General features: G+C 44.0%; 2 protein-coding genes across 4 annotated transcripts; one reads left to right on the top strand and one right to left on the bottom strand.

Annotated features, from left to right (window-relative positions):
- Nucleotides 1-19,100: 19,100 nt before the first annotated feature.
- LOC146349624 (phospholipase A2-like) lies at nucleotides 19,101-29,551 on the top strand. The gene is made up of 4 exons (XM_084843115.1): nucleotides 19,101-19,366; nucleotides 23,020-23,185; nucleotides 24,009-24,115; nucleotides 26,634-29,551. Exons 1-4 carry the CDS (start codon nucleotides 19,327-19,329, stop codon nucleotides 26,792-26,794), a joined length of 474 nt encoding a protein of 157 aa, XP_084699241.1. The 5' UTR covers nucleotides 19,101-19,326; the 3' UTR covers nucleotides 26,795-29,551.
- Nucleotides 29,552-29,795: 244 nt separating this feature from the next.
- On the bottom strand, nucleotides 29,796-63,252 carry LOC146349623 (uncharacterized). Of its 3 annotated transcripts, none has more exons than XM_084843112.1 (4): nucleotides 63,015-63,252; nucleotides 47,345-47,812; nucleotides 37,452-37,592; nucleotides 29,796-29,941 (listed from the first exon to the last, which is right to left on the bottom strand). In XM_084843112.1, exons 1-4 carry the CDS (start codon nucleotides 63,187-63,189, stop codon nucleotides 29,937-29,939), a joined length of 789 nt encoding a protein of 262 aa, XP_084699238.1. In that variant the 5' UTR covers nucleotides 63,190-63,252; the 3' UTR covers nucleotides 29,796-29,936. The 3 variants fall into 3 exon arrangements, with proteins under 3 accessions (XP_084699238.1, XP_084699240.1, XP_084699239.1); XM_084843114.1 differs by lacking the exon at nucleotides 63,015-63,252 and adding an exon at nucleotides 51,340-51,536; XM_084843113.1 differs by lacking the exon at nucleotides 63,015-63,252 and adding an exon at nucleotides 51,256-51,325.
- Nucleotides 63,253-71,743: the final 8,491 nt, after the last annotated feature.

Genomic DNA, 71,743 nt, shown 5'->3' with positions numbered 1-71,743 from the left:
CCTGCATTTAAAACAGAAGCAGAAAGCCCCGTTTTAATGCAGGATTTTAGGTTGGTGTAGAAGTGCCCTGAGAGTGATAAAGAACTCTCAGTTGCTCCCAAACTCTGATCTTTTACACTCTTTCTTGCCATCTTCCACAAGGTGAAAGTAGTAGCTTCCTCTAGGCGGGCAATGAGTTAGAATATTCCAATGTGTTTCCGACGTAACATTAGAGCTGCTGAGTATGAGCTACTCCTGTTATTCTGAAGGTATATGAGGATCGTCCAAGGAAATCACAATGTCTTGTTAAACTCTAGCTTGTGTGAAATGAGAGCTTTGAATAGCACCTAAATGTTGTGGCCAGAGTATTTAATAATTAGACAACTCGTGGTTTCTTTGTAAATGCACACAGAGATTTATGGGTTATTTGCCAATTAACATGCTGCTCTTTCTCCACCCTGTCTCTCCCGCACACAACTGAGGAGAATGAAGACTTTTCTTCCTCCATTGCTTTCATAGGAAGGCTGTGGCAGCAAAGAGACAGTAAAGCTTTGACAAGCGTGGAAATCAGCTACACTGGAGAGCTCATGGAAGAAACAGGATGAAATACAGAGCCAGGAATAAGGAGACTGTGGTGAGGTGGGCAGTGTAAGTTATTGTGCAATGGAAAGTACTGTTTTGGTTTATTAATATCTAGACAAGACTGTTACCCATCCCCTTTTCTTTGGAGTTTCCTCTGTTTCCAGGGACTGGCAGCTGAAAGAAACCACAATTATTTGGCTTACCCACTAGGCTGTTCTAAGATCTCACTTCCTTTGTGGATCGGGATTAGAAGTTGAATATTCTATTTTGGTGGTTGGTTTTTGTTTTTAAATGCATATTTATGACTACCTGAGGTATAAGTGTGACTAAAATACTGGAACAGGAAGGAAACGTAGAATTAATTGAGTCTAGATCCCTGGTAGCGTTATATGGGCAGCATTCACAGGATATCTTACCCTTGACCTCCCTGGCTGCACTTCCCTACTTAAAAGACCATTGTCTCTCTTTCCTTTATTTTTGGAATGGGGAGGGGGGGATCACATTGGTGACACATGGCAAAACAAATCCACCAGTACCTGGCCTGGGGATTTGACTGTTGGCCAACTGCAAAAAAAATAGCTGCAGAAGCAGCAGTGGTTTCCTGGCATTCTTTATGCTTTTTTTTTGACAGTCAAATCCCATCACTCAGAGCAGGAAGCAGCAAACAGTAGGAATTTGAAGTAGTGTCACTTTTTCCAGATGATGCAAAATCTGAAAATTAATGTCTAAAGTCATCAGAATAGGAAAACTAAATTTCCAGCCCAGAGGCATGAAGTAGAAGTGCTCACAGTAGTCAAAGCATAATGGTAATGTAGCCATCTATGTTGCACACAGATGGTAAAGAAGCCCTTATTCATACCTATCAAAAGCCTTCATGTTTACTACAAGTTTTTGAGGCAGGAGCCTTTCTGTGTATGTGTGCGTGCTTATGTTACATCAGTGGTTGTCTCCAAATAAATAGATAATATAACCAGGAACATGTCTCCACCTCAACAGAAGAAGTGAATGGAGGAGTACCGGATGTTTTAAAAGGAATCAGCTTTGCTGCATTTTGGTCCATGCAGGGCTCCACGAACAAGTGCCCCACACCAGTAAAGATCACTTCACAGAACATACTTCCTGGTGGGAGTGGGGGTTGGAGTCAATGTCATCTGACTGGCAGGAGCTGCTCAACCAATAAGAGAGGCTCCCCCCACACCTTTTTCCTTTCCCCTGAAACTCCAGATGCACCTGCATTTCAGGAGCAAGCTTCATTGAGCACAATGGAAGTTACTTCTGAGTAGACACACACTTGTGCTGGGAAAGAAGGGGGGACACAGGGATGGGAAACCAGACCCCTTTCTAACTACAGGATCTCTGTAATGAAGGTGTGAAGTAGTTACTTCCTAAGGCAATAAACCAAACCACAGGGAATGGCAGGTTCGGTAAAGCACTTACAGGGGTCAGAGAATCTGTGCTTTAAAGTCTGTATTCAATTCAGGGGGATCTCTGTAAATTCTGATATGGGCATTTAGAGGGCAAGCCTCATTCAGCACAATGGGAGTTACTTCTGAGGAGACACTAATGTGTTTGTTGTGGGAAAGAGAGCAGTAAACATAAAGACAGGAAACCAGGCCCCATTGTAACCTGATGCTGCGCAGGATCTCTATAAGGAAGGGTCGAAGTAGTTACTTCCTAAGGCAATAAACCAAACAACTGAGAATCAGAGCATCGAGATTGTACTTTACAGCACTTAGGAAATTAGGCTTTAAACTGTGCCATTTCAATTGAGGGGGATCTCTGTAAGTTCTGATTTGGGCATTCAGGGGAAAAGCCACATTGACCACAATGGGAGCTACTTCTGAGCTGACACTAATTGGGTTGTGCAGGGACAGGAGACACCCCTTGACGGGGGTCAAAGTGAAAGGCACACCCCTGGGCACGGCTAGCATACCCGAGGTAAATGCAGGGGTTTGGGTACACAGCAACTATACCAGGGAGAACCTGACTTAAGGAAAAGAATCGAACTTTAAGCAGTCTCAGGAAATCTGGTTTTTCCCTCATAAACTCTGGGGTGGCTGCTAGATGGCCAACACATCATCTATCCCTAACAACCTCCAGACACAGCCAGTTTGGAATAAATTGCTCATGGAGACAACCCCCAGATGGTTAAGAAGTCCTCTCTTAATTAAAATAGTGATAAAAGTTATGTTCCTTTAGTGCACATGTCCATGCACAGACACATGTGTTCACCCATATTTAAAGTGAAAATATTGCTCACAGTTGCAAATAGATCATGGTACTTACCAAAACATTTTGGAAGTTGCAATTGAAATATGCTTTTCAAAAATCTCACACATCCAACCGGGTAATGTCACACTTTCAACAGGTTAAGAACGTAAGCACATAAGAAGAGCCATGCTGGATCAGACCAAGGGTCCATCTAGTCCAGCATTCTGTTCACACAGTGGCCAAACAGCTGTCAACTGGGAACCCAAAAGCAGGACACGAGTGCAACAGCATCCTCCTGCCCATGTTCCCCAGCAACTGCTGTACTTAGACATACTGCCTCTGATACTGGAGACAGCATATAGCCAGCAGGACTAGCAGCCATTGCTAGCCTTCTCCTCCAGGAATTTGTCTAACCCCCTTTTAAAGCCATCCAGATTGGTGGCTGTGACATCTGCCCCTCCTTTACCCAGGATTTCTCCTGTTATCCCTTCACATCTAGGATAATAGGCTTCAGGAGTGGGTCATCCTTGCCAAATCAGCTGTACAGCTGACTTAGCTAACCTATCACCGAACCACAATTAATGCCAAGTGTGTCAGATTTATCACTGTTACTTTTATTTTCAATGTGGGAAGTGGGTGCTGGCTGATACGTGCTCATGTATGAGGTAGCGTAAACAAAGACCAAGTTGGTGCATGGATTTAACTCAGTAAAATAGAATAAAAGTTTATTATTTAAAATATGTAATGAATTAGCCTAAGCCTGCCTGACTACCCCTCTGAATCCTCCCTCCTCATCCAAGATGGTGCTCTGTCCAACTCCCCACCCTATCTCTCCCCAAAACTAACTCACTAACTGAAAACCAAACCCTCCAGAGACCTCACTCACTCCCCGCTCCCCCCAGGTAGAATCAAAATAGCCAATCACACACAAGCCCCATCCTACCCACAGTTAACCCTTTCCTATTTGTAGATTCATTTCCTGCAAAACAAAACATCTTAATGTGAATACAATAAAACAGATTAACATAACAAGCAGGTGATTTTGTCACAGTGGCCATCACTAAGGCTGCTTTTACACTAAAGAAAAACCCACAGTCCTCCCATTGTGGAGCCTTTCCGCGTTTACAGCAAGCTCCCAGATGGTGACCCATGAATGCTGAGGGGAAGCTTTTAATTTTCAAGGTCCCATAGAGATTAATGAAACAGCACCATCTAGTGGCTGTTTTAATAGCATAACAATCTGACTTAAATAGATAGTTCATTATTTATGGATCTTTTTGAGATGGAATAACCAAGAAATATCTCTGGATGTGCCCTGGAGGTTGACAGCGTCATGAAAAGGATCCTCAAACTGTAGTGAGTGAGCAATCTCAACTACAGGACAAAAGCTTTGTGTGAAGAAGTCCTAAGTCTTGTGGTAGCAAATTCCATAGTTTCTATGCACTGTGTGAAGAAGTTGTTGTTGTTGTTGTTGTTCAGTCGTTAAGTCGTGTCCGACTCTTCATGACCCCATGGACCATAGCATGCCAGGCCTTCCTGTCCTCCGCTCTCACCTGGAGTCTATCCTGAATCTCCCACCAATCAGCTTCATGGAATGATCCCTTCTAGTATTGTGAGAGAGGGAGAAAAATGTCTCCCTATCCAGTTTCTCCACACCATGCATGATTTTGTAACCTCTATCATGTTATTTCTGTACACTCCAAAGAAGGAGTGCAGAACCTTTTCCAGCCTGAGGGCCAAGTTCTATCTTGGAGAAGCTTTTGGGGCCTGCATTCTGGTGGTGGGCTTGTCCTAAAGCAAAGGTGTGGCCAAAATGCCAAAAATACCAGCATATTTTAGCTTAAAGCTCTTTTTGCCAGCAACTAAGCTTTAGGAGAGGCATTTCAACCTTTAAGAATGGGGAATAGACTGCACAATATCTGAGAAACCCCCAAACAATCGGTGGTTGGGGGAAAGGGAGGTAGTGCCAGGAGACATTAGTGTGTGGACTTCTGGGGAACCCCAGAGGGCTGGATTTGGTCCTCAGGCCTGGAGTTCTGCACCCCTGGCTTAGAGTTTGGGGTACATGAGCATAGAGATAAATTTCTTGTGTGTTTCAGGAGCACCCTTCTGGTCTTGCGATTTTCCTCCCCATGTATAGGCAGCTTTGCTAAATACAGCTGCCAGATTGTGGGGATCTAATTCATTATTCTAAATGACTGCCCACAAGTTCCTGTTGGCCAGGATCCAAAGAACTGTCAAATTAGTTTGTAAGACCCAAGGCTTTAGATTTGTTTTCAAACTTCAGGATCCACCGTTCCAATGCCACATGGCAAACTACTTTTTTTTAACTGAGGGGTGTTTCAAAAGCAGTTTGTGATACAGCCAAAGAACCAGCTACTCGAGGAGAAAAATCAACACTTCCACTAGGTTAGCCAAGCCTTTTGAAAGAGCCTAAGTAGCTCTTTGAATCCATGGCATGGTTTATAGATTAGATAGCCCCCTGTTTGCAAAATGTTTTTCAGTACTTACTCTCAACTATCTCTTGAAGTTCCACTGTTCTCCATGTTATTCTCAGTTATGGGGAGCTGAAAGTTGAGAACTTTTCAAAAGTAATACTTAAACCCAAATGTCCCAAGTCCAACTCACTGGACTACACTGGGTCTTACTAGTAGTCTTCAAATTCTGCTAGAAAGCTAAATATTGTGTAGTTTGATATAATAGAAATATAATGACACGTCTTGGCTCATATCTAGACGCATATGTTATTTTCAAAAAATAATTATCAGAAGGAACATAAAATGTATGCAAACATTTTGTTAAAATATCTTAAATATCACTATGAAAGTGTGTACTTTTTTTAAAAAAAACCAATGTTTATTTTTGAAGTCTGCCTCCTTAAATATGCATGCCAAGCAATTAAAGGATTTCTCATCAATTACGTTAGTACCATTTACTTTTTTAAACACTTTATGTGAATTGGGCATCAGTCCATTAATTGACTTATTAAAAAACAATATGGTACATTTTCTGTGAAGACTTTGCTGTAACCCACTAATTACCATACCTTACTATAACTATGCATAAGTATATATAACTGAAGTAATTGCATGTTCTTCCCTTGTTTATTCCTGACTTCATTCCCCTTCTTCTTCCGCCTCTCCTTGGGCAGGGACCCGTCCTCTTTGTATTTTATAAAGTGCTTTGTGCTGTCATCATCACCATCTACAAATTAAGCTGGTTACATTTTAATGGAATCCTCAACATTTGTAATTGATTCTATAGGCAAGTAAGCAAGTGGCATTCCTAATGGTTCTTTCCTAGCAAAAATGTTGTCATCAATCATGTTGGTTTTGAGTGCATCACCAAATGAACTGACTGTTCACCTTAGAGAGAGACCTCATAAGCTCCTGCCCTAACTCTGACATAACCAGGTGTGTGCCATCACAGAGGACAAATAAGCTGTAGTGGCTTATTTCCCTCCCCACCTGCTCCTGTGTGTGCTGGTCCCATGCCAGGGGAGATTAGCATAATTTCCCTCAGCAACATGGCTTGCATCATGCAACCCCAGCCAAGGTGGTATGTTGCCAAGGATAACAAACCACCCACAGCAATGAGCCACCTTGGGCGGGTTTGCACAACATGACAAGCCAAGCTGCCATGGGTAATTACGCTAACCCCCCGGCATGCAACCCGGACACGTGGGGGATGGGGAATAAGCCACTGTAGCTGTCTACATTTGGGAAAGATACGTAACATTTATCTCCCTAATTAACTTAAACACTTGCAGTAGGAATTGCCTCTAAATATTTTTTTATTGTGGTGTAGATAGCACTTCATAAAAATCCATAACACGTATAGGCACAATCTGTACAACATCCACACGACACATGCACTCTCACACTTATCCCACTGCAACCATGGGATAGGTTTGACATAGAGCTCTCTTCTTTCCTCCTCCTCTGAGGAATGCATAGATACAGGCAAGAGTAACCTGCAGGCCAGGAGACCCTGGTGTGAGAGAGGAGGCAAGTGGTGACCTCTTCTTCTAAGTCATGGTATTGCGCTGTGTTCGCACACTGAGGAAGTTGTGGGAGGGAAGAGGGCTTTATGCTGATACCTTTCTGTGGCCACAGCTGTGCCCATGATAGAATGGGCACTGGCCTTCAAAATATATATTTTGAATTATTTCAGAAGTCTTTGTGCCCAGCAAAGAAATACTAACTATAAAGTCTATCTAATAGTATATCAGACAGGCAAATGGTTTTTCCCAACTATATGAAAAGGGTACTACTGACATAAGAGGCATAATGGATAAATACACTGAGTTTAGGGCTGAATTTAGAGTGCAATCCTATGCATATTTAGACAGAAAAAAGTCCTACAAGTGCTGGCATTCCCCAGCATGGCTGCCTGGGGAATGTCAGGAGTTGTAGGACTTTTTTCTGTCTAAACATGACAGAATTGTTTATTGGATTGCACCTTTAGTGAATTAAATGAATTGAGTTTCATTTTAACTTTTCTGTCACCGCTGTAAGTGATTGTTAATGTATCATATAGTTTTTTCTTTCTTTTTGATCAGAAAATAGGGGGGAAACTGGTGGTACTTGTAACATATACATGTTATGTTAATATATGTGTTTTCATTCTTAAATGAGAACCAGATAAGATAGGGTTAACTGTTTGGTAGTGAGTAAGTGAAAGGTGAGAGGGACTTTTGTGTGTGTGTGTGTGTGTGTGAGAGAGAGAGAGAGAGAGAGAGAGAGAGAGAGAGAGAGTTTATAAAAGGCAGGAACTGACAGAAGTCAGAGAGGGATTTAGGGTTTGTGGAAGCAACATCTAGTTAGTAAGGAGGGTTGTGTGTACGATTTTAGAAGGGTAGAGTAGGTAGGTTAGGACCAAGCATAGATTAATGAATAATAAGAAGAAGAACATATAACTTTTCTTGTGTTAAATAAATTTTTGTTTGTTTTAAAATACAGACTCCCATGTGTTTATTGAATTGTTATGCTACCATTATTAAATCTATTTCCTTGTTACTTCTCCTATAGTGGGTTGAGAGAAACAATTGAGCATCTTGAGTTTCTCTGGAACCCAGAGAGCGTAAAAGGGCTGAAGCCTGGGTGTCAGTGGGAACAACTGATCCAGGTGAAAGCAGGCATTTCCTGAGGGGTTTGTTCCGGTGGAGGCTGGGGAAAAGATGGAACAGGCAGGAATACCACACACTCTGGCAGCCAAAGATGTGGTATATGTGAGTTCTGGTATCTTCATTTCTCTGCATCCCTCCCCATTGTTGGATGGACTAGGGCCATGTGTCACTTAACCTGAACTTGAAGGGTTAATATGTACCTGGGTGAGCTGGGAGGGGATCTCTGGGAGGTCATTCTGCCTTTTCCTTGTCTCCTCCCTCTGCTTTTCTATCTTTTTCCTCTTGCAAGTGATGCTGACTATGAGGCTGACCTCAGCCAACTTACCTTGAGATGTAAGTTTGTTATATGTCTAGTAAAAGTCTGTTTTTAGCCCACCACTCGAGTGTGTTTTGTCTACATCCATGGCTACCCACTGAGGGCGGATTTGGACTTCACCCATCAACTATGCAGCCATGAGTTAGATTATAGGAATTCTGGGCACTGAGCAAGACATGAGACAGAAACAAATAAGGTTGCGATGACAGGTTATTTCAGGTTATTCTAAAACAGGCTTGTCTGCAGTTGTTTATTTTGTGGCCTCTGAAAAACAAAGTTTCATTAAGGCTCATTCAACCAATATACCGTTCATTAAGTGGGTGTGAGAAGTTGGGAACACGACAAGGGATACAGGAGGAGGGAAGCAGAAAGGACTGCAGAATATCAAGACGGAAAACCTGGAAGCAATATGGGAAAATGTTAGCAACTGTCTAGGGATCACCATGTGCATTTATTTTCTTATCTACCTCTCGTTGGAATGGAAAGAGTGGAAATAGCAAGTTGCTACATGGGAGTTGATGAAGATTCTGGAGAATGCTATTTATAAGATTTTTATCCCATTTTCTATCCTTATAAGAAAGCAAAAGAGAACACAAGGCAACTAGAAGCAGCCTTTAAACTATTAAAAAGTACACCGTAACTAGTTTTTGCAGTTTGTTATAGGGTTCCTACTTAACTGATGTTTTCAGAACGTAGGTAAAAATTCAAATCTGTTACTTGAAATTTGTAAGACTTTATCTATTTATGTATGTATGTATGTATGTATTTATTTATTTCTATACCGTTTAATAGCCAAAGCTCTCTGGGCAGTTCACAAAGATGTAAGTTTTCCTCTTATGTAATCTCCATGCATAGTGTGAATGTGTGGAAGGGGATCATACTCCCTGTCCCTGTCCCTTGACCTCTATAAATTGGACTGAATGTAAGAACAGGGTCTACCTGTGCCCCAGTATAGGCCCCACACATGTACAGTTTTTGTTATCACATTCGGCGCAACATGTGAAGTTTGAGGGAGGCAGGGCCAATGGACATATGGATGTAACCCTACTTCCCTCCCAGCAACCCTGTGAGATGGTGGGAACCATGGACCCCTGTTCCCTGAAAGAAAGCAGTGAGCAACTTATTAAAATAAATAAAAACCAAGAACTAGGATTTATTTAGTGGGGGGAGGAAGCAAAAGCAACATTCAAAGGAATAAAGACTTTAAGATCAGTTTCTAAACAATAAAATGAATGGGAATGGAGTCCAATAATTATAACGTCCAAAAATGGCTGTGCATTCCAGGCCTCAGTTGCTGACAAGCAGCGGTCATGGAGCTGCTGCTAAATTGTAACTGAGGGAAGATGGCCTCGGATGGCCTTCTCTCTGTCCCATCAGCCAGGACAGCTAGGCTGGTGAAGACAAGGGAGAGGGCCTTCTCTGTGGTGGCCCCCACTCTGTGGAACTCCCTCCCTAGGGAACTCCGCCATGCCTCCTCTTTAATGAGCTTCCGCCATGCACTGAAAACTTTAATTTATTTAATTAATTGATTGGATGTATAGTCTACTTCATCCCGAAGGCTCAGGGCTGGTAAGGATATGCTAATCAGTCTACTTTATCTTTCCCTGTTGCTGGTCACCAAAAGACAGTTTGAATAAAACATGTCTTCAGCTGCTCCAGAAGATGCACAGACTTTGGTGTTTATAATATATGTGGTACTTTACAGAGAATCATAAGCAAAAAACTCAGGTCTCTGCCCCTAGAAGCTTACAATCTAAATTTAAAATTAATTTGCAATCTAAAGTTACATAGCTGTTTGAAACTTAATTTTTGATTATACAAGCTATTATCATCATCATCATCATTATGTTCTCCTTTTTCCTCACACCATTTAGATATAATGTGCCTTTAGGAAGTAAGGGTGTGGAGAAGTGAATGGCCTAGACTCTTGTCCTCCTCTTGAACATATGCTCCCATTGTTTTGTACCTCTTTTTTAAAAAAACACATAAAGCTGATTTACATATCCTTAACTGAGGTTTGTTTATGGTGGGGGGCCTCATTACTGCATCACCCTTAAAACTCCTGATGTTTAAACTTGTTCTTAGCAGTTCTACAAACTACACCTCAGTACCAGCAGCCAGATCCAGCTAAAGCACCATCCTATCCCACTCCCACAGTCCCAGGGCAGGAAAGGAGAACAGGGCCACACTAGCTCCCTCAGTAAGTGTGTTTAGGACTGGTGCCTTTTTGTGCTTTACAATGGGGTGGGGGTGGGGAGCTGGAGAAATGTAATGGAAAAGTTTCACATCTTGATGAACATGAAAAAGAGGGAGGCAGATGGGTGGTGCAAATGAGAAGCAAGATGATGTCTTGTTCAGCTACTGAATTATTAATATTCATTGTAAGGGTTGGTTTGTGCCAGTTTTTAGGATTTATCACACAGTCCTATGCGTGTTTACTCAGAAGTCAGTCCCACTATGTTCAATTGCCAGCTGGGCTTTCTCCCAGGTATGTGTGCATAGGACTGCAGCCTTAGCTGCCTTCCCAAGATCTCTGTAAATTTAATTCGTAATAAACACACATTGGATTGCACTGTTAATTCTTGAACATTAATTCTACACTAAGCAGAATTGCCAAATGCAACCTGCTCTGTCAGCTACCATTTTTGGTACAAGGTTGGCATGTACCTGGGCAAACAAACCCCGGTGGAGGGAAGGGAAACAGAAAAAAATCAGTTCCCGGGAGGGGAGAAAGAAGGTATGTGTGTGTGTGTGTGTGCGCGCGTATGCGCGCGCGCATATGTACGTGTGATTCAATCCAGCTGAGTGTGCGGACGTTTCTGTTGTGAGATGGGAGAGATATAATGACGGAACTTAGGAAAGGCTAATGGGTAATGTTGGGGTGCTAAGGGAGTGTGCAAGGGGGCTGTTTAAATGAGAAGGGATCTGTCCATGAGGGCTGAGTTGAGAAGGTAAAGCTTCCATAGAGTATCATATTTTGAAAACCTAAATGTTTGTGTTGGAGTGAGTGAGTGGGTGAAAAAGATTAACATCCCTGCATTTTTTCTCAGACATCCAACTGAAATTGTTGTTGTTGTTCAGTCGTTCAGTCGTGTCCGACTCTTCGTGACCCCATGGACCATAGCACGCCAGGCCTTCCTGTCCTGCGCTGTCTCCCGGAGCGTGCTCAAGTTCATATTCATTGCATCGGTGATGCTATCTAGCCATCTCATCCTCTGCCATCCCCTTCTCCTTTTGCCTTCAGTCTTTCCCAGCATCAGGGTCTTTTCCAGAGAGTTTTCTCTTCACATTAGGTGGCCAAAATATTTGAGCTTCAGCTTCAGTATCTGTCCTTCCAATGAGCACTCAGGGTTGATTTCCTTTAGGATTGACTGATTTGACCTCCTTGCAGTCCAGGGAACTCGTAAGAGTCTTCTCCAGCAGTTCGAAAGCATCCAACTGAAATACCCCTGCCTTACTCTGAGCTGGACTGTTTTTGGATCCCAGTTGAAGGCTGTATATCCTACAAGTTGTGCTATCTTAGAAGGGGGCGTGGCTGTGAGGGGGTGGGGCTGTGACTGTCACGAAGGGACCCTGCACTTCCGAATTTGCCACTACACTACTGGTGGCAATTCCAGTTACTGTTAACCTATTTGATCTAATTCAGATGTCATGGCAAACTATGGTTGGAACAAACTCAGAAAGGGAGGAGGGGGAAATAGCCCATGACATATTCTATAGTTTTGAAGATCAGAATGAGTTGTCATAGCAATTTAACTTAAATCCAGCATTCTGGATCCCGTTCAATATGACTGCAACATTTTAATGCAATAAATGCTTTTATAATGCCATGGTTTCTATCATTTTACAGCTCAGTTCCTCCTCTTATGCTGGCAAGACAGTCTCTGAATTTACAGTCAGTCTGTTCACACAATCTGTTTTGGAGGACAGTGCGCAAGAGAATGCATATAAGGGTTGCTAGGTAACCAGCGCCTTTCTCTGAGTGGCTTCAAAGCAGTTCTCAAAGGGAGAGGGGAAATAATCCCCATGGTAAGCAGCCTTAGGCCCATGTAGCCCTTCTTGCCTCGTTCCCCTCTGTCGTGTGTCTTCCTGTCTGCTTCTTGCTCTGTCTGTTCTCCTCACAACACTCTCTTAGCTTTTTCTCATTCTACCCCTTTTAACTTCTGCAGCTCTTCTGTCCCCTTCATTTCCCTTACTGTCACCTCTTTACCCAGAATGCTTTCTCACTGTATCCAGTTCTGTTTTGGTTTTCTGCTCTTGTTGCCCTATCTTGCCCTCTTTTAGCCCAATTGGCCCCAATTATTAACTTTTCTTTCCCTCTTGCCACTGGTTGATACACAGATAGTAGATAAACCAATAGAATTATTGTCTAAAATTTGAGGTAGTGAGCTACATCTGTAGGCATCTTGCAAAACCTGTGTTTTGTTGTCAGCTTCTAGCTGAAGCAATCTTGCAGTCTTACGAAGTTTATCTGATGCCCTGTGATCTGTATTATATAGCATTATCTTACTACCGAGCTCCTTTACAAAGATAAGTTTCTCTTGAATCTCCATGGCAATGTCAGGGCAAATTCATTTTCTTTATTTCCAAACCCAAAGGCTATACCCAGTTTACTACTGATACAGTAAATCAGGGGTGAGCAACTTGTGGCCCTCCAGATGTTTTGGCCTACAACTCCCACCAGTCCTAGCTGGCATAGCCAAGGGTGAGGGGTGGTGGGAACTGTAGGCCAAAACATCTGGGGGGGCCATAATTTGCCCACCTCTCCATAAACCCTAGAAATTTTTCACATTTCCACTAACATTTATTTCCCCCAGCTTTGCAAGGTAGGGGTGGGGGAGAGAAAAGACCCCCTTTTTTCCCCCTGTGCTTTCAGGGTTTCTGAAATTTTGACTTTTTTCTGTTATGAAAAGCAGCTAATTTGAAGGAGGAGCAACATGGGTGCAGGTGGGAACTCATTTGCATGCAAAAGACACCATTCCTAGCATTATGGGGATAAAGAGGGCATTTTTGTATTCCAAACCTGGAGGTGAATTGATAGGCTATGGGACTTCTGTTCCCCCTCGGGTGCATTTATGTGGCTTTCCCACACAAGTGCAAGAAACAAATTCTTCGCGTCACCCCTCCGAACACTGCTGGAACAAGTATTAATTTTTCTTTTCTTCCCTGTAGACTTGGCTTTGATGCAGTTCAAACTTCCAACATGCCATATGGCTTAAAGTCACATTCTAAACTTCATGGGACCAGGTATGAGGGAGTAAATCTAGGTAGTTCTGAACTGACTGTTTTTATTTAGGACCAAAGAATGATCTTTATTTATTTGCGACCAAAGCATTAGCCTATAAAGCCTTACACTACTTGGGACCTCAGTACTGACAAAGCACCTCTCCTGGGATGAACCCACCCATACATACACTGCGATCAATATCTGAGGCCTTCCTCCGAGTGTCTCCTCTGAGGGAGGTTCAGAGGATGGCAACAAGGGACAGGGCCTTTTTGGTGGGAAACCCCCCCCCCATTTGTGGAATGTCTGCCCCTGTTTGTGGAATGTTCTTCCCAGTGAAGTCTACGTGGCACCAAGAGTGTAATTTCTTGGCACCAGGTTAAGACTTTCCTCTACTCCCAGGCATTTGCTGTCATGTAATGGGCTTTCAGTTGTTGTATCAGTTTTATCAGTTCTTGGTATTTTATTATTAATTGTTTTAGCTGTTTTAAATTGTTTTAATTTTTTTGGTATATTTTAATTTTTGTTGTAAGATGCCTTGAGCCTTTTTCTGCGAAAGGTGGCTAATAAATTTAATAAATAATAATGAACAATAATAATGATTGGATCTTCCCTTTTTATTACTTTAAAACAGGTATGGGGTAGGTTCTGAATTTGATTGGAGTAGCAGCTTGGGGAGGGGGAGTGGAAGAGCGGTTGTTAAACCCTTTTCCCCTGATCTCTAAGCTGCATCTGCCTGTATATTCCTCACGTCCCTGTCTGCCAGTGAGGCTTAGAGCAGCTTCAGAGGCATGATTTCCCCGATATTTGTTCAATTTCCCCGATATTTGTTGGGAGACAAATTCTGCAAAACATGGCCCCTCCAGGAAATTCCTGACTTGTGTGGCGGATAACTTCCTCCTACAGAAAGTAGAGGAAGGAACTAGAGGATCGGCTATCCTTGACTTGATCCTAACCAACAGAGATGACTTAGTGGATAAAGTAGCAGTTACAGGAACTCTGGGGGAAAGCGACCATGTTGTACTTGAGTTCTTGGTTCTAAGGGAAGCAAAAGCCGAGTGTACTCAAACGCGTACCCTGGATTTTAGGAAAGCTGATTTTAATAAACTCAGAACAATGATCAGTAAGGTCCCATGGCAAGCAATGCTAGCGAGAAAAGGAGTCCAAGATGGGTGGGAACTTTTAAAAAAGGAAATTCTCAAGGCACAATCACAAACAATTCCAACAAGAAGAAAAGGTGGAAGACAACAGAAGAAGCCAATGTGGCTTCACAAAAAGCTTAGGGATGACCTGAAAACAAAAAAGGACACATATAGGAAGTGGAAAGAAGGCCAAGTAACAAAGGAAGAGTACAGGCAGGTAGCACAGAATTGCAGGGATGGCGTCAGGAAGGCTAAAGCGGAGAACGAGGTGAGGTTAGCGAGGGATGCTAAAAACAACAAAAAGGCTTTCTTCAGCTACGTGCATAGTAAAAGGCAGAGGAAAGAAATGGTTGTTCAGCTATTAAATAAGGATGGCAAAATGATAACAGATGACAAAGAAAAGGCAGAGGTGCTCAATTCCTACTTTGGCTCAGTCTTCTCCCAAAAGAGGGTCTATGACCCCCCTGGCAAAGGCGAAGTACAGGCTGAAGGGGCAGGATTGCAGCTTGAGATCGACAGGCATATGGTCAAGGAACACCTCATTACTTTGAATGAGTTCAAATCTCCAGGGCCAGATGAACTGCATCCTAGAGTCATAAAGGAACTGGCAGAAGAGCTCTCAGAACCGCTGTCTATTCTCTTTGAGAAATCATGGAGGACCGGGGAAGTGCCAGATGACTGGAGGAGGGCTAACGTTGTCCCTATCTTCAAAAAGGGTAAAAAGGAGGAACCTGGGAACTACAGACCAGTCAGTCTGACATCAATCCCTGGGAAAATTCTGGAGCAGATCATAAAGCAATCCATCTGGAAGCACCTTGACAACAATGCAGTGATTACTCGAAGCCAACATGGATTTGTCAAAAACAAGTCCTGCCAGACAAATCTGATCTCATTTTTTGATCAAGTCACCTCCCTTGTAGACCGTGGGAATGCTGTAGACATCATATACCTCGACTTCAGCAAAGCTTTCGACAAAGTGCCCCATGATATCCTGATGAGCAAACTAGCTCGAAGTGGGCTAGATGAAACAACGATCATGTGGATCCACAGTTGGCTACAGAATCGGACTCAAAGAGTGCTTATCAATGGGACCTTCTCAAGCTGGGGAGAGGTAACGAGTGGGGTACCGCAGGGCTCAGTCCTGGGCCCAGTGCTCTTCAATATTTTTATTAATGGCTTGGAGGAGGAGGTGCAGGGAATGCTGATCAAATTTGCAGATGACACAAAATTGGGAGGGATAGCTAATACTTTGGAAGACAGAAACAAAATTCAAAGTGATCTGGATAGACTGGAGTGCTGGGCAGAAAACAACAGAATGGCATTTAATAGGGACAAATGCCAAGTTCTGCACCTAGGAAAAAGAAACCAAATGCACAGTTACAAGATGGGGGATACGTGGCTCAACCACACTACGAGCGAGAAGGATCTTGGAATTGTCGTCGATCACAAGCTGAATATGAGCCAACAATGTGATGTGGCTGCAAAAAAGGCAAATGCTATTTTGGGCTGCATTCATAGAAGCATCGCTTCCAAATCCCGGGAAGTACTAGTTCCCCTCTACTCAGCACTGGTTAGGCCTCATCTGGAGTACTGTGTCCAGTTCTGGGCACCACACTTTAAGAAGGATGCAGACAAGCTGGAGAGGGTTCAAAGGAGGGCAACAAAGATGATCAGGGGACTGGAAACAAAGCTCTATGAAGAGAGACTGAAAGAACTGGGCATGTTTAGCCTTGAGAAGAGAAGACTGAGGGGAGATATGATAGCGCTCTTCAAGTACTTGAAAGGTTGTCACAGAGAAGAAGGCCAGGATCTCTTCTTGATTATCCCAGAGTGCAGGACACGGAATAATGGGCTCAAGTTACAGGAAGCCAGATTCCGACTGAACATCAGGAAAAACTTCCTGAGTGTCAGAGCAATACGGCAATGGAACCAATTACCTGGGGAGGTGGTGGGCTCTCCCACACTGGAGGCCTTCAAGACGAGGCTGGACAGCCATTTGTCAGGGATGCTCTGACTTGGATTCCTGCATTGAGCAGGGGGTTGGACTCGATGGCCTTGTAGGCCCCTTCCAACCCTACTATTCTATGATTCTATGATTTAGAGCGAAGAAATCCAGCAGGGGGAACGAGTTAAATTCTCTCTGCCCACCCCCCATGCCACGATTCTGGTGGAATTCAGAGTCCCCTGCACATGATTTAAAGTAAAGTGAATGTGTGCGTGTGTGTGTGTGGGGGGGGGGGAATGGACACAGCTGGGGACACAGTTGCGAGATCCAATCAGGGATCTCTCGTATCACATTTGGTTTGGCCCTCAGATAGTGAATAAGAAGGATATGCAGTACAGTTATTCAAAATTTATCTACATTATGCAAAGGGTCTGCACTGACCAAGGCTGTATCGTTTCTTCTGGCATTATACCACATCAACTAATGTTGTAGGCAGTTTGAGCAGTTTGCTTAGCAGCTAATAGGAGCTCTTTGTGTGAATGTATTGATAGAGATTCATAGCAGTCAGGAGCCAGGATGTGTGTGGGGGTCTTCAGGAACTCTCAAATGTAGCGTGTGCTTCCCCACTCTCAGTCACAAGTACGCACTGAGAGATGGAAAAATCCATGCTTGTACCTTACAAGTAGGGGTGCTGGAGAAATGCGAAACAGACTAAAATGAACTTGGATTTCCAAGAATCAGACCTGCAGAATCTGCCGCAGGCTGGCCCCTCAGGCTGGGCAGAGTCCATGGACTTTCGTATCTTTTTTTTTTTTACTTTCCCAAAATTTACAAATTTATTCGTAGGAAAATACACACGTTTCAGCTGGGACTGGTAAATATACATGGGGAAAAGTTTAATGGAATGGGGGAACAATATGCTAAATTTTATGTACTAATGTAAATTACGTAAATTGTTTCAAATCCTCTTATGTAATTATTTACGTATTTTTCCACATAACGAAAGAAATGCAGATCCATCTGTGAATGGACGCTGTAACAAATGACACTGCACAATCCACAAAACACACGTGGGACAGATTTCACAAAATCCAGACATCTCTACTTGCCCTGAATAGCACAAACATGTAATTAACCTGTCTTACGGGTAAGTACAACCAAAGTAGATTCTTGCCTCTGAAGGCTCATATATTACTTTTTTAAGGTGGCAAGTTACTTTTTGATTGTTTTGCGTGTGATACAAAACGGCTGCTTTTGGACCTCTTTCACACTATTTGTGTCGTGTAAATGTTGCTAAAGCAGGACAGAAAGCAAAAGATTGCCAATTTTAAAGCTTCCCACCTGCATTGCAAATCCCCCATAGTTTTAAAGAGGAACAAAACTGATGTGTAAAGAAGTGTTAGGGTCACAGTTCATAGACCGTTGACACTTGACAAGTGGCCCAAAATGGTAAATGGAGATGTATATTTGCATCTTCATTGCAAGTCATATGGGACTAGAATGCACAAGCTCATCTACGTGGTACACTAAGAACTGCTTTGAGAATTAGAACAAAGCCCGTCTCGTCCAGCAATCTCCTTCCAACTGAGCAGCCAGATGCCTGTAGAATCTTACAAGCAAGGTGTGAATAATGGTCACTCTTCACTATTTGTCCTCAGCATCTGGTACTCAAGAGGCCCATTGCCTCTGAATTTGAATCCTCCAGTTAGCCACCATAACTAATCATAGCCATTTCTAGACCTATCCTATTGATAGATTTATTTTGGGTGGATAGAGATTCCATTTGGTGATTTACATCCGAATTCACTTTGCAATCTGTATATGCATCCATCTCCTCTGATTTGGGTGCATGTCTTGTAGTCCAGCATGGAAATCTGCATGTAGATCTTCCTTTGCTGGATTCGGGCATGTCTTTTACATCCAGATGATATGAAATCAATATGATGGTTGATATTGATTCAATGATTTAAATCAATGATTTAAAGTCATGATGTGCCCTTAAGGTGGTGAAGATCCAAATAGGTTACAGCACCCTTCCCCAGCTTGGTGCCTTCCAGATGTTTTGGACTTCAACTCCCATCAGCCCCACCCAGCATGGCCAATGGTCAAGAATCGTGGGAGTGGTTCTCCAGAGCATCCGGAGAGCACCAGGTTGGGGAAGGCTGGGCTACAGTGAAACTTTACAAGCTTATTTGAACAAGTTCCATAATTTTAATTAGTTTGCTAAAATCTCAAGCATTTAGCGGAAGGAGCTTATTATTTGAGTTTTGTTTTAGAAGTTGTGCAGTTTAAAGAAAAACTCTTTGCCAGTTCCAATAAACTCAAAAGCTACCCAGTCATAGAAGTTGCACTGCAACAGACAGAGCAGTGAAACAGCTTGGAGGGGTCACTTGGGGACTGTAAGCAAACAGCTTAGGAAAGGAGCTCCAGCTTAGTGGCTGCAAGATCTAAAACTGTCGAAGAGATTCTTTCAGTTGAATTCCCTTCTTGCAACCACTCCCAAAAGGAACAACGTGCAAATAGAGGCACTGAGTCCTGCTGGCAGGAGGTGGCGTTAGAGAACTGGGCCTTCCCTCAGTCCCTGAAGAGTGGGCACTTGCAGCTCAGAAGGAAGTTTCTCACCTTTAACTATATATACACATATATTTAGCTCTGAGAGTAGACTGTAGAGGAGCAGCGATTGTTTATACACACCCACTCCTTGGCTCAGTTTGACAGCAGAACTACAGGGAGACTCTAGACAGTCAGGCTATGAGTGTGCAAGAGAGGAGGGGGTGGTCATATTGAGCTGTCCTCCGAATGGAACCCCGGCTGGTGACACTGCTGCTGTTTCAGGCAGGTGAGTACAAATTAGATGTCAAATGATGTAGCCGCAGACCTCATAAAAACACCTATGCCTTTGTGTTCTCCTCCTGTCTTTCCCACTTAATGCAGAGGATTCACTACTGAGACTTACATCATTCTGTCCAACCAAAGCAAGTAACACTTGGACAGGTGAGTGAGCCTATCTTTTTCATACTGTCATTGTAAAACAAATCCTCGGCTTTCAGTTGCTGATCTTAATGATCTGTGCATTGTTTGAGTGTGTAGATGAGACCCATTCCATTGTTCTTACAACTAAGACCTAAAGCTTTCAACGTGAGGTAGAGCCCCATCCAGTGGAGTGTACTTATTGCAGTTCAGTGGGGTTTGTACCAGGACATTGCAGTGACGTCCAGGCTGTTATTAGACTCTTAAAACTGCTTCAGTGGAATTAGGTCAATAAAACGTATTGGCCTTGGATACTTGGCATGTGGACAGATATAATTCTGTTTGAAAGATTGCGTTTGTCCTTTCCATAAACATCCACTTAAACAGTTATGTTTGAGTAGGTAGTTAAAATTCCTCTATAGTCTGGGTATGAGGGTAGACTGGGTATCAGCAGAGAGAGAGAATAACTGCCTTCTATGGCAGTAGTTCCCCAACACAGAGGTAGCATACAGCAGAACTGCACCATGTGAGACTATTATCACAAGGGATTTTAATCATTTGAAAATCCCTATATTACTGCACCTTAATGTCTGCCACTGTAAACTCCATTACGCCAGGAAAGTTCAGGTCATCAGATCCCACCCAGGCATATTTTTGTAAGTAGCTTTTTAGCAACCTGTCTAGTTTGTAGAAGACACGGGGCCTTCTGTGCACTCTTGAACTTGTTCAAGGTTTCTCAGCAACATTGCCTTGGCCATTCAAGACAGAGGGAATAATCTAATGGGATAGTTAATTGGGCAAAGGATACAGCCTCAAAAGGATGCACAACTTGGAATTTAACCAGTTTGTTGCAGGAAAGAGTGAAAAAATAAGATTAAATTCTATATTCCCCACCTCCCCATGAACTCTTTCAAGATTGAGAGCTGTAGTGTGTAATTTGTAATGTAATGGATATACTTAAGTTCTGGGCCCTGTTAATAGTTTATCACCTTGCCTATCATCTTGAATATTAGTGCTGTTCATATAATACATTCTTCTCCAGGAAGGGCTTTCTGGGCTTTGATGTATATTCCTTCCTTCTGTATGTAGAGCTGGAGACCTTTCTGGGTTACTGTAGTGTTTCCTCTCTTGGTGGGGGGTGATATTCCTCTTCTCCACCCTTCTATATGTTACATCTTACTTCCAGGCAGCGTTCCCAAGTGGTCAAGCCACATGGGCGGGGGGGAGAGTGTAATTCTGGTCAGACACCTCCAAATTACACAGCCAAACCCAACTGGTAACAATACAAACCTTATTAAGAAATCAACAAGAAATCATAGGGCAAAACAAAGTAAACATGAAAATAGTAAAACAAAGCTATAAGCTGCCCTCTTCTATCTAACCTGCAGCTCTGCCACTTATGTACAGAACAATTCTCCCAGGCAGGAACCTTGTTCTATATACTTTGTTTTCAGCATCGGTCCTGGTCCGAAGTGGCATGGACTTGCTCTACATGAACCCACCCCTTCCCTCTCCAGCAAAATGGGCTTTGAGTCCCTCCTTTTAAGGGATAGATGGTAAAGCAATTGTTCTGATTTTCAGAACACTTACACACTTACACCTGTGCCTGATCGCCAAGGCCAGAAGATAGGAGGGAATCTTTTTAGCCCCAACCCCACAGGCTAGGCAAAGTAGCAGATGGGGAAGTAGCAGATTTCAGGAAAAGTGCAGCTTCTCAGCAGTTATGTTTGAGCAATTCTACTAACTGTCACTGAGCCATATTTTATTTGCACTGAGGTGTGTAGGGGTGGACTGTCTGTCCCTTAAATTGTACAGTCGTTGCTGCTACCGCTGCTGTTCTTTTCTAACAAGAGAGCTGCTGTGTACGTGTCTTTATTTTTAAAAATTAGGCTTGAACACTATGTCGTAGAGAGAGACAGTTCCATTTGCAGGAATGCATATTTGATACCCAAGGAATGTCCTGAAAAACAACAGCAAGTCTGTCTTAAAACAGTGGTCTTCAGTTTGCAGTTTTGCTTTTTTGCTTTGAAACCGATGCCCCTATTAAAGCTAAAGTGATGTAGCCCAGTGTTTCTGAACCTGCTGCCTTCTGGATGTGTTGGACTACAACTCCTATGATCCCCAGTCAGCATGTAGTCCAATACATTCAGGGGGCACCAAGTTGGGGAAGGCTGATGAGGACTGTCACTTTCTTCAGGTTTACAGTGCAGGGGAACTTCTATTTTTGTTCATTAGGTTTTGGAATCAGCAAAATGCTTTAATTATGTCCCTTTGGGGTTTAAATGTTTAATGCCTATATCACTTCCTTAAAATTGCCATTCTTAAGAGGCGGGCATTTAGTAAGAAGTGTGTGTGTGTGTGTGTATGTGTGTGTATGTGTGTGTGTGAGAGTGGAGGGAATGATCCCCCCGTGTGTCTCCTGCCTTGCTTTTTAGGCGGTCGCCTCCAAGGTCGGAGGCAGCTGCCTATCTACTTAGGATTGTGCCCTAAGAGTGTTAAAACAGTTCTTAACCACAATGTTCATTTCTATTTTTAAAAAGTCTTCATATTCACTCCTGTCTTAACAATGTACTCTATTAACATAAAAAAACAGAATATAGAGGGTCTGAGTTTTTGCTGGATCTGAATTCTTAGATGTGATTATTGAACATCTAAGGGCTACTCTACATGAGCGATTTATTGCACGCTCATGATTGGCCACTCACAGAGGTTTGCGGGTCCTTTACCTGACATTATCAACCTCCAGGACATCTCCTGCACTTTTCCCCATTTATTCTGCTTTCTAAAAGATCAGAGATAAGCTGGAATTAAAATAAGGAGTGGAATATTGCCAGTGTGTAGTGCCGGCATAGCGCTACAATTCGGCCACTAGATGGCGCTGTTTCATTGAATATATATATTCATTGAATATATAGAGTACATATATATTATATATATAATATAGAGAGTATTGCGGAGAAAGGAAGTTTTCAATTCCACATCACCTGCTCACTGTCTAAAGGAGCCTATTGTAATCCTGCAAAGAAAACTGAAGCAGAAAGCCCTGGTAAAGTTGTGAAATTTTAGCCTGGTGTAGAAATGCTCTAAGAGTAGCTCAGTCATGGATGGAGCTCCTCTGGATTGTTTAGCTGCTTCTCTTTGCAGCAGGAGCAATCGGGGAGTGTGCAGCAGCACACTCACTCATTTCCAAGAACCCAGTGTTTAAAAAAGACCCTGGGTTGTTGTAATGTGTGAACCAGGCTGTTTTGTTTCAAATAAACCATAGTTAACATTAACCACAGTTTGTTGGTATGGATGACGTGACAAGCTGTGGCTAAGCAAAAATGGAAGTGAAAGCTTCTGAACTCTTCCACACAGCCATGCTGAGGAAAAGGACTGGAGGAGGGAGTGCACAAACCAGAGGCTTATCATAAACATATATGTTAATTCAGAACTGGAAATGTGAAAAAGTGATAAAGGAAGGATTATGTTGTTGTAATGATTTTATCTGAATGCAGTAAAATCTTATCCCTGCCTTTGCAGTTTGGAATGATGTTCTTGGAAAGACCCATTCTTTGCACAAAAGAGGACTCCTTGAATTATCTGGAGCCATACAATGTGGCACAGGCCGATTTCCTTTGATGTACCTAGGTTATGGATGCTACTGTGGCCCAGGAGGAAGAGGATGGCCTAGGGATGAAACAGACTGGTAAGAACATCAAGTGTCATACTTAACTTTCCATTAAATGCTTCAGCTGGATTTATCCCAGAGCGAAGTGTCATGGCTTAGTGGCAGAGCACATGCTTTGCATGCACAAGGTCCCAGGTTCAATCCCTGGCATCTCCAGGTAGGGTTGGAAAAATTCCTGCCTGAAATCCTGGAGACACGCTGTCAGTCAGTGTTGACAATACTGTGCTAGATGGACCAAGGGCCTGACTCAGTATAAGGCAGCTTCCTGTGTTCCTATGTTGTTTAATGTATTTTAAATGATGGCAGGTTTAATCCATGGAGAATAGCAATTATAAAAAAAAGTATATTGTGGTTGCACAAACCATCAACAAATTCACGTAGTGGTGAGCAGTGAGAATGGTAGGTAATGTGAGAAAATTAGAACAAAACCTGTCTTTTATTATGCTGGATGACATTACCATGTTGCTAAATTGAGACAATGCAGTGGGAAAAGGTATGTCATTGTGTGCCCTCATTTAACTTGTTTTGTAGCCACCAGCCTCAATTTAGAGATCGATTTGATTTCATTTAACCACAGCAGTGAGTGTGTGTTTGCATGCACCAAACCTTTGCTGCTATGTCTAACAAACGCATTTATTCAGGATGGCTAATTATTTGTCAAAACACAAAAAGCTTCATGGGCTTTCACTGTGTCAGTAAAAGCGCTTGATACGGTGCTGGAGTGCAACTGAAGATAGAATGTACTTCTGTATTGCCATATGCCTGTTGCTTTATTTTGGATGAGCCCCTAAGAAATGCTCACAAAATATAACAAGTAGAAATCAATCTCTGTTGCTGAAAGGTGCTGCCACAGACATGACTGCTGCTACGACTTCGCGCAGGAGCAAGGCTGTAATCCTATAATACGCAGATATAAATGGACCTGTAAGGACAATGATGTGGTATGTGGTAAGGAAACGACTTTAATTTATAATATTTATTCACTTTATCTTGGAGGCATACACATGGGCAGAGGCTCTAAGAGAGGCACTGTGACATTCTTTACAGACTCAGGAAAATGCATAGGCATAGTCTAAGTAGGGATGTTGAAAAAATCCTTCTGGGGCATGGAGTTTGATGAGTTTTCCTAGGCTTGACCTGCCAGACTTTGTTTTGGTTCCTGCTGTGGTGCCCGACTTGAACTGCAGTGAGCCAGGCCAATTTGTGGATTTTCTGGTAATTGCGGGGCGGGGGGGAGGTTCGGCCCTGCTCGTCTGTGAGTTCCCAGATGGGGCTGAAAACTGAGGACAATCCCCCCCCCCCCAATATATTGAAGCTTACTTAGTCGTATGCATCCACACAGTGCACTACCCTGAAGGGATACCCTGGGCTGTAGACTCCATGATTGCTTTTATGTCACCTGCTGGCCAGGCCAAATGATATCCCCCCCCCTTTTCCCCTCTGTTTCTTTGCATCCCCATCAGCCAGGTATCCCAAGATACTTCTGTGCAGCCTCCCCCCATCCTGGCACCTTCCACATGTGTTGGACTACAGCCTGGCTGGGGTTACGGGAGCTGTGGTTCAACACATCTGGGGGGCACCAGGCTGGGAGAAGGATTTAGAAAGGCATTTTTATAATGCTCTCCAGTAAGCTATTCCTTATTTTTCATTTGCCTTTCATTCTTTTTTAAAAATGTTTTAGATTCCTCTTTATAACTCAGCTTTTTAAAAAATTGGGCTAGGGGGAGTTGGGGAAATACAGCTGCCCTCCACCGACAACCCCCCAACCTTCTTCATTAGCTTCAGTGGCTTCTCTGCTCAGATGACTCAGTGTTGATTCTCGGTTGTTGATTCCTTTGTACTTTCTTAGCTGCTGACAGAATGTGATTTTTAAAATTATTTTTAACACATTGGATTTGTATTCAGAGTTGGGCTAAAACTTCCTGGATATTTATTAAAAGTGTCTTTTCCTCTGGGGAAGGAGCTTCTGCAAGTTGTGCAAATTTCTGAGCAATTTGAGCAAATTTCTGAGCAATTTGGGCAAATTACAGCCAATTTGTCCATAATTTGTGCAAATCTGGCTGTAATTTGTGCAAATTGCTCAGAAATTTGCACAAATTGTAGTACCTTAAAATGCTCAAAAATGTTCCTGGAGTTTGGGGAACAGCTCACAGCTCAACTCGCAGCTGCAAAGCAAGTCATACGCACTGTGGAACTCTGTCGAGCCAAAAAAGAACTAGATTTCCCAGCGATGGACATCCCTAAGTTTAAACAGACTATGTGTTTATTAAAACAGTGTTAGTACTAACAAGTACTTGGAGTGAGGTGTACTAGAATATTTTATATGTTGCCTGTCAAGGTCTACCTTGTGGGGAACTAACAGTAAACTGTGTGCTGGAATTGCTCCAGATCCTGATATGTTGCAACAGCTAGTAAAACAGAGTGCGGACTTCTAAACATTACAGGCACTCTTTCAGATACTAGGAGAGGAGGAGGGAAAATTTACAGCAAGGATCTAAAGCATAAATTTAAGTTTAAATTGTTAATGGCAGTGCATTTTAAGAACATTTGCTGTGGTAATTTTTTTTCACATTTTACAATAATCAGAATGATAGGTGCTCCTGAGAGACAGTCAAATGGTGGTGTGAAACAAATGGGGTAGAGGGGATTGTCTCCCTTTCCTAAATGGCACTTTTGATTCTCAGATTCCAGGATGAATTTATCATATAAAGATCAGGAAGAAATTTTGCTTGAAAACAGAGTCTGCATGACATGGGGATTGGCAAGCAACAATGTACAATGTGGTGGTGTTTCATTTTGTATATACAAAACAGAAATTATGTATTGCAGGGAATAATGGAACTACAGTTGCCTCTTATTCACATAAATGGACAAAATATTTAAAAAAAAGACAAATATTGTATATAATTTTTGATGAATCCAGCTGTCACAAATTAAGAAAAAGAAGGAATGCTCTGAAAGCAGTCACTGATTTTATGTATTTTGAGCCTGAACTTTAAGAATGGTTTCTTTAGTTATACCTTGCTTTTTGGCCAGTCATGAGTCCCAAAGCAGCCATACTGAATAACAAATGACGGTAATAAATAGGCATTGCTTAAAAAAAGGTAAAGATGTCCCCAACCAGTCGTGTCCGACTCTAGGGTGCAGTGCTCATCCCCGTTTCTAAGCCGAAGAGCCAGCGCTGTCCGAAGACGCTTCCTTGGTCATGTGGCTGGCATGACTGAACACCGAGGTGCACGGAACGCTGTTACCTTTCCCGCCGAGGCGGTACCTATTTATCTACTTGCAATTTCTTGCTTTCAAACTGCTAGGTTGGCAGGAGCTAAGACTGAAGACGGGAGCTCACTCCGTCACGCGGCACTCGGGTCTCGAACTGCTGTCCTGCCGACCTTCTGGTCTGCAGTTCAGCATCTTAACCACTGTTCTGCTCCACTTTAATTATTCATCCTGTCTTCCTCTTTTTCAGATACTATGTTAGACCGATGTCAACAAATAATCTGCCAGTGTGACAGAGAAGCGGCCAAATGTTGGAGATCTGCATATTTTAACCGACGCTATGCCTTCTGGCCAAACTTTCTGTGTGGCCATATATATCCTGTATGCGCATATAGGAGTAATAGGCATTAAGAGATTTTAAAGTATGAAAAGTTTTCCATTTTCGCTTAACTTTAGACACTTGAACAATTTGTACAGCATTCAACTAGCCAAATGAAGATAGCAGCTTCTAAATTGCTTGTGTAACTTCTCAGCAACTGATGTTACAAATCAAATAATGACCTTGCTGACTGCTGATTGCACAGAGCCATAGGCTCAGTAAATGGACACTACCAAAGTGGTTTTGAAAATGCAGGGCACCCAATCAGTTCATATAACTGCAGTGCATTTTTGGTCCATTTAATAAGCCTATATATAATAACACCGTTGTGGCAAAACATATATTTGTGATATGCACAGACCAGGGGTTGGACTGAGGATCTGCCCTTTGCGAGAGGAAGGGACCTTCTGTAAGTGGAAGGGCTCCTCTCTCCACCTGAATTTTGAGGATTCCCTCCCTACACACACACACATACACACACACACACCGTAGCTTGCCCCATTTAGCAGGGTCTCCTGACTCACTGTGTAGCATTTTCAGGAGCTGGAGGGGCTGCCATGGGAAGAAGTGGGTGGGGAAGTCCACTTCCATCAGTGCAGATGATCCTGGATAAATCTGGATCTAACCACATAATTCAGTCCCATTTAGAAAGGCATTGTGAAGGCATGCAAAATCGCAATCTTCCTTCATGACACAGAGTTCTCTTTCTGTACTTAAGAAATGAGAAAAAAAAAACAGTAGACAGATGGGTTCACAACAGGGATGTGAATTGGTGCTCTACAACAAAAGAGTCCCCATACTCACCTTTGGGTGGTGTGTGCTGTGGCTGATTATGCATTAATTTTCTCAAGTGATGTGCTTTCAAAGACCCAAGACTGCTGCCTGGAAGCTAAATGGCCATAATGTAAAGTGGAGCTTCCAAAGGAGGGGGACTGCTGTAGTCCATAACCATGGATTCTTCAGCCTATAACTGTGTATACTTCAGCCTATGTTGGTCCTGTTGGTCCACAAGAATGGCAGGCACAGGTATCTGATCATTAGCACTCATGTGGCTGACACTCTACTATTAGTGAGGCGGCTGCCTCAGGCAGCTGATTTTGGCTTCATGAAAGGAAAGGAAATCTTTATTTATTATTGTGTTTTTAGTGCCAGGGAGGGGAGAGACACTTATGGGATTTTCTGTCTCAGGTGCCAAAATAACTTGACCTGTCTGGGTACTGCGCATGTTGAATGGAGGGAGGGGGGCAGCATTTGCTGCTCTGCCTCAGGCAGCAAAATGTCTTGGGTCAGCTCTGTTGACATCCTGCAATGAACATTTGCGTGCCTAAGTGAGTGAGTCAAATGGTGCCCCTCACATACTTCTTGCACTACAGTGCTTACCTCAGAATTTAGGGATGTCTGAGTGTGTCATTTATGTCAGCAGTTAGTTTGGAGCAATATTTCCCTTCTTCCAGAGCAGTATTTTGAATAGATACACCACCCATGTGTTGGACTAAAACTCCCATTATCCCCATCCAGCATGACTGTGGCTGGAGTGATGGGAGTTGTAGTCCAACACATCTGGAGGGCGTCAGGTTGGGGGAGGCTGGGCTAGGTAGTATTCCCTGAAACACTTCCCCACATAACAGGCTGCTTTCAACTTCCCAACACTCCTCCATCTTCTGCTTTCTTTTCCCTCCACAATCATATGTTCAGTTTTTTTGTTTCTTCATGTTTAAAACTTAGAACAGAGAGAACAGACAAATATGCCTGAGGTATTAGAACAGAAGACAACAGAGTGTGTGCCCAAACAATCCTGCACAGATGCTTTATGACTAGGAAAGTTCAGACCCCGTGCCGGGACAATCCTGGGGAAAAGATGTTATAAAGGAGAGTAAGGGCAATTTTTCTGAAGGCTGCCTTGAGAGAGCTTTTATTGACAAAGAACAGAAGGTTCAGCCACCTTGTCTTCACACCAGTTCACATGACACAAGGGTGTTCATAGAATCATAGAATAGTAGGGTTGGAAGGGGCGTATAAGACCATCGAGTCCAACCCCCTGCTCAATGCAGGAATCCAAGTCAAAGCATCCCTGACAGATGGCTGTCCAGCCTCGTCTTGAAATGTTAATAAGCCACGGTAGCTTGTTAACCACCCTGCAAATGCCAGTTGCATGCCAGCCTGATTTACATAATTACCCTCACCAGGCACAATTTCTGGTGTCATCCAAACCCAGCAAGCGTGACTTGTTGGAATGGTTAACAAACCACCCGGAAGCCTGTTGTATAGTTGTGGGGTGGTTTGTTAACTACCCCCACAAGACATCCTCACCGGCTTCAGGTGACACAAGAAGCTGGGGAATGGGGGCGGCTTGAATCAGCAATTTTGTGCCCGCAGGCACCACAACCCACCAGTGATCATGTGAACCAAGCTTCTTATGGCTGGAGAAGTTACAATGCTAAATGCTATTTTTTCCTCCCTTAACATACTGAACAACCATCCTATTGTCTTCCTCCTTTGCACAGGAGGATGCATTTGCAAAAGATCTTGGCAATCCTAAACTTAATTTATTCGTGAGGTCACTCCTGTAAGTGATCCCTATGCCTAACTATACCTGCACATGTAAATATATTTGAGTTCAATTCAAATGTGTGTATTGCAGATCTCCAGATCTGGTTCTGCATGCATAGCTTGGGTTGGAAACAATGCATGTAACATATTCAATATTTACTCAGTTACTTGTTCCTTTGATCCCCATCACCTGCTTACTGGGGAACTGCACAGATGTGTGTATTAAAACCATGATGGCCACTTCAGTTAGCAATGCAACTTGAAGAGGGGGTGGTTTGGAGCGGAGAAATCATGGGTGGGGTGCTTAATTCTCCCACACACACACATCTGCTGCAGAAATTCCCTTGAATTTCTCTCCCACACAATTTCATGTATTAACTTGCATACATGACACAATAGAGGTTCAAACTTGCTTTTTTCATACACTTATTCTATGAATAAGCTGAAAATGTAACCTTAAAAAAAAAACCTGAGGCACATGTTCTAAAAGGATGCTAGAACCTTTTTATTATACCTTTATATAGATAGAAAGCATAGAAAACACTCACAACTGACATTTTTCCATACATTCAGGAAACAATATTCTTGGCACGTCTGGTATTTTCTTTAATCATGCTGTCTGAGTTATGCTGAGGAGAAAGGAAAAGAAGGAAGCAAATGAGTATTAAAGTGAAAAAAGTGACAGAAAAATATAATTCAACTAAGGATGTTTCCAGATGGAGGGCTCACAGTGCTACCAATAAAAAAAACACTGTGCAGTTATTCTGTCTTTTCCTCCTTAAGGGATAATTTGTGAAAAGAAAAAAAGATGGAAGAAGCAGTGGGAAAATATGGGAGGTTTAGAAGAAGATGACGTTGTCTGGACCCCCCCCATAAAATTCCATGAATGAGGCAGGGTAATGCCAGGATAAAAGCCTCATCTGGAAGCACCCTAAGTATTTTACAACTAAAATTACACAGGAAATACAGTCAGGGCCAGAAATATTGGAACAAGGATAACTGTTTTGGCAGTTGGCCTCTGTACACCACCACATTGAAGTTGAAAGGAAACACACCCAGATGGGAGCGAAGTCAGGACTTTCAGCTGTAATTCAAGGGGTTTGACAAAAGTGGGGCACCAACAATGTACAGTCAGTGGCATACACACACACCCATCGTTGGTGGCTCATAAGTAATGGAACAAACCAACATCATTTCAGACTTGAGGATCGCCTTTAATACCTGGATGAAAATCCTTTGCAGTCAATGACTGCCTGAAGTCTGGAACCTGTGGACATGACCAAATGCTGAGTTTCCTCCCTCGAGATGCTTTGCCAGGCCTTTACTGCAGCTGCCTTCAGCTGCTGCTTGTTTGTGGGTCTTTCTGCCTTCAGTCTTGTCTTCAGGAAGTGAAAAACATGCTCTATTGAGTTGAGATCAGGTGACTGACTTGGCCATTGAAGAACATCCCACTTCTTTGCCTTGAGAAACTCTAGAGTAGCTTTTGCTGTATGTTTTGGGTCATTATCCATCTGCAATATGAAGTGGCGTCCTATCAGTTTGGCAGCATTTGGCTGAATCTGAGCAGAAAGTATAGCCCTATACACTTCAGAATTCATCCTGCTGCTTTGATCAGCAGGCAGGTCATCAATAAACAGCAGTGACCCGGTTCCATTGGCAGCCATACATGCCCATGTCATAACACTGCCTCCACCATGTTTGACAGATGATGTATGCTTTGGATCATGAGCTGTTCCTTTCCTTTGCCATACTTTTCCCACCATTCTGGTACAAGTTAATCTTGGTTTCATCAGTCCAAAGAATCTTATTCTAGAACTGGGCAGGCTTTTTTAGGTGTTTGCTGGCAAAGGCTAATCTGGCCTTTCTGTTCTTGAGCGTTACCAGTGGTTTGCACCTTGTTGTGAAGCCTCTGTATTTACATTCATAAAGCCGTCTCTTGACTGTAGATTTTGACAATGACATGCCTACCTCTGCAAGAGTGTTCTTGACCTGGCTAGATGTTGTGAAAGGGTTCCTCTTCACCATAAGCAGAATTCTGCGGTTATCCGCTTTAGTTGTCTTCCGTGGTCTTCCAGGACTTTTGCTGTTGCTGAGCTTGCCAGTTAATTCCTTCTTTTTCAAGATGTTCCAAACTGTTGTATTGGCCACTCCCACTGTTTTTGCTGTCTCCCTGATGGGTTTCTGTTGTTTCCTCAGCCTAATGATGGCTAGGGATGTACGAAAATCACTTACCTGTTCGCAGATTATGTTTATGGGGGGGGAGGCGTTCTGTCCCTCCCCCCGGAATCCTGGACGGGGGGGGAGGCGCTCCGTTCCTCCCCCCCGGAATCCTCTGCGGCCAGCTGTGCTCCGCAGCAGCTCCACGGAGCAGCCGGCCAGGCCCAGCCAGGCCAGAGCCGTCCGCAGCTGGATTTCCGGCCGCGGAGGGCTCTGGGAAAAAAAACAAAAACAAACCGCGTACGCAAATGGCGGTGGCTACGGCCGCCGCCATTTGCGTATGCTTTTTTTTTTTTTACCCAGATGTTTTAGGCTACGTAAAAACTTACGTAGCCTATCACGTGTGTGTAAAACAACAACAACAACTGCAAATGGCGGCGGCGGCAGCAGCCGGTCAGAAGACCAGCCGCCGCCGCCGCCAGCGGAACTGCTACCGCCTGGAAGATCCGCCCCCGGTAAGTCTCGTCCCAGGGGATCCACGGGGGGGGGGCTGGGGGGGCAGGCCGTTCCGCCACAGATTTCGGGGGGCCGAATGCACTGGCATTCGGCCTCCCCGAGATCCGTGGCGGAATTCTCTGCCATCCCTAATGATGGCCTCCTTCACTCACCTTGACACCTCTTTGGACCTCATGTGAGGAGTTCCAGTGAACAGCTACCAAAAGCAAATGTAATGCTCAGAACCACCTCCAGGCCTTTTATCTGCTTGACTGGTCATGGGGTACCCAGGAAACAGGCCCCACCTGGCCATGCAGCTGCTTGTCAGCCATTCGTTCCATTACTTATGAGCCACCAATGATGGGGGGGGGGGTATGCCACTGGCTGTCCTTTCTGAATGGTTCATGCCCCACTTTTGTCAGACTCCTTGAATTACAGCTGAAAGTCCTGACTTCACTCCCATCTGGGTGTGTTTCATCTCAACTTCAATGTGGTGGTGTACAGAGGCCAACTGCCAAAACAGTTATCCTTGTTCCGATATTTCTGGCCCTGACTGTACATGCACTATTAAAGCAGTTTCTACAACCACATTAACGAAAGTTAGTACACCAGTGTGAGTGAGCTACGTCAACAACCCCTCTGATTCTTTGACTTCAGTGGAGGTTGGCAGTGTCAAACCCTTGCTACAAAAAGAACAAACAGAACTACCCCAAAATTCACATCATCCATGAACTAAACCTGTCAGGCTATTTATATAATCACATTCTGAATTTATATTGCCCTTGTTCTATTCTGCACCCAGCAAGACCCTTTGTGATCTTTTTATTGGCACTTTAAAAAACAGAATGATGTTGCAGTAACACCATTCAGACATAAGTGTTAATAGGTGCAATACTTTTTAATCCGATTGTTCTGTGCTGCTTTCCTTGGATTCCCAGACAGAGAATGAAATAAGAAGTCCTTGAAGATAGAATCATCGCAGCAGGGTTCTTGCTGCTACCAGTCTTCTCAAGTCCTCTAAGGCTACAAGCCTGTCAACTGTCCACCAATGAGCTGTAGGATGTTGTGGGAGTGCTATTCCACTGGCAGAATGGCACACCCCCAAAGGAGTCCCTGGAAGGCTGAGGGAAAGCTCCATCAGCATAGATGCACCACCTGCGATGCTTCACCAGGGGGAAGGGGTAGATCAGTGGATGTCTTCGATCTGCAGGATCCAAAGCCCACTCATTGCCCTAACATGCCACTCACAAGGGGGAAACTCTATGCCAACCCTACACTAAACTAAGCCCATGGTGTTAAGGGGAGGGTTTTTTTTTTTTTAGAAAACAACAGGAATAGGGGGTATTCACATTGGTCTTAGAACCCTTAGCAGACAAAATCCGTAAAGAACTAGATCAATATGGTGTGAGGATAAACTCATATCCTCATACGATAAGCCTTTATGCGGACGACATTGTTGTATATACAGAACAGCCGATAGTAGCTGCAGCTAAAATGAATTCTGGCTGATTTTGCACAAGCGGCAGGCCTATGTGTTAATTATTCAAAATCAGAGGCCATGATTTTCAATATAGCACCAAAAATACAACACCAATTCTCTGATCTGATGGAGATCCCAGTGGTCCATACTATGTTTCGTTATGTAGGGATACAAGTTGCAAAAAAATCTAAATGAACTATACAAAGCAAATTATGGAAAGGTTTGGAAAGACATCAACAGGGACATAAGACGATGGAGGCTAATGAAGCTCTCTATAATGGACAGACTGATGGCAGTAAAGATGATAGTCCTCCCTCGCCTTATGTTCCTTTTTCGAACATTCCCAGGGTATATCCCTCAGAAGCATTTAAATAAATGGCAGAAAAAATTAATTCCTTTATTTTTGCTACAAAATGCCCAAGGATTAGAGCAGCTCTAGTCTACCTGCAAGCACAGTAGGGGATTTGGGAGATACCGAATTGACAACTCTATTATGATGCTTGTCAACTTCAGCAGGCAATCCCATAATTTTAAAAGATGAGGGAAAGCAATGGGTTTCAATGGAAAATAGAGATAAAGGGAATACCATTAAGCGATCACCTATTGCTAAAAAACAAAACTAACCTTAGGTGCCTAGTTGAAAATAGGTTTACACAAACCACTTGCCAGAGCTGGACAAGGTGGGCAGCAAAATTGTCTCTGGGGACATCACGCTAGTCCCAGTGGAAAGTCACCTTAATTTCCATAATAAGGCCAGGATGTATAATTTCGCTGAATGGAAAGAAGGGGGCTCCATTGGCTGTATCAATTTTATGAGGAGGGTCAATCAATAAAAATGGAGGCTTTAAAAGAATAGTTGGACAACATAACATTGCCCTGGTTTTTGAGCTGCCAACTCCGGTCCTTTTTTAGTTCCCCTACAGTGAAAAACGAAGCCACTAGAAGCCTATGTTTGAAAAACTAATGGTAGGGAACTCGGGAGTGACCCGGGGATTTATTTCTGTAACATACAAACAGTTCCTTCACTCCACATTTGATTTAACCACTCCACAAGAAACTTGGTGGAAAACAAACTGGAACTTTAAAGTAGGTGACTATGACTGGCAACAACTATGGGACAAGCCTCCGTATAAATCAGTATCAGTTTGAACTAGAGAGATGTCACTGAAAATCGTTCATGGGTGGTATCTGACTCCAAGGCATCTCTCACTTAATGACACACTCAATTTCTCCTCAGTGTTGGTGCCAGGAGTCAGGAACATACCAGCACATGCGGTGGGATTGTGCAGAAGTCCAACCATTCTGGCAGGCAGTGGCAGTAGAGATTGGCTATTTCACAAACCAAAATATCCCACATATGCCAAGTCTAGCAGTATTAAATTTGTATATAGGGGAGGCCAGTGATTTAAACAGTAAGGAACTGATTAGTCAGTTATTTGTAGCTACCAGATCCACGATAGCTAGTTTTTGGAAGGGATTCACCTTCCAGGGATTAGATTATTGGTATGCCATGGTTGCCATAATGGTTGCCAAACTGCCATAATGGAAAAATATTGCATAAATTGAAGGTAGCCAGGGGTCAAAGTAAACACAATTCATTTTATGCAATATAGTTTGACTTTATCACATATATGAATAGAACAGAACATCAACATTTGATTCCCTAGCACTATAAAACCCTATGGCTCTTATAAGGAAGAAAATAGATGAAGAATAATCCTGAGTCTGTCTGATAAAATATCTAGTTGCACCAACAAGAATTACCTGTGACCTTTGTTTACCCATTAAAATATAAGTGTATGGTAGGAAGATAGAATCCTGATGGAATTAGTTTTATTTTAGTTTTGATTTTGGTTTGGTTTGGTTTTGCATTGTTAATACTACTGAAATTCAATAAAAATTTTGTAAAAAACAAACAGGACTAGGGGGAAGATGGAAAGGCTGGCACAAGCCAGCAGGGCTTAGGGAGTGGCAGTTCCTCTGCCATGAATCCCACCCAGCCACACTTGACCATCAGAGGATTTCTCTGTTCAGGACTTTAATCTCCAAGGCTTTCACTAAGATTCTAAACACATTCACAGTCCCATTTGTTTCAGTGTAGCTTCTTTCCAAGCAAATATTTTTAGGATTTCAGCCTTGGTCTACACTGGCATGCCACTGTTACAATCCTTAGCATTTAGCTCCTCAGTGCAATTCAACTTTTTTCCTTGTGCCTGTTCAGCCTGCCATTAAAGCCTTGGTGGCAGAGCACACGCTTTGCATGCAAAATATCCTAAGTTCAAGCCCTGACTTCTCCACCAAAAAGGCTCAGGTAGCAGATGATGTGAAATACCTCTGCCTGAGACCCTGTACAGCAGCCTCCCCCAATCTGGTCCCCTCCAGGTATGTCAGTCTACAACTCCCAATTATGCTGGCTGGGGGATTCTGGGGTTGTAGGCCAACACATCTGGAGGGCACCAGGCGCACTGGAGGGCACCCGTTGCCAGTCAGAATAGACAATACTGGCCTAGATGGACAAATAATCTGGCCTAGTATAATGGTGGACTATATTCCTAATAGTCCGGAAGACATTCACTCTAATTCCCCTAGAACACTCTCTCTTTTAGTAAGAATTTTAAAGGCGCAATCCTATGCATGTTTAGACAGAAAAAGGTCCTTTAACTAGGGCTGTGCACGGACCCCCCAGCTCTCTTCAGAGGCCGATTCAGAGATTCCGAATTGTTCCTGACCGGCTTCGGACTCTGGATCTGAAGTGAGATCCGGACACCCAAATTGCTGCCCACTAAGCTGCGCGAGCCCCCTGCCCCTTACCCATTTACTATGGCCCATTTACACCCGTAACATTGCGTAAATGACTGCCTTACAGCCACCATTTCCAAAGATTTGATACACGGAAAAAGACGAGTTGCCATTTTAAAAGAAAATGATGACTCCCTTGAAGAGGTTGATGGCTGCAGGCATTAGTGACGGGTCCAGGTAAGGCGGGCAGCTTGTGCTCATTAGGCACATCTAGGGGTGGTGGTTCCCTGATCGGCCTGAAGCAATTTGGATCAATCCGAACCACTTTGACCTGATCCTGACCTGCTTTGGATCTGGACCAATTTGGGCCAAATCACCCCAGTTCGGCTCGGAAGTTGGATCCTGATCTGAAGCAATGCACAATCCTAACTACAATTCCCAGCTTGCCCCAGACAGCCATGCTGGCTGGGGAATGTTGGGAGTTGTAGGACCTTTTTCTTTCTAAACATGCATAGGATTGCACACTAAGAGAACAACATAGCAAGGGCCCACTCTCAAGCTTATGTCTATACATGCTTTTATATCCAGGCAAACCATCTTCAGAAAACAAGGTACAAAGATTTGCTTATATTACTGGTTATATGAGAACTGTCTATTTCCAATATTTTAGGTGACTATTCTATGGCCTCTGTGTGAGCTCCAACTTCAAATTCCCCCTCCCAGACCCTGCAGAAAGTTCCACATCACTCACCTTCTCGATAATGGAGCTCTGACATCAGGAAAGGTGAAAAGGGAGCAGAGCAGAGGTCTTAGAACTGCAGAATCCAAAGCCCTCCTCGTCCCTGAACATGACCCCACCATGGAGGATATTTACACCAGCCCATTTTGTTTTTTAAGCCCAAACAGTATTCCTCCCTCATTTCTGCTCTGCTGGCAGGATCCCAGCAGGGCTTTGGATATACTGGACATACTGTGAACCGCTCAGAGAGCTTTAGCTATACTGTAGCCAAAGTTTAGCTATAGCTAAACTATAGCTAAAATAGTTTGGGAAACTATTTATTTACTAAATGTAGTAAATAAATAGGATGCTTTGACCTCGGAGTGTTCCAGCTCAGGAGGTTAGATTGACCTGCCCATTCCTGTTCTGTATGAAGTGGCTATTTAGAATCAAGCAAACAATAATTTGGGCCACAGATGTATCTAGCATTAATCAGAAATGTGTGCAACACTTTAGCAAACAATCTAGAGTTTAATTGTCTCCTTCATACCTTGGTGGGATGTTGCTTTAGCACATGGAAGACACTTTCTCAGCTGTGGCGTTAAAACTACAATCAGAACTACCAAGCCTCCAATGCCCGCTCCCACCACTCCGATTATTGTTCCAATGGATTCTTCTATGCCAAACAGTCCTGAGAGGAAATGCATAGAGTCATCAGAAATCTATCATATTGAATATAGAGAAGCACAAACAAAATGTTGCAGTGTATTTCGTGTGTGTGTGTTACCCGAGTGTATGGCTGAGGGGGTTGGAAAATAAAAGTTAGCATCTAAGACAGGAGTCCCAATACACCGTCCAATAGCCAAAGCTAGTCTTAAGTCTTATTTCATGTGAAAAAAAATTTTCTTTTATTTTGAAATTGTATTCTTATTTTTTTAACATTTTAAAAATGCAACCACTCTGTATGTAAGTAGATTGAGCATCTGTGTGCATAGATTGGCCTGGGGGGAGTTCTTGCCGTTTACTCAGCCCCACATCTGGCCTGAAATATAATAGCGGATACATTTCAGGGCTGCTGTAAGCTACTCTCTTAGAATACTCAGAGCTTCAGCTCTTCAACCTACAATAAGGGTATGCGAGTGGACTACACTGCAGGGTTGTTGTATACTACTCCCTCAGTCCAACCTGCATTGGAGGGATAAAAATGATGGATAAGAAGGTAAGGTTGTTGTATGCTACTCCCTCAGCTTCAACCCTATGTGCAGTAGGGGTCTAATACCTCTGGACACTTCAGGGTTACTAAAACCACTTAGGGCCTGGTTTGCTGCATTCAGTGTTCACTAAACTGCTCAGCTGTCATTATTTATTTATTTAGGGCACAATCCAATGCATATTTAGACAGGAAAAAGGCCTACAACTCCCAGCATACCCCAGCCAGCCATGCAAGCTGGGCATACTGAGAGCTGTAGGCCTTTTTTCTTCTAAACATGCATTGGATTGCACTTAGTCACTCTTTCCCAGCTACAGCCCCTTCCAACCTGCAATATGTGGACAGTGAACTCCATTTGCATTGGAATTTGCATTCACAACATTATTTATGTAATATTTTGCAGTTAATAAGAACTGAATTAGAAGGACCAGGAACTCTTTGTGCCACCTTCTGGATTTTCGGGTGGGGTGGGGTGGAGGAGGAGAATGAACACACCAGTACCCAATCCCAGCTGTATTAAAATCTTTGCTTTCTCCTTTGGTTTCTATGGGCAGCTCTCACTTCTGCTCTGGGGACATTTAAAAATATCTTCTCATTATGGGAGCAATACTATGGCCGCTAGACAGTGGCTAGACGGCCATAGGATATGCTGTTTTCCAGGAATCGACCTCGGAGCCAGTGCTCCGAGGTCGGTTCCTGGAAAACTGACCTCCCCCCATGTCCGTGCTGCCTCTGAGGCAGTGCGGAGAAACCCTGTCCTCTGTGCTCAGAAGAGGAGCGTGGAGCAGCTGAAAAGGGGCAGGGCTGGCGGTGTTCCAGGGTGGGGAGAGTGGATCTGCATGTACAGATCCTATGTGTCGTACAGCAGCCTCATCTCCCGCTCGCCCCCCCCCCCCCCCGTGACTTGCCCCCCCAAAAATCGGCTGTCTAGCAGAAATAGCAGGGCAGGAGAGGTGCGGAGGGAATGATCCCCCTGTGCTTCTCCTGCCTTGCTTTGGATAGGCAGTTGCCTCTGAGTTCGAAGGTGGCCACCTGTCTAGATAGGATTGCGCCCAAAGTGACCTATCCATACAGTGAGACAATTCTTTCTACACTTTATATATCTATGTGTAACAAGTGGGAGAGGTAACGAGTGGGGTACCACAGGGCTCAGTCCTGGGACCAGTGCTCTTCAACATTTGTATTAATGACTTGGAGGAGGAGGTGCAGGGAATGCTGATCACATTTGCAGATGACACAAAATTGGGCGGGATAGCTAATACTTTGGAAGACAGAAACAAAATTCAAAGTGAACTGGACAGACTGGAGAACTGGGCAGAAAACAACAGAATGACATTTAATAGGGATAAATGCCAAGTTCTGCACCTAGGAAAAAGAAACCAAGTGCACAGTTACAAGATGGGGGATACATTTGCGGGATACTTGGCTCAACAACACTACAAGCGAGAAGGATCTTGGAATTGTTGTTGATCACAAGCTGAATCTGAGCCAACAATGTGATTTGGCTGCAAAAAAGGGCAAATGCTAGTTTGGGCTGCATTAATAGAAACATAGCTTCCAAATCCCGGGAAGTACTAGTTCCCCTCTACTCGGCACTGGTTAGGCCTCATCTGGAGTACTGTGTCCAGTTCTGGGCACCACACTTTAAGAAGGATGCAGACAAACTGGAGAGGGTTCAGAGGAGGGCAACAAAGATGATCAGGGGACTGGAAACAAAGCCCTATGAAGAGAGACTGAAAGAACTGGGCATGTTTAGCCTTGAGAAGAGAAGACTGAGGGGAGATATGATGGCACTCTTCAAGTACTTGAAAAGTTGTCACAGAGAGGAAGGCCAAGATCTCTTCCTGATCATCCCAGAGTGCAGGACATGGCATAATGGGCTCAAGTGACAGGAAGCCAGATTCCAGCTGAACATCAGGAAAAACTTCCTGACTGTTAGAGCAATACGACAATGGAACCAATTACCTAGGGAGGTAGTGGGCTCTCCCACACTGGAGGCGTTCAAGACGAGGCTGGACAGCCATCTGTCAGGGATGCTCTGACTTGGATTCCTGCGTTGAGCAGGGGGTTGGACTCGATGGCCTTGCAGGCCCCTTCCAACCCTACTATTCTATGATTCTATGTGTCTTTGTACTCTTGTTCCAGCTACTCCATTCTGTTCCTACCTCCCACCCAGCTATCGGTTTTCTTCCTCTCACTCATTTAACATTCCATGCCACTGAATTATTATCCGGCTGTTTGGGGGAGTGTGTGGGGGTTATCCCTTAGGCCTCCCCCCGCTACAGACTTTTTGGTATTCCGAAAACCTTGGGGTTACCTGGGTGAAGTGTGTTCAACCTGTTCTAGATGTGTTCCCACTTTCCCTAAAGGATCAGGTTCTGGTGGTGCTTATTGATTCAGCGTTGCCATCGGGCTCAATTGACCTCTGTGGCTTAGACCATTTTTTATCAGCTTTGGCTGATATACCAGCTGTGACATTACCTGGATGGAGTTAGCTTGGCCACAATTACCCATGCTCCTGTCACCTTCTGTTTGGACTGTTACAATATGTTGCACACAAGGCTGCCTTTAGAAATAGTTTGCAAACTGGAGTTGGTCCAAAATAGGGCTGCTAGATTATTAACTGGAACTGGATGGGTTGACTGTATTATGTCTCTGCTTTGTCAGCTACGCTGACTCCCAGTTTGTCTCTGGGCCCAATTTAAAGTGCAGGTTTCACACTGTAAAAGCCCAATGGGCTTGGGATTTAAACACCGCCTTCTACCATATGTACCTACCAGAATCTTAAGATCTTCAGAAGCAGTACTCTGAGTACCCTTGCAGAAAGAAGTGAGGTGGCTAACTAATAGGGAGAAGGCCTTTTAGGTAGTGGCAATTATGGAACAGTCTTTCCAGAGCAGTTCACCTGGTGCCATTCCTGTGGCCTTTTCAGCACCAGGTGAAGACTTTTTTTGTTCACCCAGGCCTTTTTTTTTTTTTAATAAGTCATGCAGTCTTAGAATAAGCTTTAAAATCTGTGTGTTTAATTTTGGAGTGCTGTTAGTTTTGTTTTGTTGTCATCTTTTATGTTGGTTTTGATTGTATGATTTTATGTTCTATTTTGATTTAAACTGGTTGTAATGTTTTTTTTTTTTACTGTAAAAAAACCCAGAGAACTTTGTTATGACATGTCAGGGTTGGATTGGAGCCCATAGAGCCCCAAAGCAGTTCTGATTCTGAGGAAGAGATAGAAACCCTGGGAGAGGAACCTGCGCGCGGTTCAGAGGTGCCGCTGGAGGGAGAGCCCCTCCCTCCTCACATTCCTGAGAGTGGTAGTGACCCTGGCAGGCAGGGGGAGGGACTTCGGGATGCGAGGCGCCACGCAGGGACAAGCGGGAGATGGAGGGCGCCGAGAGCAGGCGCTCAGCCCGCTTGGCGCAATGTCAACAGCTGCTCCCCGATGCCCCACAGGAAAGGGGTGGACTTTTGCTTCCTAGCTCTTAAGTTCAGAGGCTACCCACCTTTCCCCTCCAAAATGGAGACCAACTGCTTCCCTAAGGCTACTCCGGATAGGCAGCTCTCTTAAGTTTCCCTCACTAGGCTCAGGCAGTTAGCATCTGTAAGCGTCATTAGGTAGAATGGAAATAAAGCCTCGGAAAAGAGCCCTATCTCTGCGTGTTGATTCTGGCTACTTGAGGATTTCAGAAGGCAGCAAGGGCGCTCCCGACATGGCAAGGCATACAAATGTCATAATAAACAAACATTACCCCGAGTCTACTGATGCCTCTCTCTTGGTGCAGTTCTGTCTACATAAGAGCAAGCACGTTAAGGCTCAAATTAGTAGTATATACGATGGTAAGGAAAACTTTGGTTCTTTTTAATTTCTAGGTTTGCAAAACTGCTCTTGGGCCTTTAACAGCAGTTTGGGCTCTAGAAATAAGCAGGTATTGCTTTTCATGGAATGGAGATAAACATTTTCATTTGCTAATGTTTGCAGATGAAGCTACTGTTAAAGGCACAGGAGCAGTGCCTGGAGAAGGATAAACAAATTCTGGTGCATATATTTAGGGCCGCAAATGCTAATTGGTTCAGCTAGTAGATTAATTATTTTATACAGTTAACCATCAGGGCTATGATGAGAAGGAAAAATTTAACATCATGATTTGATTCAGCAAATGTTTTCTACAACTCGTGTTGAATTAGCCTTATACTTAATCCTGTGTTTAATAGATGACTTAATAGAGATGGGCATGGGGTTGCTGTACTCAGAATGACAAAACACTTCTATGCCTTTAGCAAAGAAGAGAGAATTTTAGCAGACACGGCTTCTTCCATTCCCTGGAGCACTATGATGGAAGGTGGGGACTACTTACGTGCTTTGCTGAATCAAGAACAGACAATTTTTTACTGGAATGTAGATGCACTGGACACCACTAGATGTCACCCAAGTTTTAAGTAGCAGCACTGCACTGGTTCCATTTCCCTCAATACTTTTTCTTTCAGCTTTTATGCTTGAGATAAATATATGGAGATTCTTGGGCAGAAGAACTGAATAAAGCAATCTGATTGGATATAATAGCAAGGCTGCAATCCATACTTACCGGGAAACATGGCCCGTTGTAGTAATTTCAATAAACATGCATAGGATTGGTTGCAGATAGAATTTAAGTCAATTAATTCTCTATGGATGGGGCTTGGACTAGACTATTTTAAGTGCAAAATTCCTTAGGTTATGAAAATATCTCCTTAGATAAATGGGGACTGTGAATAGCTTGGGCCTTTTAAAAATAGTGTGAAAAAGCCATGTGCGTGTGTGTGTGTGTGTATTAGGTCACTGAATGTGACTTAGGGTGCAATGCTATGGGGATAGGCGGGAGCCTCCGAACTCGGAGGTGACCGCCTATCCAATGCAGGGCAGGAGAAGCACAGAGGGGATCATCGCCTCCATGCTTCAGCTGCCCTACATTTGTGGCTAGACAGCCTATTTCGGCTGTCTAGCTGCGGCAGGGCAGAGTGGGGAAGGAAGCTGACGTATGACACGTAGGATGTGTCATACAGGCATTTCCACCTTCCCCGCCCCGGAACACCTCCAGGAATTCCCCGTTTTGGCTTCTCTATGCTCCTCTTCGGAGCACGGAGCTGTTCCATACTGCCTATGAGGCATCACGGAAGGGGGGAAAGGTCAGTTCTCCAGGAACTGACCTTGGAGTGTGGGCTCTGAGGTCGGTTCCCGGAAAACCAGATATCCTATGGCCGTCTAGCCACTGACTAGCAGCCATAGGATTGCTCTCTTAGGTGGGTTTAGGGTGGCCACTTACACATTGCTAAAAAAGAGGAATTGCTTCACCAGAAAGGAGGACTTAAGAAGACACCAATTTGCTTAATATTTGCATATTCAAATGTATATTTCTGTGGCCCCCTTTCTGGGGGCCTTTTCACAGGGCCTTTTCTGTGGTGGCCCCCACTCTGTGGAACTCCCTCCCTAGGTAACTCCATCATGCCCCCTCTTTAATGAGCTTCCGTCGTGCATTAAAAACGTGGTTGTTCAGGCAGGCATTTGGGGTGGGTTAGGGTATTTAAAAAAAAAATTTATGGTAGAATTTTATTGTTTTAAATTGTTTTATGGTATGTTGTACATTGCCCAGAGTGGCTGGGTGACCAGCCAGATGGGCGATTAATAAATTTAATAATAAATAAATAATAAATATGTATAGGTGTAAATTTAGAAATAATAACCATAATTTAAATAGAAATTCAATACATCTTACCCTAGTGGGGAAGACTGACCAGGTGTCCTGTGTCCCTACTCAGTCTGCTGTCCAGGTGCTAACTGTGGATGGCCAACTTCAAGGCCCTTGCTACTCTCCCTTCTTATGGTTTGTTTCCTTTAAAGTGGACTTGGACTGAACAGCCCTTAAAATAGAAGATGCCTTCAAACAGGGGACCAAGAAAGACACATGGCCACCTTAAAGGCAAGACTGGGAGAAAATAAAGGGTGTGTGTGTGTGCTAACAGATTAACTTTTCCAGGTTACAGTGAAAAGGAAGAGATATGTAGATACAAGTGGAGAAACAGCAAGGAGTAATACTTGATGCAGACGGTGTTATAAAAATCAGTGCAGAGGCTTAGGGCACATCCACATTAAAGACAGAGGCTGCAATCCGGTGCACACTTACTTGGGAGTAAGCCCTATTTGAACGCAGTGGGACTTACGTCTGAATAAAAATGCATAGGCTGTGTTGCACAACTGGTTTAACAGTCATTCCCTTTCCCAAGGGAACCTTATCTTAAGCTGTGTGAGAGGAGTTCATACTTTGTAATAGAAAATTCACAGCACTTTCACCAAATTACAGTTCCCAGGATGCACTGAAGAAAGAATTCATTGGCAATTACAGTAGTATAAAACCAATGTAAGCCTGCAATGTAGGTTTGGCATTAATGAGCGTGGTGATGTGATCGTAACAAATGAACTGAAAGGTACTTTTCATCTCTAATTGCTGCTACTCATTTGAAGTGAGGAATGTTGTTCAAAAGGGTTCTACTTCCAAAAAAGCAACAGCTTCTGTTATAAAATGGAAGAATAATCACCAAGGGCACATGCATATTTACATGGAAAAAAGTCCTATGCATAGGATTGCATCCTAAAGGGGTCTTGTTATCATCTGTCAGATGAAGCAAGAGAGCTGAAAGCAATAATATTGGCGGCATAATTAAGCTCCTGCTTTGCTTAGGTTTTTGGGAAAGTGGGATAGAAATTTTTGTGATTAAATAAATAAAGTATTTATTTATATCCCAGGGTAGCACCAAGAAAGGCAGCTAACAATAAAACACACATTAAAAACAACATCTTAATTAAAACATAACATAAAAGCAAATAAATTAAAAACACACAATAAAAGAAATAAACAGCACCCATCTAATTAAACCCCCCTTCAGCAACAGACGAGCTGTATGCCAAAGGTCTGTCTGAATAACAACATTGTTGTTGTTGTTGTCGTCTGTTGTTGTTATTTGTATACCATGTTCTCTGCTGTCAAGCAGCACCTGAAGCTATGCATCTCTGAAGGATGTGTAGTTTGGGGCCAGTTAACATATCCATGTGCATAATCACTTGTGGATTGTGGCCCCAGGTGATGACTAGTTTGTGTGAATGAGCTGAAGATAGATCTTTCGTATTGCCCCCATGTCATCTCAGATGCAGCACTTCTTGACGGAGACAGTTCACACTTTTGGCTGGACGTCATCACTGCCACACTGAAGGCATTCAAGATGAGGCTGGACAGCCATCTGTCAGGGATGCTCTGACTTGGATTCCTGCATTGAGCAGGGGGTTGGACTCGATGGTCTTATAGGCCCCTTCCAACTCTACTATTCTATGATTCTATGATCAGGTGACACGCGATCAAGTGGCGTACATACATATATGAACCAGCCCTCAGGTTTCATATGACACTGAATGGCCATTTCTAGTATACCCTAAATGCCAGATCATCGGAGAAACACGTCACTGGCCATGTCATTCTGTGTTTGTGCCTTAGGGCCTGACTCTGTGGGTGTTTTGCTGACCATTTGGACATCCTTTGCGGCTCATGATGTCATGGTCAGTCTGTAACCACCCTGTGGTGAAGCTGCATTTTGCAGAGTCCATTTAAACTCCATTTTTCTCCGTTAATTTGGCATTTAATTTAATTTTTCTCCTGCACCCCTGAGGTTCAGCTGCTGTGTGCCCCTCCCTCCGCTTTATATTCGGTATGATTGGGCATTCATAGGGGCGTGTCTTTCACCTGGCCATGACCTCGGTAGCCTAGGTAACTAGAGTAACTAGCCTGCCTTTCCAACTCCTCAAAGTGCTAGAGCGCTCTTCCATGCCTTCAGAATCCTGATGAACTTCCTTTTTGCCAGTGGGGGTAACCAGCCTCCATTTCCCAGCCCGTCCCATTGAGAGCCATGATTATGCACTTCTCTGTTGCTTGTGTTACTTCACTGCTTCTCTGCAGGGAGGGAAGGGGCTGGCTGGAGGTGCCTCCCTCTGCTAGTGGCTGCTGCTGCTGCTCCCTCTGCTGGCCTCCTCTCCACCCTCCCCTGCTTTCTTTAGTTTTCACTGTATTGCCTTATTGATACAGCAAAATACCAGAGCTGCAGGCTCCCACTCCTCTGGCCGGCTTCTCTCCCTAAATAGCTAGTACTTGAAACAGCATGGCTCTTTTTTTCTAAATGGGAAAAAGACGCTAGAGATTCTCAGTGGGGGGAAAGCAGGCAACAGAGGCTGCAAACTGAGAATGGGTGATGCAGCTAGATTGCTGTATTTACTCCCTGGAAAAGGAGAAAGGGGCCCTGACTGTTGGCTGGAATGAGGCAAAATTGAGCTGGTGGGGTGCTCTCATGGGGAGCCTTCAGATGCTGTCAGGGATAATAACGTGGTAGCAGGAGGGAGCCTGGACAGGGGCAGGAAACAAGCCTCTCTCATTGGTTGAGCAGCACCTACCGGGTTGATGGCATTTGGTTCTACTCCCCCCACCCAACCCAGAAGTATGTTGCTTTCAAGCTCTGTGTGACCCATGAAAAGTGGATTTTAAGGTATGGTACATTCAGCTTTTCTTGCTTCATGTGTCCCTGACTGACAGACCAAAGACAATTCCAATTATCTGGATAATACTCCAATGCACTTCTCATTCCGTTGTCATGACCATCCCCTCCTAATCACACAATCCTGGATATTTCAGAACGGATTTAGAAATGTGTAAGATACAGAAGTGTCTAAGAAGCACAAATCTATACCACATGCTTCAGGCGTGGGCAACTTGTGGACCTCCAGATATTTTGGCCTACAACTCCCGTGATCCCTCACCATTGGCTATGCTGGCTAGGGCTGATGGGAGTTGTAGTCCAAAACATCTGCAGGGCCATGAGTCATCCATGCCTGAACTAGTTTAGTAATAATTCCTTTCTCACAGGGATTACTAAGAACTGTAGTTCTGTGAGGGGAAATAAGGACCTCTAACAGGATTGTGAGCAGCCTCATTGACCTATAGTTCCCAAAATATTTGAGGAAAGCAGCCATGCAATATAAAACTATAGGGTAGTTATGCCCTAAGACTTCTCCTGCATCAGTCAATGTTTTTGTAAGCTGCATAATGTACCATGCTTTCTCAGCTGATGACCAGCTCTAGACCATGTGACTTACTTCCACTTCCCACTTTTTACTGCAAAGCCTAACACAGAAAGAAAGAATTAAAAAACAAATGGAACATTACCCAGTGCCCTCCGGATCCTGAGCTTTGTGCCATCACCTGTCACCGCTTTCCCGCTGGAAAGAATCACCTCACAAAAATAAGTGCCGTGGTCACCAGTTGTTACATTCAAGATGGTCAAAGATGCATCACCGTTGGATAAATTCCCTACCATGAAAAGTCTGGTGTTGTTTGCCAAGACAGTGACATTGTTCTCTAGGAGGTCTGTCTGCCCCTTTTCATCCTCCTTGTACCACTTCACGGTTAGGTTATTCAAAGACGGGCTGTGGGAGCTGTGGAACTGGCACCCAAGGACCACCATTTCACCCTCTTTGGCTTTCTCTTTGTCTGGGGTCTGAGACACAAATGGATGCCATGGCTCAGGAGTCGTTATTCTGTTTGTGTGCAGCATGATAGTGTGGGCAGTGGCAGATGAATTGCTCGAAATGGCTGTGTTCTCCTGTGCTGCATTTCCAGCACCAGCATATACCACTGCAAACAAAGAAAGGCAGATTAATGTTCTTCTGATTTACAAAAGGTAATGATTCTCTAGGGGATGGTGAGATTTTGGGGAAATGTGTGGTTTAGAGATTCAATGCAAGTTAAGAGCCATGCTGGATCAAACCAAGGGTCTATCTAGTCCAGCATTATGTTTACACAGTGACCAACCAGCTGTCGACCAGGAACCCACAAGCAAGACACAAGTGCAAGAGCACCCTCCTGCCCACATTCCCCAGCAAGTATGGCCAGTAAACTGAAACTCAATCCAGACAAGATGGAGGTGCTGTTAGTGGGTGGTTCGTCTGCCCAGCTAGGTGATACTCAACCTGTTCTGGAGGGGGTTGCGCTCCCCCTAAAGGATCACGTTCATAGTTTGGGGGTGCTCTTGGACCCAGAACTGTCACTTGAGGCACAGGTGAACTCAGTGGCATAGAGCACTTTTTATCAGCTTAGGATGGTATACCAACTACGCCCTTATCCGGACAGAGACAGCCTAGCTACAGTTATCCATGCTCTGATAACTTCTTGTCTGGATTACTGCAGTGCGTTATACGTGGGGCTGCCTTTGAAAACGGTCTGTAAACTTCAGCTGGTCCAAAACAGGGCAGCAAGATTGTTAACAGGGACTGGCCAGCGAGCTCATATTACGCCAGTACTTTTTCAGGGGCACTGGCTGCCAGTCCATTTCTGGGCCTGATTCAAAGTGCTGATATTAACATTTAAAGCCCTTAACGGCTTGGGGCCAGGTTATCTGAAGGATCGCCTCCTCCCATATGTGCCTGCCTGGACCTTAAGATCATCCTCAGCAGCCCTTCTGTGTGAGCCCCTGCCAAAGGAAGTGAGGCGGGTGGCTACTAGGAGGAGGGCTTTTTCTGCTGTGGCACCTCAGCTGTGGAATGAGCTCCCTAGTGAGGTTCGCCTGGCGCCTACATTGTATTCCTTTCGGCTCCAGGTAAAGACCTTTTTATTTTCCCTGGCATTTTAGCATTTTAGCTTTCTAGACTTTTAGCTTTCCTGTTTTAAATCTGTATTTTAAATTCCTGCATTGCTGCTCGGTTTTATTGTAGTTTTAATGTTCTATATATTTTAAATTGTTTTATTGTATGCCGTTTGGTTTTAATTTTTGTGAACCGCCCAGAGAGCTTCAGCTATTGGGCAGTATAGAAATGAAATAAATGAAATATAAATAAATAAGCAAGCAAGCAAGCAAGCGGTGTACATAGGCACACTGCCTCTGGTACTGGTGGTAGCACATAGCCATCAGGACTAGTGACCATTGAAAGCCTTCTCCTGGCACCAGAGTGAGCCAGGGGAAGAGGGCAACACATCAGTGCAACATTGGTGGGCCAGATTTTGCCTTGGACCTGAGGTTCCCCACCCCTGTGTTTGAGAAAGGGGGGAATGAAGGAGTGGGGAGGTGGTGGTTTATCCTGTGAGCCTTTCAGAGAGAGAGAGAGAGATTTTCAGTTATTTCCAACTGTAATCCCCCCGAGTTGCCAGATTAGGCCAGCAGTGGTAAGTGCAGGTGCCCATCATGACATTCCCCATAGCAACATCCCCAAGGACTGCAGGCAGTGGTGTTGATCCATATCAGGAAAACCATTTTACCCCATCAGGAGCAGATCTTCTGTAAAGTGAATCGGTTTTAAATGCCCATTCAAGCCCAAGCCAGCCCCAAATATGTTGCATTACAATAGGGAATATATCGTTGCTGAGAAATTAATTTTCTCCCCAATACTGATTGGTGGGAGATTCAGGACAGATAAACCGAAGTACTTCTTCACGCAGTACATAGTTAAACTATGGAATGTGCTACCACAAGACATAGTGACGGTCACCAATTTGGACGGCTTTAAAAGGGGGTTGGATAAATTCCTGGAGAAGAAGGCTATCAACAGCTACCTGATGGCCATTTGCTACCTCCTGTATCATAGGCAGTATGCCTATGTACAGCAGTTGCTGGGGAACATGGGCGGGAGGGTGTTGTTGCAGTCATATCCTGCTTGTGGGTTTCCCCTGGCCAGCTGGTTGGCCACTGGGGGAACAGAAGTTTGGACTAGATGGACCGTGGGTCTGATCCAGCATTGCTCTTCTTATGTTCTTATGTACTGTGAGAATTGTGGCTAAGCCAGGGTGGGCACTTGGAATTTTGAGGGAGTGTCATGGGTGCTCTTAAAAATGGCTGACATGGGGGCCTTGACTATTCATCAAATGGCTGCCATGGTGAGGGTGGCCAATCACAGAATACTCATTTCCTGGAAGGCAAGCTGATGAGACTAAAAGAAAAATAACTTGTCCAAGAACCTAAGTATAAGGCAGAAGTGAGCTCCAAAACACAAAACCACTCTTTTAAACCCAAATAAAGATGGCACAAGGCAGGGGGTAGGGCAGTACTGCATTTTGCAACATGCAAGCTTCCCAGTTGTTGTTTTTAATCAGGAGGACTTGGACTAAATCTCTGCTTGTGTGAATTTGTTTAGATCTTTTTCTAGAACCCGTGTCTTGTATTGCCTGGGATGATTTACGCCAGGCATCTTTCGACCCCCTTGCCCTGTATGCTGAGCCACAAAGATTGCAAAGGGGAAACCAAGTTGTATGGTTTGCAATGGGAAAACCAAGCCACGTGATTTCTGAAGAGTGTAATGATTAAGCTTTTACTGTGAGATTTGCTACAATAAATAAGTCTCACTGATTTTGGGTGTCCTGTGTCAGAATGCCAATTAAATGCCAATTAAAACAGTGCTGGTACTGCAGCCCTGGAAGCCCTGGATCCACTGCACCACTGTAGCCCAGGATATGAAAAGAAAGAACACGTTTCAAACCGCACAGCTTCTTTTTCATCTGTATAGTCAGGATGTGTGTGTGGTAAACCAGTAACTCCCAAGTACAAACGTGAGCATGCAATTAAGGGCTGCGTGAGAATATCTGAACAGCTCATTGCAACCCGGCTGGTGAGATCTCTGTACATGACTGCCATCTCACACCAATTTTTCAACTGCTTACAGGGCAACCTCAGGCCCAGGGGCCAAACCTGTCCCTTCAGAGAGCAAACCCAGCCCTCTGGGGTTTCCCCAATGACCACATCCTCTTTCATTGGACCTGCCCCCTTTCCCCCACCTCCGAAAGTTTGGTGGTTTCCTGCTTTTTCTGCAGCTTCCCCCCCCCTCCCCACTATTCTAAAAGGTTGAAATGCCTCTCCCAAAGCTTAGTTATTGGCAGTAAGACCTCTAAGCTAAAAGATGCTGGTATTTCTGGTATTTTGGCCCTATCCCCTTTTGCCTTTGGCCCCACCTTCCACTGGACTGATATGTCTGAGTTTCCCCTAAATGGAACTTGGCCCTCAGGCTGAACAAGGTTCCCCACCCCTGACTTATTCATTCCATCTGTGCAAGGTCTATTGCATGGTCTGAAAAAGAAATCCCTAAAGTTCTTACATGGTCTAGGCCCAAGATACCTTAAGGAGCACATTCTCCCTTAAGTCCCAGTCTGTCACCTAAGGTCCTCTGAGAGCTACCTACCTTGCCTCATGTGAGACTGGCAGCCACATGCAACAGGACCTTTTCCTCTGCCGCCCCTCATTTGTGGAATGCTCTGCTGGTTGAAATGTGCCTGCTGACCTCTTTGAAGGTCTTTAAGGAGGAATTAAAGACTCTTATTATTCTGGTAGGCCTTCCCTTATTAGAACTCTTGTTCCTTTTGCTGACTCTTGTATACTGTTTTTAAAGCTGTGTGGTTTTAGGCTGTATTGTTTTATTGTTGGATTTTTTTTGGTTAAATTGTTTTTAGTTCAAAGTTGGTTTTGTTGTTGTTGTTCAGTCGTTCAGTCGTGTCCGACTCTTCATGACCCCATGGACCATAGCACGCCAGGCCTTCCTGTCCTGCGCTCTCTCCCGGAGCGTGCTCAAGTTCATATTCATTGCATCCGTGATGCTATCTAGCCATCTCATCCTCTGCCGTCCCCTTCTCCTTTTGCCTTCAGTCTTTCCCAGCATCAGGGTCTTTTCCAGGGAGTTTTCTCTTCGCATTAGGTGGCCAAAATATTGGAGCTTCAGCTTCATTATCTGTCCTTCCAATGAGCACTCAGGGTTGATTTCCTTTAGGATGGACTGATTTGACCTCCTTGCAGTCCAGGGGACTTGTAAGAGTCTTCTCCAGCACTACAGTTCGAAAGCATCAATTCTTCGGTGCTCAGCCTTCCTTATAGTCCAGCTCTCACAGCCATACATTACTACTGGGAAAACCATAGCTTTGATTAGACGGACCTTTGTCGGCAAGGTGATGTCTCTGCTTCTTACTATGCTGTCTAGGTTTGCCATAGCTTTCCTCCCAAGGAGCAAGCGTCTTTTAATTTCATGGCTACAGTCACCGTCTGCGGTGATCTTGGAGCCCAAGAAAGTAAAATCTGTCACTGCTTCCATTTCTTCCCCTTCTATATGCCAGGAAGTGATGGGGCCAGATGCTATGATCTTAGTTTTGTTAATGTTGAGTTTCAAACCAGCTTTTGCACTCTCCTCTTTCACCCTCAACAAGAGGCTCTTGAGATCCTCTTCGCTTTCTGCCATTAGGGTGGTATCGTCTGCATATCGGAGGTTGTTGATAATTCTCCCAGCAATCTTAATTCCGACCTGTGATTCATCCAACCCGGCATTTCTCATGATGTACTCTGCATACAAGTTAAATAAGCAGGGTGACAATATGCAGCCTTGTCATACTCCTTTCCCAATTTTGAACCAATTGGTTGTTCCATGTCTGGTTCTGACTGTTGCTTCTTGACCCTCGTACAGGTTTCTCAGGAGACAGGTAAGGTGGTCTGGTACTCCCATCACTTTAAGAATTTGCCACAGTTTGTTGTGATCCACACAATCAAAGGCTTTAGCGTAGTCAATGAAGCAGAAATAGACGTTTTTCTGGAATTCTCTTGCTTTCTCCATGATGCAGCGAATGTTGGCGATTTGATCTCTAGTTCCTCTGCCTCTTCGAAACCCAGCTTGTACTTCCAATAGTTCTCGGTTCACATACTGCTGAAGCCTAGCTTGTAGGATTTTGAGCATCACCTTGCTGGCATGTGAAATGAGCGCAATTGTGCGGTAGTTTGAACACTCTTTGGCGTTGCCCTTCTTTGGAATTGGAATGTAAACTGACCTTTTCCAGTCTTGTGGCCACTGTTGAGTGTTCCAGATTTGTTGGCATATTGAATGCACTTTAACAGCATCATCTTTTAGGATTTTAAATAGCTCGGCTGGAATACTGCCATCTCCGCTAGCTTTGTTGTTACTAATGCTTCCTAAGGCCCACTTGACTTCACTCTCTAGGATGTCCGGCTCAAGTTCAGTGACTGCACTATCATGGCTATCAGGGACATTAACATCTTTCCTGTATAGTTCTTCTGTGTATTCTTGCCACCTCTTCTTAATCTCATCTGCTTCTGTTAGGTCCCTGCCTTCTTTGTCCTTTATCATGCCCGTCTTTGCACAAAACGTTCCCTTGAGATCTCCGATTTTCTTGAAGAGATCTCTAGTCTTTCCCATTCTGTTGTTTTCCTCGATTTCTTTGCATTGTTCATTTAAGAAGGCCTTCTTGTCTCTCCTTGCTATTCTCTGGAACTCTGCATTCAGTTGGGTATATCTTCCCCTTTCTCCCTTGCTTTTCGCTTCCCTTCTTTCCTCAGCTACTTGTAAAGCCTCATCAGACAGCCACTTTGCTTTCTTGCATTTCTTTTTCTTTGGGATGGATTTCGTTGCTGCCTCCTGAACAATGTTACGGACCTCCGTCCATAGTTCCTCAGGCACTCTGTCTATCAGGTCTAATCCCTGAAATCTATTCCTCACCTCCACTGTATATTCATCAGGGATATGATTTAGGTCATACCTGAACGGTTTAGTGGTTTTCCCGACATTCTTCAATTTAAGCCGAAATTTTGCAAGAAGAAGCTCATGATCTGAGCCACAGTCAGCTCCAGGTCTTGTTTTTACTGACTGTATGGAGCTTCTCCATCTTTGGCTGCAAAGGACATAATCAATCTGATTTCGATATTGACCATCTGGTGACGTCCATGTGTAGAGTCACCTCTTGTGCTGTTGGAAAAGAGTGTTTGCTATGATCAGCATGTTCTCTTGGCAAAACTCTATTAGCTTTTGTCCTGCTTCATTTTGTACACCAAGGCCATGCCTGCCTGTTATCCCGGTGATTTCTTGACTTCCTACTTTAGCATTCCAATCCCCTATGATGAAGAGGACATCTTTTTTTGGTGTTAGTTCTAGAAGGTGTTGTAGGTCTTCATAGAACCGATCAACCTCAGCTTCTTCGGCCTCAGTGGTTGGGGCATAGACTTGAATTACTGTGATGTTGAATGGTTTGCCTTGGATTCGTACTGAGATCATTCTATCATTTTTAAGATTGTACCCCAATACTGCTTTTCCCACCCTTTTGTTGATTATGAGTGCTACTCCATTTCTTCTAAGGGATTCTTGCCCACAGTAGTAGATATGATGGTCACCTGAATTAAATTCGCCCATGCCTGTCCATTTGAGTTTGCTGATTCCCAAGATGTCGATGTTCAATCTTGCCATCTCATGTTTGACCACCTCCAGCTTACCTTGATTCATTGATCTGACATTCCAGGTTCCTAAACAATATTGTTCTTTACAGCATCGGATTTTCTTTTCACCACCAGACACATCCACAGCTGAGTGTCCTTTCGGGTTTGGCCCAGCCGCTTCACTCTTTCTGGCGCTACTTGGAAATACCCTCTGCTCTTCCCCAGTAGTATATTGGACACCTTCCGACCTGAGGGGCTCATCTTCCGGCGTCATCTCTTTTAGCCTAGTGATACGTTCCATGGGGTTTTCTTGGCAAGAATACTGGAGTGGGTTGCCATTTCCTTCTCCAGTGGACCACATTTTGTCAGAACTCTCTGCCATGACCTGTCCGTCTTGGGTGGCCCTGCACGGCATAGCTTATGGCTTCACTGAGTTACGCAAGCCCCTTCGCCACAACAAGGCAGTGATCCATGAAGGGGAAGTTGGTTTTAGCGGTAAGTTATTTGTATATATTGTCGATATGCTTTTACATAAATGGCTTTTAAACTTTGTATATTGTCTTTTAATGTTTTACCTTTTGTAAACCACCCAGAGATATATATATCAATCCTATATATATCAACTGAGAAGTAAGTTCCATGGAGATCAGTGGGACTTACTCCCAGGTAAGTGTGTACAGGATTGCTGCCTTAATAGTCTATAAAGGGACAATACTCCAGTCACATATATTAAAGACTGCTTTAAAATGCTTTAAGCAAAAACATTTAAATGGATGTTTCACAGTGTCGTGTTAATCTTAGTGTCAAATGGCCATAAGGCTGTGCAACAGCTGATAGTTCCTTATTTTGGGAACCAACCTGATTAGTAACTAGAAATAAGAGGATTATTATTTTTTCACTGAAATATCTCACTCAGGGAATGTTGAATACAACAAATCGGATAACAGTGGTAGCAATGTTCTTTCAAATAGTCAGCCTAGAGAAGCATTCCCCAACCTGGAGCCCTCCAGATGTGTTACACGATAACACGTCTGTTATAGTGTATATGTTACACTATATAGCATGTGAACTGAGAACTACCAGAAGTACAAGCTGGGTTCTGAAGAGGCAGAGGAACTAGAGATCAAATTGCCAACATTCGCTGGATCATGGAGAAAGCAAGAGAATTCCAGAAAAACATCTATTTCTGCTTCATTGACTATGCTAAAGCCTTTGATTGTGTGGATCACAACAAACTGTGGCAAATTCTTAAAGAGATGGGAGTACCAGACCACCTTACCTGTCTCCTGAGAAACCTGTACGAGGGTCAAGAAGCAATAGTAAGAACTATTATGGAATAGTTATATAATAATAATAAGTAATAATAACTATTATGGAATAATAATAATAACTATTATGATAACTATTATGGAACATGGAACAACTGATTGGTTCAAAATTGGGAAAGGAGTATGACAAGGCTGTATATTGTCGCCCTGCTTATTTAATTTATATGCAGAGTCCATCATGAGAAATGCCGGGTTGGATGAATCACAGGTCGGAATTAAGATTGCCGGGAGAATTATCAACAACCTCAGATAAGCAGACGATATGAATCCCAATGCCTGGCCACCCCAATGGCAGAAAGTGAAGAGGATCTCAAGAGCCTCTTGTTGAGGGTGAAAGTGGAGAGTGCAAAAGCTGGTTTGAAACTCAACATTAAAAAAACGAAGATCATGGCATCTGGCCCCATCACTTCCTGGCATATAGAAGGGGAAGAAATGGAAGCAGTGACAGATTTTATTTTCTTGGGCTCCAAGATCACCGCAGACGGTGACTGTAGCCATGAAATTAAAAGACGCTTGCTCCTTGGGAGGAAAGCTATGGCAAACCTAGACAGCATAGGAAAAAGCGGAGACATCACCTTGCCGACAAAGGTTCGTCTAATCAAAGCTATGGTTTTCCCAGTAGCAACGTATGGCTGTGAGAGCTGGACTATAAGGAAGGCTGAGCGCCGAAGAATTGATGCTTTCGAACTGTGGTGCTGGAGAAGACTCTTACAAGTCCCCTGGACTGCAAAGAGGTAAAATCAGTCAATCCTAAAGGAAATCAACCTGACTGCACATTGGAAGGACAGATACTGAAGCCGAAGCTCCAATATTTTGGCCACCTAATGCGAAGAGAAAACTCTCTGGAAAAGACCCTGATGCTGGGAAAGATTGAAGGCAAAAGGAGAAGGGGATGGCAGAGGATGAGATGGCTAGATAGCATCACCGATGCCATGAATATGAACTTCAGCACACTCCAGGAGAGATCGGAGGACAGGAAGACCTGGCGCGCTATGGTCCATGGGGTCACGAAGAGTCGGACATGACTTAACGACTGAACAACAACAACTAGCCGAAGTCTAGTTTAAAGATAAGGAGCCATAAGAAGGAAGAGCTGGGCCTTGAAGTTGCCCCTCAACAGCACCTGGTTAACAGAATATGTAAGACACGTATAATTCTCTTTAAATTATAATAATAATTTTTGAATTTGCATCTATACATATACATTAGGGTTATGCAAATTAGTATAATCTTTTGTCGTCTTTTTCTTTTTGGGGGGCAAGTCCTCTTTCTGGCAATTCACGAGTGGCCACTTTGCTCTCCTGCCTGCCCAGCACCTGCTACCTGAAGCGGCCACCTCGCTCTGCCTAATGGTAGGGCTGGCCCTGGTTTAAACAGTTGTACCTGTTGTTGTTGTTGTTGTTATATTTATTTATATCTTGCCTTTTTCCAATACTGGGACTCAAGGTGGCTTTACAACATTAAAACTTATACAGTTAAAACATATAAATAGAAATATACAAAAGTTAAAAATATAATGAAATCATTAATAATATTAAAATTGTATAAAATATCAGAATTTAAATAAATTCATATGAGGAAGATGGGGGAGCTGCATGGGCTGCCCCCCCCCCTCATTGTGCATGAGAAGGGGCTGTGTACTGACATTCATGTATAGAGCTCCTCCACACAAGAGGGATACTGACTGGCCTGGATTTCCCCTCAGCTGTGCCTGTGTGAGGGCCCTTCTCAGGTGTGGATGGCTGGGGTGGGGCTGCAGGGCACATTGGAAGTTGGGGCGGAGCTCACTTGTGTGGCTCTGCAAGTCACTCATACATTCTTTGAAAGTGTAACGGGCAGGGCAGGGGAAGGGAGGGGTCATCTGAAATGTCCTAATATTCAACTCTCATGTTACTCAGCCCACCATGCTTATATTTAAATGAGGATCAACACAAAGGAGTAAAAAAACAAACCACTTTGTCATACAAGTATTTATATATAATAGCTCCTTCATATATATTTATATATAATAGCTCCTATACAGATTTGTTGCTGTACTTTACGGAAGCTTTTAAAAGATCACAAATGTCTAGCAAATCCATTTTAACACTGTGACCTTTGTTTAGGGAATCATGTTTACAAAATCCTTTGCCCTGAAGCAGATCATTGACATGCAGCCATCCTTGGTAGGGTAGCCAGAAAAACAGGTGCAGTTCAAGAGAGGATGTTCTGAACAATATGGAAGGGAAGAATAAAGGCTCTGTAAATACAACAGAGATTTTCACTATGGCAACTGGATCCTGTGCATCACAGTCATGTGCCTAGACTGAGTTTCTTCGTCTAGCCATTCCACAGTACCTTCCATAAGCATGATTAATCTTGATGTTCATTAAAAAATATATACTTACAATTATCATTTGAACTATGCCTATGATTTAGTTGGATAACAACAATTCTTGGCAAAATAAGTTCTTTTGTTATGGTCCCAGGGCAAAGTCTGACGGCACATGGGGCAGCCACCTTACTGAAGCTAAGCAGGTTTGGGTCTGGTCAGTGCTTGGAGGGAGAAACCACCTGAGAACCACATGTAGCCACCTTGAGTGCCATGATGGAAGAAAGGTGGGATATAAATGTAATAAATAAATAAAGATTGTATGATATTGAACAGCAAAATTTGATATCCCTGGCAGCTAAATTTTGTTTTCCTATTTTTGGCATTCAGTTCCCAATTGGGAACAAAGGGGCTAACTATCTAAAAACCATTCATGTATATAAGCCCCAGGTTGCATTTACACTGACTCGTATGAAGGCTTTACCATCTGCCATGTTAGAGAGGATATTCAAAAAGGATTTTTCACTGCAGCCTTGTTCTCCCTGCGGTTCAGGGAATTTAGAGACTGTAATACATGTTTTATTATATTGCAACTTCTATTGGGATATTAGGAGAGACTTGATTGTGCCTTTATTATCTAAGATTCCTGGCAGAGACCATCTGTTTCATGTATCTTACTGTTTAGCCGACACCATTCCTGTAGTTACTGGAAAAGTTGCGAAGTTTTATTTCCTGTTGCAATCAAGTTTAGAGCTCAGTTAATCTGTTTTTGATTCGCTCAGCATGGGTGATACACTGTTCTACATGTCTTCGTGTATATATATATATTTGTTGCTCTATATGTTTTTGTAAATATATCTTGTATACCTTGCTTTTTCAGCATAGTCATAGACTGCAGTAAAGAGATTTGATTCGTACTGAGCTTCTCATTCAGACCTTAGCTCTGGAAGAGATTATAGCCCTTTTATCAAGAGCTTGTTACTTATGCATACCGTAAGCCTTCTGTTCTGTCTGTCACCCCTTAGGTATGTCAGCTTTGCAATTATCACTATACCTGTCAAACTTGTATAAAGATGCTATTTGTACATTCAGAATTGCGTCCCCGATCACAACTACACGTTGATGATGTCTTTCTAATAGTATAATCAACCTCCGTTCTGATTTATCTGACACCTTATCTGACACCTTATCAGACCTTCTCATCTCATTTTGTGTGTGTATGTGTGTGAAGCTTTGGAGAAAGTGGGAGGCTCACATCTGTCATTCTGTATCAGCTCATTCTCTTGGGACTCTATTCTAAAGGTCATCATGCAGGGCTCGCTTTTCATATTGCAAAAGGTTATTAGTTCACTGATATTTAATTATATTGTCTTCCCCCTATAATACAAGCACAGAGGAGTGTCCCTGTTTCTATCCACGAAATGCTGGAGGGCATGAATGATGTTGGCTTCCAGGCATCTTTTATTCCAGCTAGAAACCTTCAGTTTCAGAATGGGCTGGTTACTTTAAATTTACATGTGACAATCAGCCCTCCCTTCTACTTCTTGGCACTCTCCGCTCCCTTAGGGCTTTGTCTGTCACAATGCAGCAGTGAACGTAGAAGCCTGACTGGCAGAATTCCCCTGTCAGGCTCTCCAGATGGTGTTGGACTCCAACTCCCATCAGCCCCAGCCAGGATGGGCAATGGTCAGGGATGATGGGTGTTGGAGTCCAACAACATCCAGAGGGCGACAGGTTCCCCATCCCTGGTCGAGACTCAACTACCCTATTACCCCAGTCTCCCTCTCTACCCTGTCCCCTTACTTCATGCCAATAATGCACAGCTCCTGCTGTCTCCAGGTGGCTTACAGAGTTTTGCCCCAGTGGTACATTCTCTTTGGTTTCTGTTTTCTACAACTGCATTGATTCCTCGGGTCCCTGCTTTTCAGGCTACTGCTTACTTTCCCACTTCCTTTAGTTGCCCTGTTTCTTGACCAGCCTCCCTAGCATTCCTCTCTCTCCCTTCTCCCCATAAGCAGACAGCCCTTCCTCATCTTAAGAACCATGTAGTTTCTTCAGAGGGCCCTCTCTGATTAGCCCCTTCTTGCTTCTTTTCTCTATCTCTTCTGCTATTTTCTGCAAGCTTTGTCCTCTGCCTACCCTCACTTGAAGTTCCCCTGTCTCAGTCCATTGCCTACTATACACCTTTCTTTCAGCCTTGTGCCCCGTGTCCCTTCACTTCCACGCCCCGCCTCCCCAGGCCTTCTCCCAGGCCTCAGCCATCCCCCACATCAGGTTTTAATCCCAGCTAAACGACAACTTTCCTTTCCCTCACAGAAGCAGGGCTAATTTATATTCCCTGAGCAACTGAACATTCTGAAACATCACCCCTGGTTAGCCAATCAGTGTCAAAGGCTTACTGCCACCAGGCCAATCCAGTATAGATGATTTGCAGTCTCTGGTTATTTTAATTCATTACTGGAGAGTTGAGTATCCCATCACAAAGTGAGAGGTCACTCCCTCATCCATATATCTCAGCTTGTCCTCCCTTGTCTGTCTATAATAGTTACAAGTGAAGTATTCAGAATACAGCTAACCAAGGTCATGAAACACAATGTAGGAAACAGTGCTACCCTGTTCTTAGCATTTTGAGAACTTTTCTACACGAAGCATTTATTGTGCACTCATGATTCCATATCATGGTTATTTATGGGTTCTTTAGATGACATCGTGATCCTCCAGTTTCGCTTCTGTTTTTTCAGAGCACTTTCCTGGTTTTTTTTTTAGAATGGGAAAAATGGGGTATTATTTCTGAAAGCACTGTTTCTACTTGTGTATTTGCACTATTCTGCTATAGTACAGCTCCACCTAGAGGTTATGTAGTAGAAAAGCAGGAAAGGAAAAATTCTTTGTGTAAAGCTTGGGTCTCAGTTCCGTGACAAAACTGAAAGTAGACACAACGATTAACAGCCTTGTGTAGAAAAGCCCTTAGAGCCAAATCATTATCTGTGGTTGTGAACTTCCTGTCTAAATTAAGAGGGATACATACATTTGGGATGGCTAGGGTCCTTATGCTTGCTACAAATATTAATAAAGTGGAGATGATAGCTGCAAATTATCCTCCCTTTTACCTCTCTCTTGTGACCTCTCTTATGATAGAGGAGCCACTAACAGTAGCATCTAGATACCAAATTAACCACTTTTTCCTAGGCTGAAGAAAGTAATTAGATGCATAGGGCTGGCTCAGGCATTTTGCTGCCTGAGGAGGAATGCAAATCCTGCCCCCTTACTTCCACCCGTCCCAAGAGACCACCCAAGTTATTTTGTCACCAGGCAGAAAAATCCCACAAGTGCCTCTCCCTGGGAGTAAAACTATAATGAGGGTGCTTCCAGACAAGGTTTTTATGGTGCAATCACACAGCCTCATGCATGGAATTTTACTGGAAGTCCAGATGACATCTTCCATTTCTAGCCCTCCTGTGTTTTCCCACTGCTTCTTCTGTCTATTTTCTCGCCAGAATAAAAATGTTTAAGAAAAAAAAGATGGAATAGCTGCACAATGCCATTTGAGTGTTAACGCAAGGAGCCTTCTGTCTGGAAGCACCGTAAGAATAAAGTAATGGGGGGAGCAATCCTATGGCCACTAGACACTATCTAGAGGGCCATAGGATTTTTTCGTTTCTGGGAACCGAGGTCAGAGTTAGAGCTCCAACCGTGGTGCACAGAAACCACCCCTCCCCCTCCCCTTCATAGCCAGTGCAATTCTCTCTGTGGCAGCTACATCTCTGTGCTTGGAAGTAGAGCATGGAGACAGAGGAAAGGGGGCGATCCCGGGCTGGGAAGGGGAGGTGACTGCAGAAGCTAGGTTATGCATTTTCCTATGTGTCGTGAAGCCTCCCCCCATCCCACTCCAAAGCTCCCTGGCTAGACAGGCAAAATTCCCTGTCTAACCAAAAATGCAGGGCAGCCAGAGTATGGATTGCCTCTGTGCTCCGGCCACACTGCATTAGATAGTCGGCAGCTGCTGAGTTCAGAGGCTGACGACTATCTCCATAGGATTGCACCCTAAGTAATAATTTGTTACTTATGCCTAATGGTAGGGCAAGCCTGCGAGATGCAAAGGAAGATGGAACTCCTGAGTCTTCTAGTCTTTCATAGAAGAAAGAACTTCAGGAGACGCTGCTTTTCTGATCCCTGCATGGCAAGCTGAATCTGTCAAAATTCTCTTCACTACACATCTTTTAGAGGTAAAGGAGCCTAGGGTTAATAACCATGCAGTATCAACATATTACAGTAGTGAGCCCTCTTTAACTGATATGGTTTTGTGACAAATGGTTGAGCATTTGTCATAGTATCTCTACAAATTGCGGGGGGGGGGGATGGGGATGGGGATGGCGGGGAAAGAATACGAAAAATTGTATTTGTAGCGCTTTGTTGTTACATTGGTACATCACAATGTTGCAAGACCTGAGGACAAATTTGCCCAGTTAAACCCCTTCTCCAAAACTCCCACATTCTATCATTTAAGTGAAAATACAATATAATTATAGTCCCTTGTTTATAAGCAGAAAGGGAGATGAATTAAGCTGTTTAAAAAGTGGCACAAAAGCACCTTCTTTGCCTTGAGAATATATTTCCTTAACTGAAAAATGCATTTTACCAAACTTAAAAAATAAAAATAAATCACCTTTCAAAACTAAACTCCAGAAATGATCAGGCTATAGACTTGAGGTGGAGAAATATAAAGGCTGTCTATTGCAACTACCCTGCATTGAAGCCAGATCCATATGCTCCAATCATCTTTTACAAAATAACCTATAGGACAATCGGACAGAGCCCTGAATACCGCCTGAATACAGCCTGATCCTATGCGTGTTTACTCACCATGTTTCAGAGAACTTACTCTCAGGTAAGTAAGTATGCCTAGGATTGCACCCTTAGTTTGCCACGAGCAACCATCAGAGAAGAAACCATGGAATCCCAGTGCCACTGTCCTCAGAATGAAGGAAAATATTCACGGACTGTCTAGTTACTCACCCAGCAAGACAGAGATCAGAAGAGGGGGCACGGCCCCGCTGTAGAATTTCAAAGTCTGTTGATTCATAACTGAGTGAGTATCCTTTCTGCGTTTGCCTTTTGCTCCAGACACATGGGCAAAAAAAGAGAGTTGTGCCTCTGTTTGTTTGTGTTGCGACAGAATAGGAGAGCACATTCTGCCCGGTAAATGTCACACTTACTAAGGTTACCACAGCGGTGACTTCACATCTCCCCGTCTGTTGCCTAGGGGGCTGCCACTTTTGGACTTGCTGATTAGAATCATTTCTGTGGGAAAGCTCTAATCCAGCCTTCCCCAACCTGGTGCCCTCCACAGTGGGATGATAGGATTTGTAGTCCAACACATGATGGGATGTATAGTCCCTCCAGATGTTTTGGATGACAGCTCCCATCTTGCCCACCTAGCACAGCATGATGGTATTTGTAGACTAACATGTGATGGGCTTTGTAGCCCCCCCAGATGTAGTCCGAGACATGATTGGATTTGGAGTCTTTCCAGATGTGTTGGCCCACAGACAACTCTCTTGCCACCTGCCAGGCTCCCTGCCCTTCCTGAATTTTATTTTATTTCCTAAGTTTTTTTAATTAATTTTTTTTAGCTGGGATGTTGGCATGTGCTGCCCTCCATGACTATCTGTATTTGGGTTCAAAAGAGTGTTTTTGTGTTTTTGAGCTCAGACCTCACCTCTGCCTTGTTAGGTGCTTGGACAAATTACGTTTCTTTTAGTCTTGCCAGTTTGCCTTCTGACAAATGAGTGTTTTGTGACTAGCTATGTCCCACATGGCAGCCATTTTGTGAGAGTGCCCATGACACTGCTTCAAAATTCCAAATGCATCCACTAACCCAAAAAGGTTAGATAACCCTTGTGTTGGTGTTGAATTGTGATTTTATGGTATTTTGTAAGTCACTTCAGTTTGGAAGGAAAAATGAAGTACTAATATTTTCAATAAAAATGTCTTACCCCTCTTGAACAACCTTTTTCTAGCTCCTGGTAAACTGATTGTTCATTGACTTGATTCTCCCTGATTAACTTAACCTTGGGTAGGTGCCACTGGGGTTTTGAAAATAGCTCATGTAAACTTTTGTATTGTTAGGGAACAATAATAAATAATGGCTCATCACCCATGGGAATAGCCAGGACTTAATCTGTGCCAGTCCTGGAACTTGCTTTCAGTGCCAAGACTCTGACAAATGCTTTTTGTTCACTACTGAGCTACTGCAACCAGTTCCCATACACAGTGGTGCAGTCAGAGCAGGACTTTGGGGGCAAAAGTCCTCAAGCCCCACTTGACAAAATGAGCAGGAGGGGCCCCCAAACACAGCAGGGCTGGTGTAGCACACTTTCAAAGTAAGCTAAGTACCATCATTACCATCTAGAGAGGGGGCCATAAGACCAAAAACTCTAAAGACTAGTATTACCTAACTGTACCAGTCCATTGCCTATACATCTGGGCTTAGGAGATGGATTTTCCAGTTTAATTTCCAGAAAAGTCTGTCTAATCAAAGCTATGGTTTTCCCAGTAGTAATGTATGGCTGTGAGAGCTGGACTATAAGGAAGGCTGAGCGCCGAAGAATTGATGCTTTCGAACTGTGGTGCTGGAGAAGACTCTTACGAGTCCCCTGGACTGCAAGGAGGTCAAATCAGTCCATCCTCAAGGAAATCAACCCTGAGTGCTCATTGGAAGGACAGATAATGAAGCTGAAGCTCCAATATTTTGGCCACCTAATGCGAAGAGAAAACTCCCTGGAAAAGACCCTGATGCTGGGAAAGACTGAAGGCAAAAGGAGAAGGGGACGGCAGAGGATGAGATGGCTAGATAGCATCACGGATGCAATGAATATGAACTTGAGCACGCTCCGGGAGACAGCGCAGGACAGGAAGGCCTGGTGTGCTATGGTCCATGGGGTCACGAAGAGTCGGACACGACTGAACGACTGAACAACAACAACAATAGAAATTTAACATGGAGAAAAGGTCTTGTGCTTTTTTACGGAGATGAATTATTAAGTCAGTGTCACATCCTGTAACTGCATATATGTGACTTCTTCCTGATCCTACCAGCAATGTTACAGCCATACTGACCTTGAAAAAACACATGGTTACAAAATCGGTTTAGCTGCAGCTTCCTGCATTTAGGAAATGCAGATATTCCTCACCCTCTGGGGTGCTTCTTGCATCACTAATATCAAGGTGAGAAAGACAAAGCAAGACAAGCATATACTGAATGAACTTCTGGTAGATTGCTACCAGATTGTTGCTTTCCCCCCCCGAAATATTCATGCGTGGAGTTCCATAGAAAGGGGGCCACCACACTGAAGGCTCTTCTCCAGGTGGACTCTAATCAAGCCATAGGTCCATGTGGAACCAAAAGCATCCCTCTAATGACTTAAGTGACCAGGCAGGTTGATAGGGGAGAAGGCGCTCTCTCAGGTATCCTGGTCCGATGTTGTTTACAGCTTTATACACTAGTACCAAAACCTTAAACCTGGCTGGGTAGCAAATAGGCAGCCAGTGCAGTTCCCTCAGCAAAGGAGTTGCACACTGAAAAGGGGCAGCTCCTGACAACAGCCGAGTTGCTGCCCTGTCCAGGAGAGGCCATAGCTGGCAAACCAGCCGAAGCTGGTAGAAGGCACTCCGAGCCACCATGGCCACTTGGGCCTCCAGCGACGGTGATGGATCTAGGAGTACCCCCAGACTACGAACCTGATCTTTCATAGGGAGTGCAACCCCATCCAGAACAGGGAATGAGCTTATCTCCTGGACTTGGGAACTACTCACCCACAGGGCTTCCATCTTGCCATGATTCAGTTTCAGTTTATTGGCCCTCATCCAGCCCATTACTGAGTCTAGGCACAGACCCAGGACTTGCACAGCCTCACCTGATTCAGATGTCACAGGGAGATAGAGCTGTGTGCCATCAGGGGCTCCAAATCCCCTAGTGACCATTCCCAGCAGCTTCCTATAGACATTGAACAACATTCAGGACAAGATGGTGCCCTGTGGAACCCCTTAGCTCAGTTGCCAAGGGGCTGAGGAATGGTCACCCAATGTTACTCTCTCAAATCTGCCCCACAAATAAGACCAGAACCACTGTAACACAGTGGCTCCAGTGCCCATCCCACCAACTCGATCCAGGAGAATACCATGGTCAATGGTATCAAAAGCCAATGAGAGATTGAGCTGAATTAATAGGGTTGCACTCCTGCTGTCCCTATCTCAATAAAGGTAATCTTTTAAGATGACCAAGGCTGTTTCTACATTAACTGGCACCAGTTTCAATCAAGTTCCTTATTTTAGAAGAAAAAGGCATTTGGCTGGCAGAATTTCCAGTCTTTAAAATCTTACCCATTTTTATATATGATGCATCAGTATAGATTTCCATACATAACTGGATTCAGCCATGTATTTTATAGCATAAGCTGAAGTTATTTTGGTGGAGAGGGCATTTGGGTTGTCTGATTTTGGGTAAGGTTCTCTCAAATTGTGTCATGGCCATTGCGAAGTTATTAAATCCTGCTTTCCGTTGTAGTATTTGGGAGAGTTGTATTGTAACATTTCATACTATGGTCCAGTTCATATGTTACATTTTTTTATCAGGGTTTAGATCCAAACTGCAAAACACAGTGACTGATATAACGGCAGTGTGTTGAAAACACAGCTTTTGCCTGCAAAAGTTATCCTTCCACCAATTGCCATTTTTTTCAAACACAGTGGCAACTCCTTAATTTGCTAAGGAATCTGCCCTTTTGTTATTGGCAAAATGAGCATATCAAATGGCTTTCTAGTGAGACAGACCATGTATGTATCTAAGTGTGGGAGGAAGGGAGAATAAGGGACATAGCTCATTGGCATGTATGAATTTATTTAGAAGCTGAAATCCTGGGCACACTTACATGGAAGAAAGCCTCACTGAACACAGTGGGTCTTTTTTCTGACTATCAATGCATAGGATGGCATTGCACACAATACAAGCCATGTAAAGAGCCCAGTTACTAAAATTAAACCATTCAGATGATGAACAAAAATACCAATTTGCTAATTTAAAACTGGGCAAGTGGCAACTCAGGAATAACTCTATAGCCCTAAATGCAACAAAACAAAAACAAAACACCCCCCCCCCCAACTTAGACTTGCTTGCATAAAAGATACAATGATGGCAGCACTCTTTCTTTCTTTCTTTCTTTTTGCCTTCACCAACCTGGTGCCCTCCATGTGTGTTGGACTACAATTGCCATCATCCACAGCCAGCAACTCCCCACAGCCAGCAACTCCCTGGTTTGAATCTGACTTTTGCCATGAACTCACAGGCAGCCCCTCTTTCTCAGTTTCCCCATCTACAATATGAGGGGTAACAATACTGACCTACCTTACAAGGCTATTGTAAGGATTATGACTAGAGAGGCATTTAAAGTCTTTGGAGCACTTGGAAGCGCCATACAAATGTTGTTATTGATCTGGCATTATTCTGTGGAAAGGCTTAGGAAACTGATAGGATCTGGGGAATCTCTAAGCGGAGCGTTAAACGTACACATGAACAGTGGCCAGGGCTTTTAATCTTTCTGGACACCACACCTAGTGAGCTGGAGCACTTCAGCAGATGTTTAAGGACGGGTTGTCCTTACTCGATGGCGAAGGAACCACACTCTGCACATGTTCAGATACCTTTTTATTCAGATATTATTCTCAGGGGTTGGGATCTAGCCAAAGACAGGTTTCGGTATTAATCCTGAAAAACTCTGCGAGCTGTTGCTCAAATGAAGTTCCCTCCCGAAGGGCAGAAATCCCTGTATTACGAAGGGCGGACCTTCCGCCGGGACGGGACGGAACGGAGCAGCGAATCCATCCGTCCTTGTCACGAAAACATGCGGAGGAATGGGAGCGTGTGACGCCTGCTTCGACCCTTTACGGCCACTAGATGGAGGTATCGGGTTCTCTGCGGTCTTATCGTGATAACATTGGCGCAGCGCCCCATTCCGGGTTTCTCACTGGGCGAGAAAAGTTCAGGTTATTATAATTATTACGGTGGAACCAGGATGCCGAGAGGAGCCCGCTGAGCAACCCTCCGGAGCCCACCATAGTAGGTAATGAGAGAGATGGACAGTCTGAGATCACTGGGTATGCCACACTGAGTAATACCAGTTCTTGGGGAGCCCTCTCTTAAACCTTAGGCCATCTTTCCCCAACCTGGCTGGGGCCCTCCAAATGCGTTAGACTGCAAGGCCCGTCATTCCCAGCCAGCATGGCCATTAGCCCTGCTGGCTGAGAATGATGGGGCTTGCAGTCCAACCAGTGGAGGCTGGTGGCTCTGGTTATGGTGGGGCATTGAATCCATTCTGGGTTTCAGCCAGAACCAGCCAGAACTCTAAAACAGCTTTCTAAGGCCCAGAACCTATCTTGGTGATAGGGTTCAACTCCTCAAATAGCTCCTTTAGAGTTCTGACTGTTTCTGACCAAAACCCAGAATGGATTCACCGGCTCACCGAAATCGGAGTCACCAGCCTCCATTGAGTCCAGCACATCTGATGGCACCAGGATGGGGAAGGTTGCTTTAGATCAGGCGTGGGCCACCTATGTCCCTCCAGATGTTTTGGCCTACAACTCCCATTGGCCCCAGCCAGCGTAGTCAATGGGGAAGGATAATGGGAGTTATTAGCCAAAACATCAAGGAGGGCCACAAGTTGCCCACCACTGCAGATTCCATCATCACCTCCTTCCTATCTCTCAACACTTGCTTGGTTGGTTTATCCCATTGTACCACTCTCCTGTTTACCCCTCCTATCTCTCTCTTCACCCCATCCCCCCGGCTCATTCCCTCCATTTGCCATCTCTGTGCTCGTACTTTCAGGTTGCCACAGAGCCTTTTTAGGATGCTGAGAGGCCCCGGGCAGAATGCTCATTGGAGGGCCCCTCAAATGGAGGGCACTCCAGTAGGTCTCTGTGAGCACACTGGTGCCTGTGGGACCCCTGCGTTGAGGACCCCATAGTGTGTGTCTGACTAGGGCTGCTGCTGTTCGCACTGCCGATGGCTGCGACCACATTGCTCATGCTGCCGTGACAAAAGGACACCACCCCTAGTGGAGTTTTTGTGATCCCCCCCCCCCCGATTTATGGAACTCAAGCTAGTGGGATTCTGAAAGAAAAGAGCTGGCAAAAATGCATCAGTCCCAATGTTGATGTGCCCCCCTGCATGTGTGAGCCCCCCCTATGTGAGGACTGGGGCAATTGCCCCTTGTGCCTCCCCCCTCCCCAAAGGCCTTGGGTTACTGGGAGTACCTTCCAAACAAATGGCTGCCTGCCTTTCTCACTTTAAATCCATGCTCTCTTCCTTCTTTTATGTCATGTATCTGTCTGAGCAACATTGCTATGCCACACTTATCCCCACCCTTCTAACAGTCTTCTCTAGAACTTCTTCTCTACCTTTGATGCTCTTCTAAGGCCTGCCCCTCTGTGCCATCATCTTCCTCACTTCCCACACAGGACCTCCGCTCCTTCTTCAGGGATACAATTGAAGCCCTCCTTTGCAATCTTTCCCTCACCTGCCCTTGCCTTATCCCCTCCCCCTCCTCACTTTATTGTATATGGATCTGTATTTAATATCAGCCAGCCATATTACAAGATTAAGTTGACCTGTTGCTAGCATGAACTATGTTGTACATAAGCTGCAGCTGACCTTAGGTTGCTGAAAACCAGCTACTTCATGTTGGAGGGACTCGGGCCATGAGTCACTTAACTGGAAGTTGAAGGGCTAATATGTACAGTACCTGAGTCAGGTGGAAGGGGATCTCTGGGAGATCATATTGTGCTTTCCTTGTCTCCTCCCCCTACTCTCCTGTTCCCCTTCCTACTTCCTCCTGGAAGGGGCGCTGACCATGAGGCTGACCTCAGCCAACTTACCTCGAGATGTAAGCGTGTTATACCTAAGTAAAGTCTGTTCCTAACCCACCACTTGCGTGTGTTTTGTTTACATCCATGGCTACTAATGGGGGGCTGATTCAAACTTCACAGGAATTTAAGCATCCTGCTTAAATACATACCATTTGCCTCAGGTAAAGAGGTGTTCTTCTGCACATTATGACCTATGGCTCAAAAGAAAAGCTGTTGCACATTTGATGACTCATGAAGCAAACTGCTGTGTAACTGGAAAAATGAAAGTCTTGTGATGTGTTCATGCATACAACTGTGTGTGGGGAAGCAGGATTGTGCCCCTTGGTCAACAATCCTCCCCTCCCAAGCTCCATGCATCTACTGGCCCCATGGCCCAAACTCCATGCATTCAGCATGGAGAATGGGCTCTATTTGCATACAATTCTATGTACATTCTTCCCACCTTACGCTGAATGTATCGGGGTGGGGCCAGCCAGCTCAATCCAGCCACACCTCCATGTATTCTCTTAACGCATGGACAGATTTGGGACAGAGGGCTTGACTTGTGTGATTTCATGAGCTATGTATGTCTATAAAAAATTGCTGATCTTTGTTTCCTTTCTTTCCTCTGCATGAAGTCCTCTGAATAAAGAAAACCAAGTTTTATTTTTGTCTCTCTGTAGCACTATTCTCACCTTCTTTACAAGCCTAAAGTGAATGAGTGACGATATAGTGGGATTTAGGGGTGTCAGCTCACATCCCTGCTGCTGATCAGCTGCTGTGTGCAGTCAGAAACTATAGCCTCTGATGGGGCGGGGAGTGGCGCTGTGTGGGTGTGCTGCAGGGAGGACAGGAGAGTGCCCAGGCCAGCAGCGGAGATCATGATGCCACTGCATGTGCACTGCAAGCCCCAAAATGCCCTGTCCCCTGGGAAGGGAAACAAAGCTGTTTCCACTTTCTGGGGACATTATATGGAAAAAGAGATGGCTGCTCCTACAGAGGGGCAGTCGTCTCTTTTTCTCCACAGTGTCTCTGAAAAAGAAGTGGAAATAACTTTGTTTCTCTTCCAAGGGGCATTTTGAAGTTTATGTGCAGAGTGCAGCTAAATTAATAGAAAGAATGGGAGTGGGAGAGAGAAAAAGATAGCAGCTCAGGTAAATTAAGAGAGAGAAAAGCGTGGGTGGGGGAGAAAAAACACTGCTGGCCACCTCATCCCATCATACGAATCTCACCCCACCTCAAAGGAAATTAGATACCTCTGGCACCACACCTTATTTATTCTGAATTTAACTGCATGGGGGGTTAATGATGTGATGATTGATTAATGGGCGAATTGTAGGGAAATTGATTTTGGAGCAGGATCTGGATATTTGGTTGGAAAATTAATTAGGGTAATGGGTAAATTAATTGAAAAACTGATTTGGGTGATCTTGGGTGGGGTGCAAATTAATTGAATAATTTGCCTGGGGTGATTTGGATGCGGGCTGGATTGGCTTCCTGATGTGAAATTTGAATTCTAGTAATTATTTCTAACTGTGCATATATACAAATACATTAGCATGGGCAGATTTTATCCACATTTGTGTCTTGTGTGCCTGGGCCTTGGGTCTTTTTATACCTGGCAGGATTGTGCCTGTTGGTCCCATCCTGACCTCCATGTATCCACTGCCCCTTCCCCCAACATCCATACACTTAGTGCAACGTGAGAACGGGGCTTCTAGGCACATGCAATTGTATGTATGACCCTGAGCAGGAACACTGATGGTGCATGTTTCTTGATCCTCTGGCAAAGCCTATGCATACACAGCGGTTCGTGTATAGAAACCCAGTTCTCACCTTCCACT

Source organism: Heloderma suspectum, chromosome 3, assembly GCF_057233095.1.
Source record: "Heloderma suspectum isolate Gila_16-S chromosome 3, 16-S_ref, whole genome shotgun sequence".
Taxonomy (NCBI): Eukaryota; Metazoa; Chordata; class Lepidosauria; order Squamata; family Helodermatidae; genus Heloderma; species Heloderma suspectum.
This window is presented reverse-complemented; position numbering and strand designations above follow the sequence as displayed.

Excerpts from the sequence above, each read along its gene's own strand:
- LOC146349624 (XM_084843115.1), top strand. The coding sequence starts at position 19,327 with ATGGAACCCCGGCTGGTGACACTGCTGCTGTTTCAGGCAG. Across the intron at positions 19,367-23,019 it reads ACTGCTGCTGTTTCAGGCAG|TTTGGAATGATGTTCTTGGA; the intron begins GTGAGTACAAAT and ends CTGCCTTTGCAG. Across the intron at positions 24,116-26,633 it reads GGACAATGATGTGGTATGTG|ATACTATGTTAGACCGATGT; the intron begins GTAAGGAAACGA and ends CCTCTTTTTCAG.
- LOC146349623 (XM_084843112.1), bottom strand. The coding sequence starts at position 63,189 with ATGTGCTCTCCTATTCTGTCGCAACACAAACAAACAGAGGCACAACTC. Across the intron at positions 47,813-63,014 it reads TCTGATCTCTGTCTTGCTGG|TGGTATATGCTGGTGCTGGA; the intron begins GTGAGTAACTAG and ends CTTTGTTTGCAG. Across the intron at positions 37,593-47,344 it reads CAGGATCCGGAGGGCACTGG|GACTGTTTGGCATAGAAGAA; the intron begins GTAATGTTCCAT and ends ATTTCCTCTCAG.